This window comes from Gobio gobio, assembly GCF_949357685.1.
Source record: "Gobio gobio genome assembly, chromosome: 1".
Lineage (NCBI taxonomy): Eukaryota > Metazoa > Chordata > Actinopteri > Cypriniformes > Gobionidae > Gobio > Gobio gobio.
In genome coordinates, this window is record NC_137097.1 from 18,714,197 (window position 1) to 18,786,285 (window position 72,089).

The window sequence follows — 72,089 nt, forward strand, 5'->3', positions numbered from 1 at the left end:
CCAGTGCAACTGCATTTGATATTAATTGCATTTGCGATAATATCGCGATATGATAAAGCACGATTTCCTAACCGCAAAGGCTGCGATTACAGTCGGGTCACGTGAAATGCGAGAGTAAAGTCTGCAGAAGAAGAAGTAACTTGGCACGCTACACATATCATATGCCTGGCCTAAAAGGGAAAAAAAAACTGTTTGTGTTTGATCTATCTAATATTGTGTTGTTCATACTATAGGCTACTATCATCTCTCCAATGATTCTGGATCGATTCTGAGCTTAGATTTTAACTGCAGGTGTGTGCGGTGACGCTGCATGTGTTTTAGAAACACCCGTTTTCTGATTGGTTCCATTATCTCTCTCTTTCTCTCTCTCTCTCTCACACACTCACACGAACCATAAAATAATATTTCATAATGTTCCGAAAGGTTGACGGCGCGAATTGCAATGACATTCGCAGGCTTCTTTGCACAAGTTATGCGCTGAGAGAAAATTTGCTTGATGTCACGCTTACAGTGTGTGTTCTCGCCCGCCGGTATTTTCCTTACAAATGCTCAACGAAGGCTTCATTCGTGTCGTTAGGAATGCAGTGTGCTTGTATATTAAAAATAAGAAACTCGCTGACAGAAGGCTTTCCATTTCAAATGCTCACGCGGCGCTTTGTGAAGAGTGCTCGCGAGCACGCGTGTGTGTCTTAATGAATTAAACAGACAGGGCAAAAACATCTTATATTTCAAAAGAGATCTGTGCATTAGTGTGAATGCAGGTCTCCCGCTGTCTATGATGATGTCATCATTAATAATCAAGCTGAGAAAGAGAAAAATCACCCACAGTTCAGACACTCTTAAATACTGAAAGCACTCTTTGTTCATTGCTTGTAATATGTTTTTTTGTTCCTCTTTCTGATTTACTAGCTTATGTTTTGCAGCTATATTAGTTTATATATTTAAAATGATTAACATGCAATTGTTTTAATTAAAATGTTATAATGTGTAGTTATTTTAAAAAGCTTATAATTACATATATCATAATAAAAAACATTTTAAGTTTTTAATAAATTAATAATATTAATAATTAATAAGGAAAAAGTTCAAGAATTGTTTTGGAATCGGATCGTGACTCCCAGAATCGGAATCGGATCGTGAGGTACCAATTAAAGATTTCCACCATTACTATATAATGATGTATTGTTGAATAATACAGAAGATAAAGAGTTTAAAAAATAATCGCATATTAAATCGCAATCGCAATATTGGTTAAAAAAAAATCGCAATTAGATTTTTTTCCAAAATCGTTCAGCCCTAATATCATATATATGAATGATAAATATATAAATTCCGCCCAGACGGAAATCAATCGCGGGGTTCATCGCCTCCTAGCGGGACCGGGCAGTGTCGAGCTTTGTGTTTGTCATGCCATTCTTAATGCAAATGTTATCTTATTTAATGGTAAGATTTTCCAAAATATTAGTAATTTGCTCGCTTCTGTTATATTGTCGGTGCCACAGCCTAAGTGGTAACGTTACGCATAATAAAGCTGCGCACGTGCGAAATTTAAACAATTAAAATATAAATTATGTACAATATTAATATCAGAATATAATAATAAAAAGTACTGTACAATAATTGATTGTTATACTGGAAAACATTATATTGAAAAGTGTTTCTAATATTCTGTCCGTATTCATGTATGTAAATGGAGTGGTCAAGATATTAGAAACACCTCGTCAACCTCGTACTATAATATAATGCAGTCCTGAGTTCTGCACCACTGCACACTAGGGTAAACGTAGGCTACCTATTAAGCTCAAGTAACGTTACCCATTAAGCACACTATTATCTTAGAGTTCAGATTATAAAAATAAATAAATAATAATCATCCTACTTGATGTCTTAACCAATTGATGTGTTTTTTTGTTGTTTTTTTAACTGTATATATCCTGTAATGTCAAGCTGATCAGACCATTGCACACTGATATATGTGTATTCATGTGTTCACACTGATATATGTGTATTCATGTGTTCACACTGATATATGTGTATTCATGTGTTCACACTGATATATGTGTATTCATGTGTTCACACTGATATATGTGTATTCATGTGTTCACACTGTCTACAGATGAAGTGTATCACCTCTCAAAGCTGGGCTCGCCCTGAACAAAGCATCGTCCTCCTCATCAAGAATGGCTTCAAGACCTAGAGCAGCAAATACAACAAAACTTTTCAATTGTGCACACATCAAAGCACATTTGATGGAGATCATTTACTGCATAAATAAAAATTTACTTGATTTACTTGAATACATGGACAGATGGAACAATGACAATGTGCTTACCTTGATGTTTTGCAGAATGCCACTCCAGTTGTCTCTTCGTCGTCTTCTTGGTCATTTGTTCTTGTTTGGTGCCTTCCGACTGCATTATATTAGGTGGATGTTTGTTCACCTTGCTGAAGAAGTAGCGCATCAGCACCAGACTGATAGTGAACAGCATGGCTTACTGTTTAAGAGCCAGCTCAATCTTCTGGACAACAGTTGAAGTTTAGTTTTGTAGACAATCTTGCAAATTGAATATATCGACTGAAATCAACCGAGCAGAGTGAAACTTGTAGAGTGAATATTATTGTAACGCAGAACGAATCTTGAAATCAAGCAAACGGACTGTAGTATTGGGTAAAGCAGTAGCGAGTAATGCGGACACGAGCAGAGCGAGTGTTATAGAGATACTGAACATTCTAATGTTCTGAGCTGTGATGTCACAGTGATGCATTCTGGACATTCTATGAAGCTGAGCTGCAGCCCACATTCTGTAACTCAGAGTTAAAGCAGAGACTTCTGGCCCATCTAGGCCTTCGTTTCTAACCAGGGACGTCGTTAGGCCTATTTTAGGGGGGCTGAAGCTACCCTAAAATGTTCCTAAGCCCCCCTAAATGATAATAAGAACAACAATAACAATTTGATTTATCAATAACCGTATCCTCCTCATTCATATTTAGATGCAACAAATTATATATATCCAGCTACAAAAAAATAGCCGAAAAGTAGGTATTTGGACAGAAGTACAAAGAGTCCTTGTGCTATTAAGATGATCGCGTCTCGATGTCAATGTCTTTCATAGAGCAAATAACGTTCCGCTGCATCTCCTTTCCCTGAGTCTCTCATTCACGCGCGCCCCACACCCACACACACACACACGCAGGCACGCACGCACACGCACACACACACAGCCCGTGCTCACCGCCGTCTTCTTGAGAACGAGTGTTCGACGTTGAAAGCAAGTTCGCGAAAGGTTGGCATCTCGTGAACACCTTTACACGATCACACATTAAAAAGTGGTATAAAATATTTTTAATTCAGAATATAATTTTGTCAGTGAGTTAATGTCGACCCGAGAAGCGATTGCTATTTTAGAAAGTTAACTAGTCGCAAGTTTGAGGTAAAATGCACTTGGGTTGTCGTCTTGTCGATGTCAAAACACTATAGCCTAAGCTGTGATTCAAATATTAAACAATGTTATCGCATTAGGCTATTGTATAAGGTAAATTTAGTATAGGGTGTGAAAACTGAGCAGCTGTGTTATTTGTATAGGTTTAGCTCAATTTTAGGTTTAGCGGTATATTTGTATTTTAGGGTTGAAAAAAATGGGTTGAATACATGCGGTTCTGTGTAATTAAATAGCATTCTGTGGACAACTTATCTTATATAGAGAGGAATTAGATATAGTATGCTAGTACCTTTTCATACATTTACATGAGCAGACAGACAATATAAGTCATTGCTTATAGTAACTCATCAGGAGCAAAATCTGACCTAAGTAAATTCCCCAATCAGCTTTGATGTGTCTAAAAGCTAACATTACAGTAACTTTTCTTTAACAGAGTAGAAATGGAAGAAGAGGATATGTCTGTCACGTTTTACTTCTTAAAATCTTGGTTTCTTGACTGGTTGTTGACGTCAGTGTAGCTCTAGATATGAGTGCAAAGATTTAGCAAACGCAAGTTACAAATACCCTGGGGGCTAAGCCCCCCCTGTATTCCAATCCTAGTGACGTCCCTGTTTCTAACTATATTCTAAGTTCAATTAACTCTTGATTTAGCACAATGTTTCATCTAGATGAATAATCACATATACTATAATCATTATGTATGTTTGACTACTGGTTTTTGAATTTGAGATACAGTTAATGTTGTAAACTTCTAAATCCTGTTTATATTTCAACTTAATGCTGACTAGTGATAACTGAATGTGGCTGTAGTAAAGCTCACAACCAATAATTAGCAAAACAAGTAATTTTATTTTATTTATTTGCTGTCATTTGTAGTTATTCTTTAGAGTAAAGTTTTTTTGTTTTAGCAAGATTAACAAATTAGGCATATGACTTTTTTTTATTGTCATGTTGACCTTTTGATATTTATTTGTACTTTACAAGATGTCTACTCAAGGAACAAGTGCCTGCGATCCAGTCACATACGCTCACCCTGTAGGTCCAGAAGACTCCAGTGCTGCTGTACAAGCCTCTGCTCCCGCAGCCAGTGTCCTTCAGCTGTCTGTACCAACATTGAAAAGATTTTGCTACAAGATTAAAGGTAATTCCCTGAATGTTGTTTTTGCTTACTTATTACAATATTTAACATATTAATATTAATTGCATTTTTGGCTTCCGATGTTGAAAGTGAATTTAAAAAAATTAAGTTTTTAAGTTTTTAATAACAATAAAAAACTTTTATTGTTATTAAAATTATTAATTAAATAATTAATTAATTAAACATAAATTATTATGTTGTACATTTTTTTTTTTTACATTTTAGAAGGATTTGTATACTTTTTCAAAGGATCTGTACACAAATCTGCCAATGTTGAATAATGTTCGGTGCAACATTTGTAGATGTAGTTATGTTTTGTAGATGTTTATTTATATGTTACTTATTGTCAGTCATCACTTGTGGAGTAAATCTACAAAATTGTATTAACTACAACACTGCATCAGTATAACTTTTACTCTCTATAGTTCAGGACCATATGTACACTGAACAGTGTTAATTTAAGACTGAGGTATTTGCATTGCACCATTAAACAGCATTTTAATAATGAATTAAAATTAATTGGAAGATTTTCTTGGTCTTTTAACTATGAACACACAATAAGAAATGTGATATGCAACACATGTGAATTCCATTGTGGTCTTGCTGGCATCATACCAGCATTCAAAGGCCAACATATGCTGGTCTACCAGAACATACGCTTCCCATGACCAGCAAACCAGCAAGCAGCATCCCATTCTGGTCCAGGCATAAATATAATAAAATATACATTATGCTGATGAACAGGACTGTGGGGTTTTTCAGCAGGGAAGATCTATTTCTCTATTTCACTCATCACATATATATATATATGCCTTCTATCTTCTATTCATACATGCATGCATATACAAGCATTGTGTATGTTTGAAGCCTCAGTCCTTTTCAAATAGTAATATAATAGTTTTTGCTCTTACCAATAGACTTTCCAGTGCATTTAAACCAAGAACACTTTCCAGTTTTAATGGGAATGAGAATAACAAAAACATAAAACATAAAAAATAACAAAGTAACACTGAATTTATTTTATTTGTCTTCTATTTGAGTTTCTGAGAAGGATCAGGCAGCTATGGGATAAATAAAATACTGCCTTCACGTGCTATAGAAAATGTTGTACTTCCCACTTCTGAAGTCATAATTATGAGCTCATTGCATTCAAGTTTTGACTTGAGAGGGCGTTCACGTCCAGTTTTTTAACTAGGAAACTAGTATTTACAATAATTCCGATAGCACATTAATTAAGATGCGCTGGCAGCCTTGCTCTGGCTGGTATGTACTTTTTACATTGATTTCACAGGGACCAGAATGTTTTTTTTGTTTTGTTTTTTTGTCTAAGCTTTGCATGGAGAGTTTTCAAGTTAAGAAGCTGTAAATCAATCATTATTTTCTTTATCTTCTAATATTCCGCTACTGAATTGCAGTTTTACTTGCATAATAAATGCATCAATAAATGTCACAAATATAATTTACTTCAAATTTATTTTGTTTTTCAGTGGAGCAAAGTGGAAGGACACATGGGAGCCTTATGAACTTTTTCACGCAGACTGATTTGAATAAATAGAAGGTTTTTTTTCCTTCAAAATCTCACTGCAGTTTTCAAACACTTCTCGTCATTTCAAAACATTGTTGTATATCTGCCTGCTATGTGCGCTCATATTTGTCTTGACCCCCTCCTCTTGTTAACCCTTGTGCATTCAAAAAAAAAGTTACGCATAGACGCAAAATGGACAAAAATGTCCATGCCCAAAAACTGTCATAGAAATATGATTTATTAAAAAATTTTCCACTTTCAATGATGTCATTTTTTTAACCAGCATCTGTTTTATCCATAGATACCAAACATTCATTCATTTTAAGAACTTTAACCCTTTAAATGCTGGTTTGTTTACATAATGCCATATGTGTTTTTTTATTAAAAATTAAAAATAGTTTATTTTCATAAACTAAAAGCTAAGCAGATTTTTTTTCTTTGCTTATTAGATTCTTGGGTGGGTCAATGAAGAACAACAACATTAATTTTGAGACATTTCTATTTTTTATGTAGTGTCAGATTTTAAAAAAAAAAACCTAACACTTAGGTCCATAATGGACAAAAATGTCCAGTTCCAAAAACTGTCATAGAAATATGATTTATTAACATTTTTTTCCACTTTCACTGATGTCATTTTTTTAACCAGCATCTGTTCTATCCATAGATACCAAACATTCATTCATTTTAAGAACTTTAACCCTTTAAAAGCTGGTTTGTTTACATAATGCCATAGGTGTTTTTTTATGAAAAAAATAAAAATAGTTTATTTTCATAAACTAAATGCAAAGCAGAATTTTTTTTCTTTGCTCATTAGATTCTTGGGTGGGTCAATGAAGAACAACAACGTTCATTTTGAGCCATTTTTATTTTTTATGTAGTGTCAGATTTTTTTTTTTTTTAAAACTAACACTTAGGTCCATAATGGACAAAAATGTCCATGCCAAAAAACTGTCATAGAAATATTATATATTAATATTTTTTTCCACTTTTACTGACTCTTTTTTTTTATCAGCACCTCTTCTATTCATAATTACCAAACATTCATTAATTTTCAGAATTGTAAAGCTTTACAAATTGGTTTCTTTACATAACGCCACTGTTGTGTTCTATAAAAATAATTATTACAATAATTTTCCATATACTAAATGCTAAACAATTTTTTTTTTGTCTTTGATTATTAGATTCTTGGGTATGTCAGTGAAGAACAACAACATTAATTTTGAGGCATTTTAATATATATTAAAAAATATATTAATATTTCTTTCCACTTTCACTGACTGTTTTTTTTATCAGCATCTCTTCTATTCATAATTACCAAACATTCATTCATTTTCAAAATTGTAATGCTTTAAAATCATTAAAATTATTATTTCTTTACATAATGCCGCTGTTCTTTTCAATAAAAATATAATAAATAAGATAATAAATATAATAATAGAATAGTATCCATCTTTGCTCCAGAAATAAAACAAATACAAGATCACTTTGAACAAAATCAAGATTTATCAAGAAACCGCTGTGTGTGTCTTTGTGAAAGCAAAGAGGGAGGACAGTAGTGCTCTTTGCCTTGTATCCAGCAGCTGTGGGGGAAGCTCTGGCTTGTTCTTCCGAATTGTACCAACTAGGGCCATCTTCCTCTTTAGAAGTTCTTCAGCTAGTGTATAAGAAGTGAAAAAGTTGTCGCAGGTTACAGTGTTTCCCTGGAGCCCCTCCGTCATGTCCAGGACAACTCTTTTTCCCTGGTTCACCTCCGCAGGACTTCCAGGAGACTTCCCTGTGTATATTTGCATTTTCCATGCATAGGATGTTTTGACGTCACAAGTGACCCAAACCTTTATGCCATACTTGGCTGGCTTGCTAGGGATGTACTGGCGAAATCCACATCGGCCTCTGAAAGGGACCAGCTGCTCATCCACACAGACATCTTGGCCTGGGTTGAACAGCATAGGAAGGTGATCTGTCCACTTCTCCCAGATAGTCCGAAATGCAGCCAGCTTGTCGACCCTGTGACGTGGAGGTCGTGTCAGCTTGTCATCAAACCTCAGGGTGGAGCTCAGGAGCATGAATTTACGGTGGGACATGGTGGCTCGGAAAATGTCCCTACCACTTTCCACATCCCACATGCTCAGTGTTGATTCATTTCTGGACCTGTATACTCCAGCCAGAATTAGCAAGCCGATGTATGCCTGGATGTCAGTGGAATCGAAGTCAGTCCAGTTTTTCACAGAACGCCTCCCTTGTAAATTGGTATTTTCCAGAAGCAGCTGAATGATGTCTTCGGTGATGAAGAGGTCAAAGCAGGACTGGACAGTTGTGATGCGAGCAATGGCATAGCATGTGGGACCCGGGGTCATACCCTTGGCAGGACAGTAGCGCAGCGTCTCAGCATGAGTGGAAGACCAACCAATCTGGCCATTTTTTGAATTCCACTGAGATTGTGCTGTATCCTCCATGTGCTCTCTTTCAGTGCTTTCATCAGAAGAACAAGAGCTATCAGAGGGGTCAGACTCCAGCTCAAACTCAACGTCATCCTCTGAACTCAACTCCTCATCCTCTGAACTCAACTCTTCATCCTCTGAGCTAAACTCTTCATCCTCTGAGCTCAACTCCTCATCCTCTGAACTCAACTCCTCATCCTCTGAGCTAAACTCTTCATCCTCTGAGCTCAACTCTTCATCCTCTGAGCTCAACTCTTCATCCTCTGAGCTCAACTCTTCATCCTCTGAGCTCAACTCTTCATCCTCTGAACTCAACTCTTCATCCTCTGAGCTCAACTCTTCATCCTCTGAGCTCAAAACTTCATCCTCTGAGCTCAACTCTTCATCCTCTGAGCTCAACTCCTCATCCTCTGAGCTCAACTCTTCATCCTCTGAACTCAACTCTTCATCCTCTGAGCTCAACTCTTCATCCTCTGAACTCAACTCCTCATCCTCTGAGCTCAACTCTTCATCCTCTGAGCTCAACTCTTCATCCTCTGAGCTCAACTCCTCATCCTCTGAGCTCAACTCTTCATCCTCTGAGCTCAAAACTTCATCCTCTGAACTCAACTCTTCATCCTCTGAGCTCAACTCTTCATCCTCTGAGCTCAAAACTTCATCCTCTGAGCTCAACTCTTCATCCTCTGAACTCAACTCTTCATCCTCTGAACTCAACTCTTCATCCTCTGAGCTCAACTCTTCATCCTCTGAGCTCAAAACTTCATCCTCTGAGCTCAACTCTTCATCCTCTGAGCTCAAAACTTCATCCTCTGAGCTCAACTCTTCATCCTCTGAACTCAACTCTTCATCCTCTGAGCTCAACTCTTCATCCTCTGAGCTCAAAACTTCATCCTCTGAGCTCAACTCTTCATCCTCTGAGCTCAAAACTTCATCCTCTGAGCTCAACTCTTCATCCTCAGCTTCAGTGGGCAACACTAGCTTCAGAGCTTCTCTTCATCTTGCAAACGATGAAATGATCAACCCCCCAAGCACCACATATTTATAGGTTTGTAAGTGAGAAAACCTGTGTAAACTCAAACTTTGTATAAAACCTACCAGACTAAACAATCAGCATTGTGTTGTGGTGAAAACTAAAACAATGTGTTTAGGGGCTTCTGAACTTCTACTTCAAATTCAAGCGTACCTTTTATCTCTGTACAAAAACAATAACAATTGAAAAAGTGCAATCAAGGGTTAAGATGCGTGTTTGGGTGAAAAAGAAAAACCTCACAGCTCATTAACCTTCTTTGACCTTTTTCATAGTTTTCACATGGCCCTATGACCCTGCCGTGGGTGTGACACATACATGGAGTGGGATTTTTGATTGCTAGTACAATATAATTTCTTTCAAACTAATAACACACATTAAATTTTCAGTAAACACATGCAAACTACCCTCTGACATCCTTACCAATATACCCACACAATTATAGCTGCATTATTTTTCCAATTGACTCTATAATAGACTATAATATGCATAAGTAGAAAATACAAATAAAGCAAGTATTTCTTTTATATGCCAAATTTGAAAATATGGCACAATCTAGTAAAAAATTGTAAAAATGTAAAATTTGAAGCCTTGCCAATAGAATGAATGCCTATTTGCAAATATTGTATCATTTTATAGTCAAATGGCCCAGGGTTAAAAAATTCCAGTTTTAATGGGTTTCAATGTGGACATTTTTGTCCACAAGGTGCTGAGTGTGAGTATTTTTTGTATGGAGGGTAAAATTGATTTTTTGAAGGAAATGAGGATAAAATATTAAAATTCCAATAAAAATAAACACCTGAGCCAAAATTCATGTAGTTGGCATTAACAAAGGCACACTTTTAACAAAAAACAAAACTGAAATGGACAAAAATGTCCATAAGGTTGCACAAGGGTTAATAAATTTAATTTACATATACAAACATTTTATTGTAATATATATATATATATATATATATATATATATATATATATATATATAATTTTATTTTTATTTGTTTTACACATTTGTAGACTCAAATTAACTTTATTTGTTGGCGATTCACATTTTTAATATTGTCAAACCACACTGTATGTGTTTCAATTCGGACACATGTATCAACCTTGCTTTATTAACTCATACACTCTTTTTAACATGTTTGTTTCATCACATCTGTCACTGTTTTAAGTTTAATATAAGCATTATCTGTAAAAATAAAAATAAATTAGACACATTTCTCTGCACATCAGTGATTGTAGACAGCTGAGTGTGAACGGGACTTTTATTTTGGTGCGGTGATGTGACGTCATAAGGCTGCGCTCGCTCCTGCATCTGATGTTATTCGGCTGAAGAAAGGTGTGTTTTAAGCATTTAATCTGTTTAAATCGATATAACCCGTTCAATGATTTACAGTTTTTACAAGCAACGTGAAAATAGTTTATTCACCATTGAATATAACATTGTAAAGCTTTAACTAACTTTAATAAAGTATATTTTATCCACACCAGTAACAGAAGAGCTGTGTATTTATCTCTCTCTATCATGAATCAGTTCATCATAAACACGAGTTCTGGCAAGTAATGATGGAGAAACTGAACTTTTCGACAATCAGCTCCCTAGTTCAGTAGTCAGGGCACTTATAAGGACATAAGTCAATGGGCTGAGTCCCTGATCAGTGCCCTGACTACTGAACTAGAGCTGATTGAGTCGGACCCCCAAGTCAGTTGATTCAAATACTTTGCAAAACGATTCAGTGATTCAATTCACAACTCGTGCTGCTCAAACAGTGTAAATGAGCGAGAACAACACTAACGTGCCATGACAACTTTAACAAACTGCTGATGTTTCCTTGAAAGTGTAAATCATTTAAATACAATCTGTAATTCCTTAAATATCAAATGTAGGCCTGTTTGGCTTGTTCTGTATAGACTCAAAGCTGAGAGGTGACGTCCGACATCCTTCAGGGAACGAGAGTTAGACGTTATGTATATTATATTCTGTCAATAGATCCTCACAAGCATTACACACTGCACCTTTAAGGTTGAACCACTGGAGTCACATGGACTATTTTAACCATGTGTTTACTAACTTTCTGGCCCTTGAATGTGTTAATTAAATAGCTCTCTATGGAGGGGTCAGAGAGCTCTCGGATGTCATCAAAAAATATCTTTATTTGTGTTCTGAAGATGAACGAAGGTTTCTCAGGTTTGGAACAGCATGAGGGTGAGGGATTAATGACAGGATTTTCAATTTTGGGTAAACTAACCCCTTTAATTATTGTCATTTTAAACAGGACAAATACAGAAAAACTTGTGGTGAAGTGACTGAGATCCACGTGGCACACTATTATAAAGATGGAGTTTATTAAAGAGGAGAGTGAAGACGTGAAGATTGAAGAAACTGAGGAACAAACAGGTTTGTTTCATTCTCAAAGCTGAACTCATTTGATCTGTATTCAAATCTCCATCTCTACAGAAAAGAAGGATGTTTTGGAAGAATGTCATATGAGTGTCCCGATTAAAGTGCTATCATATGACATGAAGCAGGTCAGACATGTTAAGATCACATGACCAGATAAATACTAATGCTACCTTCATGTTAGGAAAAATAATATAGAAGTAGCTTTTTACAATGTGACATGTAAACCATTCATGTATACTTTAATTATATAACAGTATCTAACTAAATCTTTATTCTGCAGAAAGTAAAGCAAGAAATGTGATTGATTAGCTTTACACTTGTTGGCCATAAGGGATTTTTTTCATCCTCAAAATAAGAGGATTTTCGTCTCTTAAAATGAACTAATTTGTTTTCTTTTTAGAAAAAAGTTTTATTGCTGAAACGGCATACATTAATATCTGTGAAAACCAATTTAGTGCGTCCAATTGTCATATTATATTCAAAATACAAATATATTTAAAAAAAAAAATCATAAACAAAAAATATATACAAATCTATTTCAAATTAATTTAAAAAGGTAAACAAAGAACAACCTAAAACTAAACCTACAACCTATAAATCCAACTTGTTCTTGTCTTCCGTGTGTGCCTCCACGACGCATGCACGAGAATATGACGAAGCGCCGGCGTTCGGGAATCCATGAAATGCACACTTAAGCCCCATTTTGAGAACTACGCTGAGACCTAAAGCACGATCAATGTAGAATTCAACAGCTTAGACACGCGCGTCTTCCTCTGATTGTAAATAAATCGCTTCTGGGTCATGTGTCCGAACGCCGGATCTGCGTCATATTCTCGCACATGCGTCGTGGAGGCACACACGGAAGACCATAACAAGTTGGATAAAGGTGTTATTTTGATTTTTTTTTGCGCACAAAAACTATTGCCGTCGCATAGTAAAATTATTGTAGAGTCACTGTGGTGAGATGGACTTTGTAACGACGTTTTAAGTGCCTTTTATGGATCTTGGGAGTGTAAATGTACTGAATGCCAATGGAGGCCTATCTGAAGCCTTTCTCAGCCATCAGCTTTCAACTAAAACATCTTAATTTGTGTTCCGAATATGAATGGAGGTCTGACGGGTGTCAAACGACATGAGGGTGACTAATTAATGACAGAATTTTCATTTTTGGCTGAACTAACGCTTTAAGTTTGTGGGTGGATATTATGGCGCGCCGCAGGCGAGCGGGTATGTCCTCTATAAGAGGGAAAAATATTAATATATTTTTAGACTTATGCTCCCTGTAGAGGGCTTCGGGGATCGCTATGGATCGTTTGGATTAGTGGTGGGCCGTTATCGGCGTTAATGTGCTGCGTTAACGTGAAACTCTTATCAGGCGATAAAAAAAATATTGCCGTTAATCTATTCTTAAAGTTGGGTTGGGAGCTGGGTCTATACTACGCAAGCTATGATGACTTTCACCTTTATACTTTAGCGCGGATGTATACCTAGCTGAATTGCACTGAAGGGGCGAGAGAACGAACCTGTGTGTATGCCTACTAGTGTTGTCAAAAATATCCATATTTCTCTATGTATCGATACTGAAATATCTGCAATGATACAATACTCATTTTCTACAGTATCGATATCAGCTGCGCTCTCCTCTCCGACCGACAGCGAGTTGACACGCACCCGCCTCCTCTCATTCAGTCCGTTTAATCCTCTGGACATTAAGAACGGGTGTTCTGCTGGATTTTTCTTTAGCGTGTTAGTATTGGTGTGACCGGTCTGAATTTCGCGCAGGGTTGCACATAACGTTAATTCTAGTAATTCCCGCAGATTTCGTGCTCGCATCTGAAGCACACACACACATAACTTAATAAAGCCGCCTCTGACATACAGGTGCAAAAATGAGCTCCTTTTTCCAGTTTATTAATGGTCAAATACACTCAAAAAATTTCTCAATGCCCATCTTGGTGAGTTTTAACATAAACACAGTTGTAACCAGCTCACAGGAACAGTGGGATCCATGCGTGCATCAGGTCTTAAAGGGACAGAAGTTATTTATTATTCAAACTACAAAAAGACAAACGATCACTTAAGAGCACACATATTCTGAATGCCTTCTGCAGAATTCAAATGAGCCATTTTAATCTAGATTAATTCCAAGATAACAGTGAGATTAATCTAGATAAAAAAAATTATCTATGCCCACCACTAGTTTGGATATTTCTGTAGGGCCTGTAGTTCCTCTGTTAGGTGACTAGAACGATCATTACAGACCAGTTGCTCGGGCTCCATGGTGAGCTAGTGTTGCTAGTAGAGAGCCAGCAAGAAAAAAAAAAAAAAATTCAGACTAACCCTAGACCTACAGTTAGATCTAGAGCCAGCTCTAGTATATGACTGGCACATCTGCCTGAGTGCCTTTGTCAGGGATGCACACAGTGTGCTTTTCGGCGCCTCCCGCTTTTTTCACGTCAGTTTGGGTGACTTGTGTGAATCGTGCAGATCCGAAGAGGTTTTGAGAGGATCTGATTATAATTTCACCAACAGTAATTCTGGATTGTCTCCAACAAACAAGTACTGTAAATAGGAAATAAGCAAATCATCTCTTACATTTACATTTACATTTATGCATTTAGCAGACGCTTTTATCCAAAGCGACTTACAACTTGGGGGTACAATAAGCGATTGGTCGTGAAGAGTCGAGTGAGCGCAACAAGTGCCTGAAATACTTGGTCCGTGTACATTTCTCAGTGTAGCACAGGCCAGAGTAGGGCGGGAAAGAGGAGGAAAAGAGGAAAGGAAAGTTTTTTTTTGTTTTTTTTTAGGAGGTTAAGTGCTCACGGAAGAGATGAGTTTTTAGTTGACTTTTGAATGTTGTCAATGAATCCGCATTTCGGATGGCGGTGGGCAGATCATTCCACCAGCTGGGAACGTTGAATGAAAATGTTCTGGAGAGGGATTTTTTGCCTCTCTGTGATGGTACCACAAGCCTTCGCTCCTTAGCTGAACGAAGGCTTCTGGTGGGGGTGTGACGACGTAGAATCGAGTCAAAGTATGCAGGAGCTGAGTGCGTGGTGGCTCTGTAGAAAAGCGTCAGCGACTTAAACTTGATGCGAGCAGCGAGTGGTAGCCAGTGCAGAGAGATGAAGAGTGGTGTGACGTGGGTCCTTTTGGGCTCGTTGAAGACCAGACGTGCCGCTGCATTCTGGATCATTCGAAGTGTTTGGATCGCACAAGAGGGGAGTCCAGCCAGAAGCGCATTGCAGTAGTCAAGTCTAGAAATAACCAGGGCCTGGACAAGAAGCTGTGTTGCGTGTTCTGTTAGGAACGGTCTGATCTTCCTGATGTTGTAGAGTGCAAACCTGCAAGAGCGAGCTGTCTTAGCAATGTGATCTCTGAAGGACAACTGGTCATCAAATGTAACTCCAAGATTTCTGACTGATTTTGAAGGGGAGATCAGGGATGCACCTAGCTGGATGGTGAAGTCATGTTGCATAGTGGGACTGGCGGGAAAGATGAGGAACTCAGTCTTTGCCAGGTTGAGCTGTAGGGGGTTTTTACTCATCCATGCAGAGATGTCAGCCAGACAGCTGGAGATTCGTGCAGCTACTGTGGGGTCGTCTGGTTGGAATGAAAGGTAGAGCTGAGTGTCATCAGCATAGCAGTGATATGAGAAGCCATGTGCCTGTATGATGGGACCTAATGAAGTAGTGTAAATGGAGAAAAGGAGAGGTCCAAGCACTGAGCCCTGAGGAACCCCCATGGTCAGTTGATGCGCTTGGGATTCCTCTCCTCTCCAGGCAACCTTGAAGGACCTACCTGTGAGATAAGATTCAAACCAATGGAGCGGAGTCCCTGTGATGCCCAGTGATGAGAGGGTGGACAGAAGAATTTGATGATTTACCGTGTCAAAGGCAGCAGATAGATCAAGGAGGACGAGGACTGATGATTTGGACTCAGCTTTAGCTATCCGCAGGGCGTCGGTGACCGACAGTAATGCAGTCTCTGTGGAGTGGCCCCTTTTGAAACCGGATTGGTTCGAGTCCAGCTGGTTATTCTGTGAGAGGAAGGATGAAACCTGGTTGAAAACAACTCGTTCAAGAGTTTTTGCTATGAATGGCAGGAGAGAGACAGGTCTGTAGTTATCTATGAGTGATGCGTTTAAAGTGGGTTTCTTAAGCAGTGGAGTTACCCGAGCCTGCTTGAAAGTGGTAGGGAAAGTGCCAGTGCAGAGCGATGTGTTATTCTCTCTTCCTAAAGAATAAACATGAATGAAGGTATGTTGAGGATACATTACAACTAACTGAAACATATCATATGTCATGTAATCGCTCAACCAGTGTTTCAACCGCAGAAAGACATCACAATAAAACAGCTTGAGAACAATGTCATGCAGGTAGCATTACATTTACCTCAGAAGTCATTCAGTGTCCAGAGCTGTTAGTTCACTACAGAAATCAACTCCATCGCTAAATATATGCACTGTATTAGCCTATATATTCATTATATTCTACATAACCTGTTAGTGATGTCTTGATTATTTAATGTATATTTAAATAAATCTGTCATGAAAATGTTTTTCCCTGTGTGTTTCCCACACAGACTAATTCGTGGCGGTGCGCCACAGAATCAACACCGGCCGCCACATATTGCATGTCCTTATTTTTTTTACCCTGTTTAAAACGTGCAGCGTATTCGTTAAGCTGCACTTTCTTTCCCTGCTCTCCCTCTGTCTCTGTCACTCACGCGCGTCTCTCGCTCTCAAATTGCCAAACCTGCTCTTGTTATTAAACAAAGTCTAAGCTTTTACATTTTTTAAAGTTTTAATACGAAATTCAAACAATAAATAGTGTTTTGGTGCTAATCTAATCTAGATTAATTCCAAGAGCCTATATGCTCACTGTGGGTGAAGAACAGTTTATAGACTGCCCAAGACCTTAAAAATGTGAGAATAGCTCTGGGTAAGCACTGCCCATTCCTGCCGGTATGTAGTGTATTGCTAGGCGTATATTTTCTCCTAGTTTAAGCTGGTGACTGGTAGCCACCTCGGGGTAAGGCGGTTTGTATCCTCCCTCAGTATAAGCTTTTCGAGAATGCAGGTTCAGACTAACCCTAGAACTAAAGTTAGATCTAGAGCCAGCTCTAGTATATGACTGGCACATCTGCCCGAGTGCCTTTGTGCTGGTTAAAAGTTGCCCTCGGGTATAGATCTATATTGGCCTAGGCTTTCTAGGGATTACGGAGGCATCCGTTAAAAGCGCTGGCACCCCGGGCAACTTCACTGAGTGAATGTAGTTTTTTAGTAGCCTTAATGTCAGCCTCCTCTCATGTAGAGTCGTCAGGCCAAGGCCCGCCCCCTTCTGCATTCTGGGGTCTTCACTAGTAATGCAGGTTGGTGCTGTGCAGAATTGATAGCGACTTAGCCAGTTGTCGTGGGGCAGGATTTAGGCCATCTTTCGTTCAAATATGAAAAGATTGTATGCGTAGCTCAACCCCGCCCCCCAGAGCTAGTTTCTTTGAAAAGCCGCAAGCTTTTGGCAGGCTCTGGCCCTGTATATATTACCCCTTTTCCACCAAAGCAGAGCCAGAGCTAGATCGGAGCCAGAGCCTAGTTTCAAATCGGTTCTTTGTGTTTCCACACCCAAAGCCCCAGCTCCGAGCCAGGAAAAGTGGTTCTTAAGTAGCACCAAAACATTGCTGGGCTAGAACAGGGCTAGAAGTAAGAACCGATTACGTCAGGCGCTGGGGGCGGGGTCAACAAGACGAACACAAACTTTAGATCCTCCATTTTTTAAATAGCAGCTAATGGAGCAAACAGCTGCTGCTCGTTTGTAATCTCCGTCTATACAAATTACGGCGAACTACATGAATGCGTTGGATTCGCTGTGTTTGCGTTTTGTTTTGATGCCGATGTAGGATCGTAAAGCCATGTGAATGAATAGTAACGCAACGTTTGCATTGTTGATGGATGGCTTGTTCGCAGCGGTGCTGTGCAGAGACCGATCGCCGTATGATAACGAGTCCAGCGAGAGCACATGACTCCTTATGCTTTTGATTCACTCATGCGTTTTTTTTTATATCATACGTGGATCGGTCTGCGCAGTGACGATGCATCTCGAACAAGCCTGGTGTGTTTGTGTTTCCCGCTGCCCAGGGTTGCCAGGTTTTCACAACAAACCCGCCCAATTGCTACTCAAAACAAGCCCAATAGCGTTCCAGGGGGGATTCCCCAGTAAAAATCACATTTGGGGGTAAAATATGTGTTTTTTGGCACTAAAATTCGCATTCCCGGGGCTAAATATCACATAATTGGGGTCGCTTCATCCCGCGGACATGAAAAAACAGCCCGCGGCAAAACCACATACTTGGCAACATTGCCGCTGCCTCGCTAGCGTTGCTGAGAAAGATGAGACGTATACAGTGACGTAAGACTTGGCTCTGTTGTGGCTCTCAGCCCGTGGAAAAGCAAACCGGTTCTTAGAAGGCTCCTCAGTCGAACCAACTATGAACTGGGACTAGCTCTGGGTTTGAATTAGCTCTAGCACTGCCTTGGTGGAAAAGGGGTATATGTCCTGGCCAGGTGGCAGTACTCCTCTGATAAGGCAGGGTAGATTTGAGTATCCCACTCCTCATAGCTGCAACCTAGATCAGCCTTGGTAGGTCTGTTGCAAAATCGGCCCCATGTGTATTGCGATATGTGTTTACTCCCCAACGATGTCGGCTTCAAGTAGCAGAATTCCCAACTAATAGCCCTACTTAGTAATTGGATGTTTTTTCTGTCAGCCAGCAGAGAAGCTACTGTCAGTCCAGGGTTATAGCAGCTAGTTTTTCAGGCCTGCCACCAGGAAGCCGTCCCTGCAGGCCTGCTACAGTGGCATGAAAAAGTATGTGAACTGCTTGCAGAATCTGTGAAAATGGGAATAATTTTAACTAAATAAGAGGGATCATACAAAATGCATATTATTTTTTATTTAGTACTGCCCTGAATAAGATATTTTACATAAAAAAAATGTTTACATATAGTCCACAAGACAAAAAAATAGCTGAATTTATTAAAATAACCCTGATAAAAAGTTTATGAACCATTGATTCTCAGTGCTGTGGGCCGTTCCCTGGATGATTCACAGCTGTTTTTTTGTTTTGTGATGGTTGTTCACGAGTCCCTTGTTTGTCCTGAGCAGTTAAACAGCCCAATGTTCTTCAGAAAAAATCCTCCAGGTCCTGCACATTCTTCAGTTTTCCAGCCTCTTTTTCATATAATAAGAGCCAGGGGGTGAAAACTTTTGAACAGGATGAAGATGTCAAAATTTTTCTTATTTTGTTTAAATATATATTTTTTCATTTAGTACTGCCCTTTAGAAGCAACAGACGATAATTTCATGTTTCCCGGAAGACAAATTAAGTACAATTTACCTTGATTTCCAAATTCAATAGGTTTTCACCCCCTGGCTTTTAATGCATTGTGTTTCCTTCTCGAGCATCAGTGAATATTTGAACCTTTTTTAGTAGTTGTGTTTGAGTCCCTCAATTGTCCTCAGTGTGAAAAGATGGATCTTAAAATCATACAGTCATTGCTGGAGAGGGTTCAAATATGAAAAAGAGGCTGGAAAACTGAAGAATGTGCAGGACCTGGAGGATTTTTCTGAAGAACATTGGGCAGTTTAGCTAGCCTGACGTCGTCATACTCAATTCTAGTCAGAATTTGAGTCTGATACTTCTCCGTTGGGCTGTGATTATGGGGCGTGTTTCAACCGAACCAGGAAAGACCTCAATTGGATAGACCTACAACCAATCAGAGCAACGGAGCAACGCATAACGTTAGTTGTCAGATGTCAACAGAACTCAACTGCACTCAGTGTTGCCAAGTCCGTGGGTTGAAGCGACCCCAATTATGTGATATACAGACCCAGGAATGCGAATTTTAGCAGGCAGCCATGCCAAAATAACGTAATTTATTAATAAAGTATTTTTATTAATAAACATATTTTTAACAAGTTCTCGTTTAGGATTAGAACAGATTCAACCCAAGCGCCTTTGATGACGTGGATGTTTACGTTACTGTTTATCATCTGTCCATCATCGTATAAAGCCCGCCCTGACAATTTCATTGGTCCGAACAGTTTCTGTTCGTGCATAATTACTTCTCTATGGATCAAGTCCAAACCGAACTGCCCGAGTTAAAATGTTGTTGGGTGGGGCTAAGTTCGGCTGGCATCCAGGCTACAGTTTAACTGCTCAGGACAAACAAGTGACTCGTGAACAACCATCACAAAACAAAAAAACAGCCGTGGATCATCCAGGGAACACATACTTTTTCATGCCACTGTATAAGGTAGTAGGCCCCACCAGGCCTCCCTGAAGGTGGGCTCCCGGTCGCCGTGGCAGTCAGCATGGATTGCTAGCAGGTAGTAGGCCCCTTCAGGCCTCCCAATAGGCTCACTATCGGGTAGTAGGCCTCACCAGGCCTCCCCTGGATGCGAGTACCCGGACCCCAGCCACCTTAACAGCAGGCATAAATTGCTTGCAGGAAGCAGGCCTCAATAAAACCAGGCCTCCCTAGGGGTGAGCCCCAGGACTAGGATGCCTCTGGCAGCGGGCATGTGGGACTATCAGGTAGTAGGTCTCACCAGGCCTCCCTCAAGGTTTGCCATTGGGTAGCAGGCCTCGCCAGGCCTCCCCTGAGAGCACATTCCTGGACATCAGTCACTTGGCAGTTAGCATGATCTATTAGCAGGTAGTAGGCCTCACCAGGCCTCCCTGAAGGCCCACTATCAGACAGTAGGCATCACTTGGCCTCCCTGAAGACTTGACGTGAGGTAGCAGGCCTCACCAGGCCTCTCTTGAGGGCATGTTCTCGGGCTTCAGCCACTTGGCAGCTTGAATGAGTTATAGGCAGGTAGTAGGCCTCACCAGGCCTCCCTGAAAGCCTGCTATCAGAAAGTAGGCCTCACTAGGCCTCTCTGGAGACTTGTCATAAGATAGCAGGCCTCACCAGGGCTCCCCCGAGGGCATGTTCCTGGACTTCATTCACTTGAGAAACAGTTAGCATGAGTCGCTAGCAGGTAGCAGGCTGCACTAGGCCTCCCTGCTGGCCCGCTATCAGCTTGCTATCGGGTAGTAGGCCTCTCCATGCCTCCCTAAAGGCTTGCTGTCAGGTAGTAGGCCTCACTAGGCCTCCCTGAAGGTGAGTTCCCGAGTCAGGACGCTCGGCTAGCTGGCGTAGCTTGACTATCCATTAGTAGGCCTCCCTCAGAAAACAAGTTCTGTTTTCCAGCTACTTTGACAGTTGGCTTCGGCTGCCATCAGGTAGTAGGCCTCACCAGGCCTCCCTTTAGGCGAGTTTCTGAGTTTGGATTCTCGGGCAGTTAGCATGTACTGCTATCAGAGAATGAGCCTCACTAGGCCTCCCTAAGGGGTTGGGTTCTCAGTTTGGGAACTGTTAACTGGCATAACGCTGACAGCTAGTCGGGACCTGCTATCAGTAATCTGGCCTTTAGCCGGCAGCATCTGAGGACGGTCTTACCCTAGCGCGACTATTGTCACATCTGCTACTTGGTCCCCAAGTGAGGGAATGTAGCCTACACCCTGGTTTACCTACCGGGCTGTTTTTTGAGCTCCCCTCTCTTTGAGGGTCGTCTGTGAGCCTGAAGCTGCCGGGGTCTGATCAGGCAGTCGTAGGCCCCTCGCGAGGCCTCCCGATTAGATCAGCTTGTAGGCCAGTCTGGCCTCCTGAGTGTTTCTATAAGATAGGAGCTCAGTAGATCCTAGGATCGAGCAGATTAACTCCCCTCGCTAGCAAGGGTTGAAAGCGATATGCTGAGTATTGCTCTCCAGGATGCCCGTCTCTGAGATCCGGACACTGCCAGTTTGCAGTACCTTGGGCTGGATGCCTCTCCAGGAGGCAAATGTCCAGAAAACTCTGTTCTGAAACAGACAGGGGTGGCCCAGCCGAAGTGTCCCACGGAAGCGACACCAGGCCAGGCCTCCCTGGTGGCATTAGTGGCTGGCTGGGGCGCCCTAGGGCCCCTTAGCCACATTCCCTTAAAGGAGCCCCTTCTGTTGAATTGGTTGGATCCAGGCCTTTGAGCGGCCTGGGTAGAACTTCTCTAGTGTTCGAAGTTTCTTACTCTTATAGGGAGTATAATAGGGAATGCCATCACTGACAGCCTTGTGTGACCAGAGGGGGAGTGGTTCAGGCATTTCACTGGGATTTGCTTGTCCTGACAGTCGTCACTGCCAGTAGGCATGCACTCCCCTCGACATGGCGGCGTGGGTATATCGTTCCCCGTAGCATCTTTCTGACACAGCGCGAGTTCCCTTTCGAAAGGGAACGTCTCCGGTTACGTATGTAACCTCTGTTCCCTGAGAACAGGGAACGAGACGCTGCGTCTCATTGCCATGCCTTGGAGCCTGCCTGCTAAACAATCCCTTCATATGAAAAGCGGTGTCATGTTTGCAAGGCGCCCTTATTTACTTCCTGGTCGCACCTTGATGACATCATTGGCTGTTGCCGGTCAATAGGATTGCCGTGATTTGATAGTAGTTCAGGCACCTGTCACGCTGGAGGCATTCCCCGTTGCGTCTTTCTGATGCAGCTTCTTGTTCCCTGTTCTCAGGGAACAGAGGTTACATACGTAACCGGAGACGGCTTTACTGTCTTCTGAAGGCTTTGGGGCTTTTGTAAGAAGCAAAACATATTGGACAGGAAGGAAACTTGGAACAAGAACAAAAGTAAAGATGGGCAGATCAGCTGTAATGTCATCGAATCCGCTGTTAAAAACAAACCCTCCACCCGCACATGATTTTCTCTGATTTAGATCTTCACCTGAACATCACATTACAATTATTCAAATTCTCAGTGGTAACTGCGATGCTATTGTTACATATTAGCTACACTGAAGTGTGTTTCTCATTTCTTAAATAACTTAAACCAGGGTTGACAACCTATACAGCAATTGGAGGAGTAACTGCTGGAACATGAGGAAACACGAGAGATGTGTTTGTGTTTAATTCAGATAAAGTACATTGCACACACAGATCTACATTTTGAGCTCATCATTCATCATAGTAACACAGATTGTTTTATTAAGTTAGGAACTATAAGATTAAAGTGTGAGATTTAAATTACACAAATCAAAGCATGCATCTCTGAAAGCATGAGCACTGTGCATCACACGCGCACAACAATTCAATTAAATTCAATTCAAATTTATTTGTATAGCGCTTTTCACAATACACATTGTTTCAAAGCAGCTTCACAGAAAGTGCATTTCATAAATGTACATTGAAAGATGTTAGAAAGAGAATGTTAAAGAAAAATTTTAGGATAAGTTAATCAATCATGTATTATTTTAGGCCATAACAACGCTGGCGTTGAGTCATCTCTTCACAGGCGTCGAGTCGTCTCATCACAGGGGCCTCTGAAGTCTCCATGAGAGGCTGGATACAAACTGGAGCTGACGAACTAGTTACCTCGGGACTAGTGTCCCGAGATAACAACAGAAAAGCAGATGGGAAATAATTAGCATAGCTGCTGTTCAGAATATTAATGCTGTTGGTGCGATTTAACTGTAGTATAAAACTTATTTATAATGTGAATGCTTGGCTAAAGAGATGCGTCTTTAATCTAGTTTTAAACTGGGACAGCGAGTCTGAACCTCGAACAATATCCGGAAGACTATTCCAGAGTTTAGGAGCTAAATGTGAAAATGCCCTCCCTCCTTTAGTGGACTTAGATATCCTAGGAATGACCAGAAGCCTCGAGTTTAGTGATCTTAAAGAGCGCGATGGATTGTAGGGCGATAAAAGATCAGTTAAATACACTGGAGCTAAACCATTTAGGGCTTTATAGGTCAGTAGCAATACTTTGTAATTGATACGGAACTTAATAGGTAACCAGTGTAGAGATGATAAAATTGGTGTTATATGATCATATTTTCTTGACCTAGTAAGAACTCTAGCAGCTGCGTTTTGGACTAACTGTAGCTTGTTTATTGATGATGCAGGACAACCAGCTAATAAAGCATTACAGTAATCTAATCTCGAGGTCATGAATGCATGAACTAACTTTTCTGCATCAGAAATAGATAGCATGTTACGTAGCTTGGCAATGTTTCTAAGGTGGAAAAATGCCGTTCTTGTAACATATGAAATATGACTTTCGAAAGACAAGTTGCGGTCTAATATAACACCCAGGTCTCTTACTGTAGTGGATAAAGCGACAGGACATCCTTCCAAGTTAAAGTTGTATTGTGAGAGGTTTTGTGGGCAGTTTTTTGGACCAATGAGTAATACCTCCGTTTTATCTTAATTTAATAGCAGAAAATTACATGTCATCCAGTGTTTAATATCATCAACACACGCTGTCAGTTTAGATAATTTAGCGTTTTCATCTGGTCGTGATGAAATATATAATTGAGTGTCATCAGCATAACAGTGGAAATTAATTCCATGTTTTCTTATAATATTACCAAGTGGCAGCATATATATAGAGAATAGCAGAGGGCCTAGCACGGATCCTTGCGGCACCCCATAGTCTACTGATGTTATCTTTGATTTTTCCCCATTTAGACAGACAAAATGGTAGCGGTCTGATAAATACGATCTAAACCAGTTTAATGCCTGTCCCTGAACACCAGTGTAATTTTGAAGTCGATCTAATAGTATTTTATGATCTATAGTATCGAACGCAGCACTAAGATCAAGTAGAACTAGTATTGAGATACAGCCTTGGTCAGAAGCTAGAAGTAAATCATTTGTGATTTTAACGAGTGCGGTTTCTGTGCTGTGATGCGGCCTGAATCCTGATTGGAATTTTTCATAGATATCATTTTCTTGCAAGAAAGAGCACAATTGAGCGGACACAACTTTTTCTAGTATTTTAGACATGAATGGAAGATTTGATATTGGTCTGTAATTTTCTAGGTTATTATGATCTAATTGTGGCTTCTTAATGAGAGGCTTTATGACTGCCAACTTGAATATTCTTGGAACATGACCTAAAGATAAAGACGAGTTAATAATATTGAGAAGAGGCTCTTCCACTACAGGTAACAACTCTTTCAGTAGTTTAGTGGGTATTGGATCTAATAAACATGTTGTTGGTTTAGATGCAATGATAAGTTTATTTAGCTCTTCCTGTCCTATGGTTGTAAAGCGGTGTAGTAGTTCTTGAGGGGCGATAATTGCGGTTGAATCATAAGACATCATTAATGATTGTACATTTACAATTTTGTTTCTGATGCTTTCTATTTTGTCAGCGAAGTTCATAAAATCATTACTACTAAACTGTAACGGAATATTTTGTTCAGGCGATGCTTGTTTATTTGTTAGTCTAGCCACAGTGTTAAATAAAAACCTTGGATTATTTTGGTTATTTTCTATTAGTTTGCGGAGATGCTCAGCTCTGGCTGCTTTTAGGGCCTTTTTATAACGTGACATACTTTCTTTCCATGCGATTCTAAAGACCTCTAAATTAGTTTGTTTCCATTTACGCTCTAAGTTACGAGTTTCTCTCTTGATAACATGTGTAGCACTGTTGTACCATTGTGCTTTAGTTTTCTCTTTAACCTTTTTTAATCTAATTGGTGCTACAATTTCTAATGTACTAGAGAAAATGGTGCTCATACTGCTAGTCATTTCCTCTAGTTCATCTGTTTGTTTGGGTTCACTTAGCAGCTGAGACAGATCCGGTAAGCTATTTGAGAATCTATCTATAGTGGTTGTAAGGATTATTCTGCCTGGTCGAGAACGTGGCGCAACATGACAGATTTCAGCAGTACGCAGTATGCAAGTTACCATGTAATGGTCAGTGACATCATCACTTTGTGGTATAATATCTATATCGGTTGGGTTGGTTCCATGTGATATAATTAAATCTAGTGTGTGATTAAGACGATGAGTGGGACCAGTGAGGTTTTGCTTGACCCCAAAGGAATTTAATAGATCTGTAAACGCAGCCCCTAACGCGTCATTTGTGTTATCTACGTGTATGTTAAAATCTCCAACAATTAATGCTTTATCGACGTTGACCAATAGATCTGAAAGAAAGTCTGCAAACTCTTTTAGGAAATCAGCATAGGGCCCTGGAGGTCTATATACAGTAGCTAAGGCTAGAGATAATACAGATTTCTTTCTTACATCTAATAGCGTAACATTTAGCACTAGTACTTCAAATGAATTAAACCTGTGACCTGTTTTCTGGGTAACATTTAGAATATCTCTATAGATTGTTGCAACACCGCCGCCACGACCAATCAGACGGGGCTCATGCTTATAACAGTATCCTGGTGGAGTAGACTCATTAAGACCGAAATAATCATTTGGCTTAAGCCAGGTTTCAGTAAGGCAAAGTACATCAAAACTATTATCTGTGACCATTTCATTTACAATAACCGCCTTAGGTGTGAGCGATCTAATGTTTAGAAGACCTAGTTTTAGAAATTGTTTTTGTTCACTAATATTGCGATTTTCTGGTTTAATCACAATTAGATTTTTCCTAGATCCTACAGTAGATTTACTGTTTGACCTCACTAAACGAGGAATAGACACAGTTTCTATATAATGTTCTACATTGGTACTTATGTCAATTAAGTTAGTACAAAATTGGTTTTGTTCACTAATATTGAGATTTTCTGATTTAATCACAATTAGATTTTTCCTAGATCCTACAGTAGATTTAATGTTTGACCTCACTAAACGAGGAATAGACACAGTTTCTATATAATGTTCTACATTGGTACTTATGTCAATTAAGTTAGTACAAAATTGGTTTTGTTCACTAATATTGAGATTTTCTGGTTTAATCACAATTAGATTTTTCCTAGATCCTACAGTAGATTTAATGTTTGACCTCACTAAACGAGGAATAGACACAGTTTCTATATAATGTTCTACATTGGTACTTATGTCAATTAAGTTAGTACAAAATTGGTTTTGTTCACTAATATTGAGATTTTCTGGTTTAATCACAATTAGATTTTTCCTAGATCCTACAGTAGATTTAATGTTTGACCTCACTAAACGAGGAATAGACACAGTTTCTATATAATGTTCTACATTGGTACTTATGTCAATTAAGTTAGGACAGCAAATACTGTTATTTGGACTTTGACTTACTAGTCATATGATGGCGGTGTGCAGCGCTCTCGAGATGTTGTCCGACAGAAGAGCCGCTCCGATTCTGCTGGGGTGAAGACCATCAGGACGGAAGAGCCTAGGTCGCTCCCAAAACAGATTCCAATTATTTACAAAGAGCAGCTTCTGTTCATTACACCATGACATTAACCATTCATTTAGAGCAAATAATCTACTGAACTTTTCATGTCCTAGTCGGTACGTGGGAAGCGGTCCAGACACGATGATCGTTGCTTCAGGCGATGTTCTGCGCACCGTCTCGATCAGGCTCCTGTAGTCCTTCTTCAGAACCTCCGTCTGCCGCAGCCTGGTGTCGTTCGTTCCCGCGTGCAGCACGACAGCTCCGATGCGCTCGTCACCGTTCAGGATCTCGGGAACCTGCGCAGCGACATCGAGAACTCGAGCACCAGGAAAGCAGTGAGTGATAACCTTGCCTTTACCTGAGGTAGCGTGGACATGCCGGACGATGGAAGTACCGATGACCACAGCGTCACGTTCCGTCTCGCGAAGAGGGGAGAAGCGGTTCCGGGTGGAGATCTCGAAGACCGGGAGGGGCGGAGAGGTCCTCGCTCTGGTCCTGGCTCGCGTCTTCCGCTGTGGAAACACCCAGGGTCCATGGCGCTGTGTCGGTGCCGGAGTGAACGAAACCAGGGATGATGATCGCGTCCTGGGTGCTTGGGTCCTGTGCAGAGAAACACGCGGAGTAGACGAGGTCGGAGTCAAAATGTTAGTATCCACTGACTTGTGCGCATCGGCGCGTGATGTTTCAAGCGCCGTTCGCCGCTCTCTCAGCACAGCTTGTCTGTCTAGAAGGCCGCGAATCTGCCTCTCCAACGACTCCAACTCCAACTGCACCGAATGCAGCTCGAACGTGTCCTCACCTGCACTCAAAGGTAACATTAGACACACATCCGAGTTATTCGCCATTGTAGCAGAAGTGCTACGATGGCGAATTGTAGCTATCAGTGTTTACCGGGTGTAACGTTAAACAAGTTACCACGCGTGCAAGGCTAGCGGGCTACGGCTAGTAGCGGAAGTTCGGATATAAGTAGCGATATCAAAGCAATCCGATTGTTTTTTATAGAGAATCGTATCGGAGATATGTTCACACGCTGTAAATAATAGAAAGTATTCGTTTGTAAGCGAGTATTAAGAAGAAAATCAAGGATTATGAATCAATTTGACGGAGCTCAAACACAAACAACACGCTCACAACAGATACAGCTTGTTCTGCTATTTGTTGTGCTTTGCTTTGAGAACATGTATTTCGTAGATATCAAGTATATAAAGTCCCATTAAACATTTCACACACATCACAATGATGGTTATGTGCAAACTCCATTCATGCTGTTCATGCATTTTGAGTGCTCGTATCTCTTCAGCTGAAATGCGAACTGCCGCAAATTAAACTGAAATGTTCAGCGTCGCGTCCTGAAGCTCAACACACAGTTGTCTTCATTTAAAAATAGCCAGACTAGATTATATATATATTTCACCAGTGCTGATGCCGCTCTCTCGCTCGCATTGCAGTCTCTGATCTTGAGATGAGCTGAAAACTAAAGTTAAAGAATGACACGCATTCATTGTGTTTTACCGTGAAATGAGTTCCGCGTCTATTAAAATCCACACATTAATGATTTATCTCTCATCCACCTTTTTGGAATGTTACTGTTTATTACTTTGCCCACCTGACCCGCGGACAGTGTTGGGAAGGATACTTTAAAAATGTATTTCGTTACAGAATACATGCCGAAAAATTTGTAATGTATTCCGTTACGTTACTCAATCTGAGTAACGTATTCTTAATACTTGGATTACTTCCACTAGGGTTGTGCCGATGATGGAGTGCCGCCCCCCGTTGCGAGTCTTGCGCAAGCGACACACACTAATCCTAGTCTAATTCTAATTTACTCTGTAAATTAAAGTGAGAATATAACTAAAGCATATTTTAAATATTGTAGTCTTTGCCAGAGATGTTAGTCAAATATTTGTATCAATATATATTGATCTTGACATTGTTAGCCTCTTATCTTACACTGTGTATTTAACTTAAAATATTAAATTTTGTATAAGAAAACAGTCCTTATTAATGAATTATTAGAAGGCTATACAAGCCTATTGTAGTGTCTCATGAGATCGTGCTCATTGTCACACAACTCTCCTGTGCTGAAGCGGCAGTTTAAGATAAACCCAGACTTCAGCGAACGTCATATTACTGTCCTCTGGTTATTACTTTTAAAGACAATTTGCCTTAGCTCTAATGTCAAATCAAATGAAAGAATGAAGGTGATCTGATAACACACATAGCACAGAAGAACAACAAATCAAGAACAAGAAAACGGGAACAACACTCAGATCGAAATTTGCGATTTAGCAGCACAATTAACTTTTTGTTATGCAAAGCATAGCATAAGCTACAAAATAAATTCAGTTATTGAAATATTGTAAGGTGGTTGTATGAACTACACGAAACAACATTTAAAGAACAATATGCAAAATCGAAATTTATCAGCTCTGTAATGGATTGTGAAAAGTGCGTAGCCTATTGGAAAGCCAGTAATTAGTTGGGTGATTAAAATAACGAAACAATAGTTTTTAAGTAGAAAATAATATTTATGTAAAGAGATACAGTAAAATAAAAATAGCTTAAAAGTGCACAACTCTAAGTGGAAGAAAACTTAAGTTTTTCCTCTCATGTGCAAACTATTGGAAAGCCCGTATGAGTCATTAGTTGGGTTAGTAAAATAACGAAATTATAATTTTTAAGTAGAAAATATTTATGTAAAGAGATACAGTCAAAATAAAAATTTAAGTGGAAGAAAGCTGCGTTTTTCCCCTCACAAGCAACCTAGAGGGCTGATATTGGGTTTTTAAACCCAGCCTAACGAAATTATAGTTTTAATTAGAAAATAATATTTATGTAAAGAGATATAGTAAAATATAGAAACGCTTTTTAGTTCTTTAAGCCTTCTCGGGTATTTTCATAATAATAAAGTGCTGATTGACATAGACTTTATCACTGTAGAATACTATAAAATAATGCATTGTGTGCCTCATTCTGTGATAAGAAGCCATATCAGCTCACAAACACTCGACTGACTATATGAAGTGAGTTAAAACGTGTTATTAAACGTCGTATTTTGTTGGACAACAGGTTCATGAACGCTTCGTTTTACTAGTTGGTGAAGATATTTGACATGTGATGGTTTTTTAAATATAACTGATCACAGAGCCACTCTTCACTGACAGTTATATTTCGTTCTCCATTCTCTTACTTTAATGTGAAATGCTGTTTGAATTTCCAAGATAGAAACGCGTTCTTGCCCTGGCTCTGTTGTTCTCTGTTGTCCACCTCTTGCTTCCACTGCTCCTTTTCAGACTCCATTGTTACTGATCCAGCAAAACACGTGTTTTCGTATCAGGGCGTTGGTTTAATTTATTTAGAGAGCGAATAAACACGTGAAACCGAGAAGTATCGTAATGTAATCCATTGATTTCAACAATGTAACTGTATTTTAAATACAAACTGTATATTTAAATTGTAACTGTAACGGAATACAGTTACTCATAATTTGTATTCTGAATGCGTAAAGCCGGTACATGTATTCCATTACTCCCCAACACTGCCCGCGGATATAACTGCATACTCCAAGTCCTTGCACAATAATTGTCTTTCTGCAACATGACCGTGTAGTTAAATGGACTAAACGAATCTTTGAGGCGAATGATTTTGTCTCAATGATTTTTTGCATTCGAGTAAGGCAAGTTTATTTGTATAGCACATTTCATACACAGTGGCAATTCAAAGTGCTTTACACAGAAATAGAATTAAAATATTTGTAAGTGAATAAAATATATATAGTCAGGTTTTCTTTTAAAAATAGTTGTCAGGTAACTGTGCTTTTAAACAGTACCCTTGCAGACAAATCTCCTTGGCCTAACTGGAGGGCTATCTCAAAATGTTTTACCCATCAGAGCAGATCTAAACGGGTCTTCCTCGCACCGGAGGGAGTACTCAAAAATATTTGTCAGGTAACTGCATTTAAACATTACCCTTACAGACAAATCTTCCTGGACTGAACCACCAGGGCTAACTCTACTTTGTTTGACCGTCAGAGCGGATCTACACAGTCCTTCCTCTCACCACCAAGGCTATACAGATCTATCCGTCAGAGCAGATCTAAATGGATTCTCCTCGCGCCGGAGGGAGTAACTTGAGTTACTCGAGGAATCATTTCAGCCCTAATCTCCTCAGAATTAGCCTTTGAATAGAGTGCACACTCCATGGGTGTGGTCCATTAGCAGATGAGGCAGCACACAAACGACTGGCATCTCTTTCTTTTCAAACAGAATACATAAACAGAGAATATTTGAGTTACATTATTTAAAAACTTGACATTTCATAATTTCTTTAGACTTTTCTCATGTTGTGTGACAAGTATTCACTAAGTTACAGTTCATTTTCTGAAGAGTATCAGAATGGACTTCTTTGACTGAGAGTCTGAAGATCGCGCATCATGTTTGTTTTGCAAATAGCACAACATTTAGTTTTTATTGTGAGTGAACAAAACTAGAAGTAGAAACTTAACAGATTATAATGATTTATAACACTTGCCTGAAAGACTAAAATCAATGGAGTATTTGGAGTCCCTTTCACACTAATATGAAAAAAGTGAGTTGGTCATGCCGGACCTCTAGGGGTTAATGCTTTACGTTTTTATTCCTGTTGTGTTGTGCTGTGCTATTGGGTTAATTTTTGTCTTTTTTTTCCTTAGACCTGATGCAGTTAAAAGAGGAGTGTGAAGTACTAAAGGAAATGGAAGAAAAAGATCAATATGAGAATTATCATGATTTCATAACTGAAGAAAAATATTTTAGTTGCTCAAAGACTGAAAAGAAAGAAACTATACGTTATTTCACCCGCTTTCAGGGTAGAAATGGTTTCAATCAACAAGGAAATCTTACAGACCATATGAGAGTTCATCCTGGAGAGAAACCCTACACGTGCCTTCATTGTGAAAAATGTTTCAAACATAAAGGACACTTTCAAGACCATTTAAGAATTCACACTGGAGAGAAGCCGTTCACCTGCCAACAGTGTGGAAAAAGTTTCAATAGAAAAGGAATCCTTAACAGGCACTTGAGAGTTCACACTGGAGAGAAACCCTACACATGCCCTCAGTGTGGAAAGAGTTTAAAAAATAAAGGACTCTTTCAAGACCACTTAAGAATTCACACTGGAGAGAAGCCTTACACCTGCCAACAGTGTGGAAAGAGTTTCAATAATAAAATAATTCTTAGCATACACGTGAGAGTTCACACTGGAGAGAAGCCGTACACCTGCCAACAGTGTGGAAAAGATTTCAACCATAAAGGAAGTCTTAATCGTCACATGAAAGTTCACACTGGAGAGAAGCCTTACACCTGCCAACAGTGTGGAAAAGATTTCAACCATAAAGGAAGTCTTGATCGTCACATGAGAATTCACACTGGAGAGAAGCCTTACGCTTGCCAAGTTTGTGGAAAGAGTTTAAGCCAAAAAAGAAGTCTTGAATATTACATGAACATTCACACTGGCGAGAGCTCCTACACCTGCAGACGGTGTGGAAAGGGTTTTGAACAACAAGGAAACCTTAAAGTCCACATGAGAGTTCACACAGGAGAGAAAATCTACACGTGCCCTCAGTGTGGAAAGAGGTTCAATCAAATAGGACACTTTAAAGGCCACTTAAGAATTCACACTGGAGAGAAGCCATTTACCTGCCAACAGTGTGGAAAGAGTTTCAACAGAAAAGAAAGCCTTAACAGGCACATGAAAGTTCACACTGGAGAGAAGCCTTACATCTGCCCTCAGTGTGGAAAAGATTTCAACCAAAAAGGAAATCTTGATTCCCACATGAGAGTTCACACTGGAGAGAAGCCGTTCATTTTGTGATCTCTGTGGAGAGAGAGTTTCAGATATAAAGAAACCTTTAACACCACATGAGCATTCACTTGTGTGAGAGTGGTTTTATTTGTCATCAGTCTGGAATGAGTCTCAGACAGAAAAACCTTAAGCCGAAAGTATAGTTGTTGTTTTTTTACGCGTATGCGCAGTCAAACGCACAGCATTGCAAAGTATACTTCTTTTAACCCGTATGTGTACATAGGCATTCTGTGCAGTTTGAGCAATCTCTCGCCATGAGTTACAACCCATGCAAATATCTTTGTATTCTTTCGTGCTAGAGGTGTAAATATTAGGGACTTTCTAACCACTTTGCACAATCTCTCATTTGTGTAGACCTTAGTGATGGAACGATTACCGGTTTCATGATAAACCACGATAAAATGTACAGACGTTAATAATATCGTTTCAAATTTAATTATCATTAAAACCGTGCGTGATTATCACGATTTTGAAAACTCGCTGTAAATCCTGTCCAGTCAGCGTCTGTCCTACGCAGTTTTTTTTAATGAGAAGAAATGGCTGAAGGCAGTGACATCGCCGGGAGATTTCCCAGCCTTCTTAAAGGACCAAATCTGAGGTGTGGTCATATTTTGGCTTTTACAAAAGTCACATAATCGAAACATAATCGAGGATAGTCACCCTGTCTGCAGAACATGCCAGAAGAAACTCGCTGTAATGGGAACACTTCAAATCTGTGAACGCAAGGCTAGTGGACTTTGACCTCAATACCAAAACTACTGGGAAATAATAACGTGAACGAACAAGTTCAGACAAGGTGACATTTAAGTAGGGCTGGGCGATAAAACGATAACAATATATATCGTGATAGACACGTACTCGATATCAATAAAAAATGCGTTCGATAAAACTTTCGATAACTTTTTTTTTTTTCGTCGGAAGAAACCAGAGGTTGCGAAGCAAGTTTGGATGCATGAACAAAGGCACTCGCTCTCTGGTAACCAAGCAACGTAGGGAGTGACAGGCTAACATCCAATCAGGTAACTGTATCAGTTGGTTGACCACCTCCGCTGACAGCGTGCGCACCTCATTCATTTGGGGACATGTTTATACTCGACGCGCTCGCCGTTGTGCTATTCTTCGGCTGAATCCAAAATCGCCCCCTAAACCCTCAAATCACGATTCCCTACTTTAGTCCACTGATACAGTTCACTTGAAGGAGTGAATGAGAACGAGTGAGTGAATTCAGAAAGTGTGTACATCGGCTGTACACTCGTTATTGCGGTGCATTGTGGGATAGAATGAGTGCACTCAAAAACGTCCACTATGGTTTCGGACACCACTACAAATGGCTGTCCCTTCAAATAGTGCCCTATTTAAGGGTATAGGGGCGATTTCAGATTCAGCTTTTGAATCTACATAGAGAGGTAACGTTACTCTGCATCGGTGCCTTATGACAAAGCATCTAAATGGTAACAGTTACAAAGAAATAACGGAGGCACTGCACCTTAATGTTAAGAGACAAATGTTAAGTGTTCATTGTGATTTTAGACTTGTGTTTATATTTTAATTATTTGAGTGTTTTCCATGGTTGTGTTGACATTTCTGCCTTTTATAACTGAGGGTATTATAATCAGAGGAAGGTTACGTTTAAAATAAACATGTTTAAATGTATAATATTTTTCTCCTGGTCCTTATTTTAAACAGGTCATAAAAAATATAAATAATTATCGATATCGACCAATATGAAACATTTATATCGTGTTACAGTTTTCAGCCATATCGCCCAGCCCTACATTTAAGGGACAACAATGTATATTCATTGTACACTTAGTACACAGATTTTCTTTACCACATAAATAACTACGGGGACATATTGAATTGAGATTAATGTTTTAAATAATAATTGAGAAATCAACTTTCCTTTGAGCCTTTGATATATAAAAGTTTATCGTGATATAAGAATATCCTGTAAGTTTCAGAGCTGAAAACTTCCTTGTTAGTCAAAGAAAAGCTTTTATTGAACCAGACCCAGAAAACAAGAGATCTCCGAATATGTTGACCACTGACGTAATAGGATGCAGAAGCCCCGCCTCAAGCCCACCCGCCGACTCGTGCAATAAACATGCCGGTTCCAGCTCACATGCGTAAGACATTGCGTGTTTGTTCGCTTCATTTCACCTCAGAATCGATTGTAAACAAGATAGAGGTCGAGACTGGATTTGCAGACATATTGAGATTAAAACACAATGCTCTGCCTTCTATATTGGATCCGACAGGAACGGTGCAACACACACTTTTGAGAGTAAAACATGTTTTTTTTATATGTGTTAGTTTTGCATTGGTGCATTGAAATCTATTGATTACATACTGTAGCACGCTGTCACAGGCTGGAGAAGGAGTTATTGCTTCATTCGTGATCAGACTCGGACTTGTAACGGCAGTGCTCGCAAAGCCCAACGTCTCGGGCTATGTGTTTTTCAGACGGGCTATCACCGGCCTGCCGACGGGCTATAGTGAAATAACATTCCTTTCTTGCACGTGTGTGTGTACGGTTTGCGGTTATATTTACGTTTGCAGTTATATTCACTGATGATCGGGCCGGCCAAGTAATACAGAAATAACATTCCAATCATTCGTGGGTGGATGAGAGATGAATCATTGCGTTTGTTTGATAAAGATATTTTGCGAGTCCTGTGAGCGATTCCCCAGACAATTGCAAAACAATTTCCACATGTACTGAGGGGAGCTGAAGCTCATTAAATATGCAAATCTTATCCAACTTCCTTATCTTACTTCCAAGTCTTCAGTGCGGCACGCCCATAAAAGCCGAGCGTTTTTCAGAGAGCCTCAAAACCAAAGCAGAAAATAGCCTATTACTTATTCATTATGATGCTTTTGAATGTAAAAACCATGTGAATGTCATTAGTTGACCTCAGATAACAGTATAAAAAAATTTAAAAAGCCAGTTCATGACATCTTTTAATCTTACCTGATTTTAAATCTTATCAATTTTGTACAGTGTACAAAACAATCATCCAGACAATGATCACAAGAAGTTATAGTAATAATTGTAGTAGTATTAATATTAAAGTCCTCTGATTTCATTAAGGAAATCCCACAGAACATAATCTTGCTTAAAAAAGTGCATAGAGCTGCTTGATTTATTTGTTGTTTGTGGAATTCAAATATAAAACTTGTTGAAATGTTTTCAGTGTGTGTATTTGTTCTGTTTGAACACTTTCATCGCATTTGAACAAAACCGTGATAATATTGATAATCATGATAATTTGGGTCACTCTAATCCTGATATGAAATTTTCATACCGTGTCATCCGTAGTAGCCCTCCATTGTAGCTTGCATGTGTTCTGTTTTATTTTGACTACTTATGAATCGACGCCCCTAGAGCACAGTTGCTACCTTGTGGATAAACTAATTGCTGTAAAAAAACAGTACAATACGCTTATACACTTCTGATGTCACATGCACTGTACTGACTCTCGCGTACGCGTTCAAAGGTGAAGTATAGTTATGTCTTGGGTCAACTTATTATACAATGCCCCACTTGCCTCTGTTCGTACCAACAATATTTCCTCTGCATATTTCCAGGTTAATCGAGGCACAAGACAAGGTTGTCCCCTCTCGCCCCTTTTGTTTGCAGTTGCAATAGAGCCTTTGGCTATTGCCTTGCGCCAAAACACAAGTATAGCTGGTATAATCAGAGGAGGGCGAGACCATAAAGTCTCACTGTATGCGGATGACTTGCTTTTATATATTTCTGACCCATCTAAATCCTTGCCCCATATCCTTAATATTTTTTATATTTATGGAAGGCTCTCGGGCTATAAATTGAACTTACAGTAAAGTTAAATGTTTCCTATTAACAATGCTGCCCGGGAGTTCTCTTTCTCTTCCTTTCCATTTAAGGTCTCCCACTCATTTACATACCTTGGTATACGAGTAGCCAATACCTTTCCTAAACTTTTTACTGAAAACTTCCCCTATTTACTGGAGCGAGTTGAACCCCAGCTTTACCCCGCTGTAGCTTTAGCCTCTCATGCACATGTTTTGGTCCTGTACAAAGCTTAGGAACTTCTGGGCCACTATTTTTGAGACCATCTCTGTTTTTTTAGGTAGACCGATTTCCCCTTGCCCATTGATTGCTATTTTTGGAATCACTTCGAAGTCGTATAATCTTACAAAGGTAAAATCTGACTGTATAGCTTTCATCACGCTCTTAGCCAAACGATTCATTTTGATGAGGTGGAAGGACCAGAGGCCTCCAACTCCAACGCAGTGGACTCGAGATGTCCTCTTTTTCTTAAAGTTAGAAAATATTAAACATTCTATCAGAGGCTTATTTTTCCAGTAAGCTGAGGTGGCGTCACTGGTTTTTTCATGTGATGCTAGCTTTTCTACAGTTTTGCTGATGATGCGCATCAAGTTTGTGGACTCCTCAGTGGAGGATTCACCCTGCGCTTCCCCGGAGGCCTTAATTGAACGTAGATGCTTTGCTCTTTTTACTTGGCTGTGGACTCAGCTCCACAGATGGTAGATTCAGCCAAGGGTGTTCTGGGCCATAGCTCAGCCTCAATGAAGCCGGGCTCTTCATGGGTGCCAGTCCAGGTGTCACTGTTGGTACCATCTGAGGGTGAACAGGAATCACTTTCAGCCGAAGGTTCCTTAAAAGAAACAATCAAAACATGAACGATGTGATACCACAGATTCTTACACTTGTTCACCAATCACCCATAACAATAACAGGGCATAGCTAAAACAATACACTGCAAATAGACTGGCTAAATAGATCTATTCAGATGCACATGTGGAAGTTAATGTGTTGAGTTACTTGCAAACTACTTGTTACTTGTCCTTCCTTTTTGTGTGAGGCTCTAGAAACTGCAGACGGGTCAGGATCCATTGCTGCCCGCCAGTCTTCTGAGCTCCAGAACTTCTGAGGGTCCATGTTTCTTGTAACGCATTTACTGGGTTCACAATGAATCCCAACGCTTCTTGAGCTCTTTCTCTGAGGGACAAAGTTAAATTTTGTAAGCATTAAGCCTAGTTATGTCAATTTCATGACTATTTGTAATGCCAACAAATGTTAGTTTTTGTTCTACTGTTAACTGGATTTATTCTAGATGACAGAACTTATTTCAGTTTTTTACAGTCGCTAGAACACATTTCTCAATTCTTCTAGGGTCACTTTTGGAAAACTCTTCACACAGTGAGTACAACAGAAAACTATGTGGGCTAAACTGTGGATCATTTATCATTGCTTTGGGACATGAAGACATGAATTAAGTGTTTTGGTATCTTTAGTCCATTTTGAATGTGAAATTAACTGCTGTGCAAAGATGGAAGTTGGTTAATAGGTCAATTTGCAAAATTCTTCAAACAGTTCTAAGTAATGAGAAATGTGTCCTAGCGATTATAATAAAAAAAGTTATTGCACTGCCTGTTTCCATAAACCAAATTATTTTGGTACACAACGCACAAATTCCTAACAATGTAGTTTTTTTAATATGGACTACTGAAAAATAACAAACAAGTTTTCTAAAGACCTCAATGCCAAAAAGGAAATCTTACCTGATATGACAAGTTTATTTGCGATCTCACGCCACAGTTCAGCTTTCGCCACACAGTTGACATAACATTTTTCCGTAATGTCATACAGAGCCGGCCTTTCCTGGATCATGCTGATCAATTCGTCTTCACTTGCCTCGGTCCACACAGCCATATCTTATTAAAATATAAATGTGTATCGGAATGAGACATGTAAACAAATGTGACAAGCATTCTTTGTGTTCCCTCTTGACTCTGTCGTTTACTTGGGTCGTCATTTCCATTTTTTCCCCCGTGTGCACTAGTTCACTAGCTGAACAGCCAATCAGAATGATCAGATGGCCCGATGAACCGACGAGCGCCGATGCCGATTCAACATGTCGAATTGGCCAAAAAATAGGAGGACCAACGTCAGCCGGCGGTGTGGACCTCACCGAGAAAATTGCACGACGGCCGACCATCGTCTTGGTGTGTTCTGGGCTTAACATGCTAGAGTACATCGCAGAGCGTGTGCATGCTCTCTATAGGTGTGTTTCTGTTTGGCTTTTGTAAAGTGAGGGACATACTCGATAATGTCAGACAGCTACCACTGAGGAGTTTTGCATTTCTAATCAACCTTGTTTAGAGACACCTGATGAAGAAAGATTTGAATGTGAAGAGCCATTTGCTGTTGATGAATCCTTGTTCCTGCAAAATAATTCACTTATGTACTTGAAATTACAAGCAAAATTGTTGTTACTAGCAAGTACTATAACAAAAAGAATTGACGACTTTCAGAATGCATATGAAATTGGTCTTAAGATTCTGAGTGAGAAACTGAAGGCACTCAAAATTTCAGAGGCTATTGTTAGCAACATCATTGAGGAAATACATAGAGACGATCTTCTGATGTTTTATAACAGGGAGCTGTTGAATACAGACCACAAAAGAAAGTCTGTTTTCAAAAGTCATTTTGACTATGTTGAACCTGTGCCATTGTTTTTAGGCAATGATGAAAATGGCAAAGAGCGTTTTGCCCATTATATATACCGATAAAGGAAACATTGGCTGCACTGTTCAAAAGCAGATCTGTCCAAGAACAACATGCTTACACACGTTCTCAACAACCCACTCCTGAAAACGTTTTACGTGATGTTAAGGATGGTGAGGGATTTGAAGACAGCTTCTGATTCTCTTGGCCTCATTTTATATCAGGATGCCTTTGGGGTTGTAAACCCTCTTGGTTCAGGGAAGAAAAAACACAAGGTTTTAGCGGTCTACTGTACTCTTACTGATATTTTGCCACACAATAGATCCACTACAGATCACATGCAACTTGTGCTTCTTTGTAGTGAACATGACTTCAAATACTTTGGTATAAACAAAGTTTTTAAGCCATTGATTAACATTGACTTACATTTCTATAGGAAACTGGTATTTCAATGCCCAATGGCAAAATTGTGAAAGGGATACTTGTTGCCATTTCAGGAGATAATTTGGGATCCCATTGCATAGGGTTTTTTTTTTTTTTTGCAGAAAACATTATGTAGATTATTTCTGCCGATATTGTGAGATAAACAAAACCACATTTTTGCCAAACCTGTGTGGTACTGCAAGAAATGTGCAGTAATATAAAAGTCGTGCAAGATTTAGACGGTGCTGCTGTTGGCTCTGTATTTGGTATAAAGGGGGACTCTCCTTTTAATGAGCTTGCACATTTCCATGTTTGCCAGCCTGGGCTCCCACCATGTCTAGGGCATGATCTATTTGAGGGTGTTGTTTCTTATGACCCTGCTTTGTTTGTTGGTCGTTAAGTTGAGGAGAAGCATTTTACATACTTGCAATTGAATCGATGCAAAAATCAGTTCAAATACAAAGGAAGTGATGCATATGATAAACCAGGAGACCTCTCCCCGGAAGTGAGCAGTTAAGTGGACATGCTGTTGAGAATTGGTGTTTTCTTAGGTGCTACCTCTCTTAATTGGTGACAGGATTAAAGATCCATGTAGAAATGAGGTATACCAACTGATTTTGCAACTGAGAGAGATAGTGGAGCTTGTCTGTGCACCAGCTATAACAACAGGGCAGATTGCATATCTCAGAGTTTTAATCGAATTTGCACCAGGCAAAAGCTCTTCCCTGATAATGCCTTACGACCTAAGCATCATTACATGTGTCATTACCCTGACCTTATACACCACTTTGGGCCACTAATTTGCCTCTGGACTTTGAGATTCGAAAGCAAGCACAGCTATTTTAACAAGCGTGCCAGAAAACTTTGCACCAACTTATGCAAGCTTACCTAGGTGCAGGCAGCATGTTCCCTCCAGTTGTACAGATACAAAAGGGTGTAGAATTCTATGTTGATGATTACTGTGACAGGATTAGAGAGGCAGTGGCCAGTTGCAACTTTGATTCACAGTCTACAGTGGCATGTAATGAAATAACAGTGAAAGGCACATTGTACAGAAAGGCTATACTGTCCTTATTGTCGAATCCTGAATTACCTCACGCCAGTCAAGGATAGCCCGAGGGCCGGATGTGGCCCGTGTCCCAAGTAGCCTGAGATTTTAGTTGTGTGGACTTGTTTTATAGCTATGTACATATTCTTCAGAATGAAAATCATTTTGTGCATGTAATTTTGTCTCGCTAGCTAACACAGTTGTCATTTTAAAGCGACATCAAAAATGAAACAACAATCAAATGATATTCCTTTTTTCTTTGGAACAGCACAAAAAAAGGGACAGGAACATGACACAGTGCAAGTTTTGTAATTCACATTTGGTCGGCTCTACTTTTGTAAGTGGTGGATTATTGGTCCAGTGGGTTAAACCATGGAACTGATACACAGAAGGTTGCTGGTTCGATCCCAGCAGTCACCACCAGTGTGTCCTTGAGCAAGGTACTTTACTCCATGTTGCTCCAGGGGGATTGTCCCTGTAATAAGGCCACTGTAAGTCACTTTGGACAAAAGCGTCTGCCAAATGCATAAATGTAAGTGCAAAGAGAGAGAGGGAAAGACAAGACAGGAAGACAATAGGGCAGGACAAGATGACTTGGAGATAGGTGAAAAGATTCATAGATTTCCCAAAAGAATCTTAAAATTTTAAATGCTGAAACTCATGTTGGCCTCTTTGTATTTATATAAGACTAGATGGATAATTAGCTACATGTTGGCCCTTATTTATCAAAAGTGCGTACACCAAATTTCCAGCGTACACCCAAAACCACGGTGACTTTGAGATTTATCAATATGGACGTTGACGTACGGCACGCTCAAATCCTACGCCAGCTGAGGAGGTGGTGTATGCACGTTTTGAGTTAGTGCGAAAATGCGCAGAAAAACAATTCCTAACACCACAAAACGCACTGACAAAGATATGCTGTATTATGACCCATTGTAAAACAATAACAACAACATAGTAATTATAAACATCAGTGTTTATTTTTGTGCAACATGGACTTCAATGTTTAATTTGTGTGACTTTACCAAAGCATTTGATTTGTAGGCATATGTATTCCTCCAGTTGCGGGCCTGTGCGCTTTACCTGACGTTTCAGGGTTACAGTATTATAGGTATATATGAATATATATTATACAGTATATTAGGCCCGGCAGCTGCGCACGGACTGGGACTGAAAATAATTCAGACTGACAAAATAATAAAAATGACAGTCTTCTTCTTTTAAATAATAATAATAATGACATAAATAATAATAATAACGACATTCTTCTTCTTAATAACAATAAGCGTCATTAATAAAAAAAAATAGATAGGTAATTTCTCATTCAAACAGCCATTTAAACGTTCCTCTTCAGTGCCGAGACGCGCCTCTTTGTGGCGATCTTTAAATCTGACCACTTTTTTTCACCTACAATAAACAAGAAAACTCATAGGCTACTTAACTTGATCATCAATGTGTCAGACAAGGTTCGATAATGTGGCTATATGCCATGTTCACCAGGAAAGACTGGACAACTTAGACCTTAAAAAAGTATGTTCATTGAAGTAAATAATAAGCGCAAGACGACATTTGGATCCTTTATTTAAAATCCAGTAAAGACATGGCTTCTTTCTGGAAAACAGTCAGTTGTAAATCGTTTCTTGTTTTTCATATAAAATGTATTGAATGATATTTGTCTTTATGTTTTTGGTTCACAAGTCTATTTTCAGAGGTGGAAAGTTACGAATTACATTTACTCGTGTTACTGTAATTTAGTAGTTTTTCTGTGTACTTCCACTTTGTTAAGTGGTTTTAAAAATCAGAATTTTAATTTTACTTAAGTATGTTTTGTTGGAAGTATTTTACTTATTTTACGCTACATTTTAACCCCTTACCAGTCCTGTACAATTTGCCTAAAACGCCTAGAAAAAGGCATACCCAAAGTAAATTGCATGCTGTTCTTTTCATACTGGTATTGAGTAATAGAACTTTGAACACACTGAAAAAGGAAAAAAAATAATTTGTCAAACATTCATTTTTGTAAAAAGATGCCTGCATTTGACTGTAGCTGGGAACTATTAGCTGGAAAACACAATGGGATCACAGTATGAAGCCTTACCAAGTCCAGTTTCAAATTTGATAACAATACCTTTAGAAAATGAGTGTTTCTAGGCGCTTCCCAAAAAAAGCCACTTGGAGACTCCGAATGACCCTTTGTAACCATGACACATAAAATGCTGCTATTCTTGAATACTTTAATGTACAGTCATAATTTTGGGCTCTAATGAAATGTTACACTTGGAGCTATTCTATCCCTTATCCAGATTTACAATAATTTTGTCAATAATTGCTGACACATAGTAACTGAAACACAAAAATTATAGTGTCTCCCCCCCCCCCAATTCTTGACACTTAACTTTGTGCAAACAAAGACAAAACAAGTGCTATGGTATCAAAACTCTTTAATCCAAACCAAGACTTCTTTAGGTACTTACAAATTAGGCATTACTTGTAAAATCACCAAGAATGGGAAACGCTTTGCACCCTACCAACAAAAATAGAGCACTTTTTTATATCAATAATAGAAGGAATAGTAAAGACAAGGTTCATATCACATATTTACAAGATATTGCAGGAAGAACTTAAAGACAATAATTAAGATATAAAAGAAAAATGGGAACTAGAAAGGAACACAATAATTACAGATAAACAGTGGGAGACTTCATGTAGTCAAACACACAGGGTAACCAGTAGTCCAAACTGAAAGGAATTTGGATGGAAAATTAGAATGAGATATTTTAGAACTCCATTTATAACATTAAAATGGAGCAACACCTCAGACGGTTGTTGGGGGGGCTGTGGCTTGGTAGTGGACCACACACATATATTTTGGGACTGCCCAAAGATATTAGAATACTGGAAAAATGTACAAAAGGAAATACAAAAAGTATCTGTATAGATCTACCCTTTGAACCATCACACTTTGTGCTAGGGGTTCTGCCAGCTGATCTTGAAAAGAACAGCCAAACATGTTTGCTGAGAGTCCTTCTTTTAATAGCGAATAAGGTTAATTACGGCCTCCTGGTTGAGGCCACCCAACGATTGCACAATGGAGGGAAAGAATCCAATATGTTTATAACATGGAGTATACAACAGCATTATTACAACTGAAAGCAGATGTATTCCAAAATAAATGGTCATCTATTGCCTCAAATTTTCATTTGATATGAACGATATGCAGTCTCATTTTTTCTTTTCTGAAGTATCATATATTTTCCTTACCTTTACTACAGTTTTATTTATTTTTATATTTTAATGCATTGGTCACTTGCAATGTGAAAATTATTGTATTACTTACCAAATGTGGAAGATATGTGGTATTACGGAGATAAAGATCTTACCCCACGTGTATTTTGGTTAGGATGAAAGACGTCTATGGACTACTATTCTGTTTGTAAACTTGCCCGTGACACCTTATTGTACCATCAAAAAATTAATTTGAGACATACTGAATGACTGCACATGATAAAACAAAATAAAAAGACAAGAAAAAAAAAAAAACTCTTTAATATTAGAACCAATTAGAACTCACACCAATATATTTAATAAAATAAAATATCAAACCATTTGCAAATTTTACATTCTTGGTGTTCTCTCTGGGAAGGTGGGGGATGGGGGAATTCTGCTGACTGGCTCTCAGTCTTCATCTGTTTTAGTGATTAAATAAATAAAAAAATCTAAGAATTAAATACATTTACAAAACATTTACATCTTTTCTGTATTGTACTATTTTTTTAACATGCTGTATTATTCCATTCTGTATTCTAGCATTTTTTTACATGCATGTACACAAACATGCACAAAAAACAACCAGACATATACACCAGTGCAATAGCACACACACACACACACACACACACACACACACACACACACACACACACGCACACGAGCGCACAGGTTTACCCAAACACACATGACAGAGGTTAGCAGTAAGGGACACAACACTAAAACATACCTCAGTACATGCAGTAAAATATGTTATATAATATAAATAAAACACTTACTTGCGAGAGTGCTACCAAGTCAATGGAACATCGGAACATATCACATGTTCGGGAACACCATCATCAGTCTGTGCAGATAGAGGTAACGTTATGTTTATAACGTAAGGCCGAATGATTTGTTGTAGAGGGAATCCCGGAATCCAGTCATGATGAAAATTTAATTCACAGTATAACGCAGATGTCACGTTAAACACGCAAACTGATGGATAAATGCATAAATCGAAAGTAGAGCTGTACTGTAGTTATTTTGGTATAAATGTTATGTAAAGGGTGTGTGTGTGTGTGTAGATGGGTTGATCTATACATCCATAGCCCTTTTGGGGATTCCCTGTCAGCATCTGATTGTGAATCTGCATTGTCATTGTTCAGTGTGCACTTTTAAGTCCGTCTTGATCAGTGTTCATTTCCAGGGCCCATATGTATAAAACTCCTCAGAAATGCTCTTAAGAATAGTCTTAAAGGTCCCATGGCATGAAATTTTCATTTTATGAGGTTTTTCAACATTAATATGAGTTCCCCTAGCCTGAATATTGCCCCCAAGTGGATAGAAATGTTGATCGGTGTAAACCCGAGTTCTGGCTGTCTCTCTCTGCCTTTGAGAAAATGACAGGCCAGACGAGCCAATCCTGAAGTCTCCTGGTTTGACGTCCAAGCAGGAACGGTTTCCTCCCTTTCCTCCGCCCAGAGAATCTGGCACGCCCATGCAAACGCTCGAGAGATCATGGGTTGTGAACGAGTGAATGCTGGCAGTTTCTCAGTGTTTGGATGTACAAATGAAAACAGAAGTCTTTTTTTCAGTTCCTTCTGATCTGTGATCATTGATTTCTGATGTGTAGCTAATTATTTATTATTCGTGCACACAATGCGGCTTCTCTCTCTCCCGACAGAACGGTGTTTTCGTGTTTTCTATCTTGTGAGACAGTGTTTTTGTACGTCCTCGTAGCGTCTATCTGTTCTACAATGTGCATACAGTCATGAGTTTCTGCTCAACATCGGCCTCACACGCCGAAGCTCGGGCTGCACTGGCTGGTGGCCTTCAACATCCCCGACCCCCAGTACTGCATCTGGCCCACAGCGGAGGCACCAAACGCGGCGTGAGATTAAGCAGAAGGGGGGTAAGCGTGAGCATATCCGGGCTAGCCAGCCTAGCCCCACAATAAACTGGATTACATTCGATTACTGCTGTTGTGTCTTTGTTTGCGCTGTGTACTCAACGCACGTCACTGACGCTTTTATTTTATTTTAAAAGTAATGCTATTATCAACACTTACTTTTAACTCGTTCATCTCGACAGCTGTAATGGTACTTTGCATGTGTTACAAAGTTGGTAATAATGATGAAGACGGACTCGGTGTGACTGGGACTCGTGTTTATTCAGAACTCTCAGATACAAACACAATAAACTCGCGCTGACTGACAGCTCTCTCATAACTCAGTAGTTACTATAAATAACTTTGTTAGAAATCGCTGAGCTCAGTCTCTGATACATTAGTGATGTCCGGTTCGCGAACGATCTTTCTTTTGAACCAGTTCTTTTTAGTGAACCGAATCAGTTCACCAAATCGGACTGAATCGTTCTAAACGGTTCGCGTCTCCAGTCAGCGCTGATCCATAATTTACTAAAGTTACTAACTTTCTGACATGAGTGACAGTCCCTCCGACTAGAAATAGAATAATAACCTGAAGTATATGCTGTAACTACAACAGCACTGAACTGAGACTGACAGAACCGATGTGAAGTGAACTCAGGTCCATCCGTCTCTCTGGCAGCAGCTCGTGCCTGCTCGTGTCTCGTAGACCTCGTTAAACCACGCCCCCTCCGCTCATTTAAAATGCAAAGATGTCAGCCAATCACAACAATGGGCGTTTTTACTGAAGTCTCACAGCAGACACGCCTCTTGAAACAGGGCATTCAGCCACAGGGCAAACAGCAGTATAGAATAAATACCTTTTATTTCTAAATTATGACATTTTATGATGTAAAAGTCATACTAACAATATAAGTACACCTCAGGAAACATTATAAAATAATAGAAAAATGCCATGCCATGGGACCTTTAAGCTTTGACTTGACAGTAGTTATTGGACTAGAACAAGCAAAAACAGCCAACAAATTTCAAAAGAGACACATGCAAAAACAAACAAATCACAATAAGAAAGAAAATATATAAAACAAAAACTTGGAGCAATCACAAATAAGAAAAAAGAAATATGCATAAATATATAGCACACAAAACAAGCTCAAATTAAAGTGAGAAAGGTATATATCGAACAAAACAAAATCAATTCACTTGAAAACCAAATAAGCACAGGAAAACTGCAGAAATGATTGGTGATAGCTGGGTGGCTAAACGCCTATTGCATGCCTCTTAAATCTTTGATTCAAGGTTTTTACTCACAGCACATCTACAATCAGAAGTGAAGGCACCACGCCACAGGCCCAAACCAACGGTCCAGCTGATCGAGTGTCAAACACTGTGGATGTAAACAGTTAGAGAACGAACAGGCACTGTGCAGTGACACAAGAGCTGCAACAGATGAGGTAATAATGCTAATCTGCTGGTCCAATCCAGATTACTTGCTATGAAGTACAACATAAACATTTACTCAACATTTATGAGTACTTCAGTTAATTATTGTCTTTTATGGTTTATTATCTTATTAAAGGGGCAGCTCCTTACCACCTGAGCTCCAGCTGCTTCCTGGTTCATTCTGGGAAACAGTATCAGCAGTTACTCTAATGACATCAAACTTACACCAGCTCATCCCAGAAGAGTGAACTCAACTACAGAGCAAAGTGCGGTGAACCAACCGAAGAGAAGATTTCTTACTGGTAAAAAACAAAATTATATACTTACACTGACAATCTGACTTCCTTTATACAGATGCCTATCTTTGTGCTATGTCTGCACTTCATTTATATATATGTATTAATTGTATTAATGAATGAATTTCCTCAATATTGGTTGGTAGGGCACTTTTGTTTGTGTCTTTGGAAAAGAGTATCTGCTAAATGCCTTAAATGTAAATGATGTGGGTCAGTTTGTTATTTAGCATATTCTCTGTTTTCAACGTCTAATAGAGTTTTTCTAGTTGATGACAATAATTTAACCAATGGTAATAACTACTATTGACAGAACTGCATTCATAGGGTTTTCAACCAGTGAAGACCACGTTTATAATAATAAATATAATGAATATATATAATATTTGATGGGATAAATGGGAAAGTTTGTTTACATAGAAAATCTATTTTATAATCATATCTAGTCTTGATTTACTATGATTTTTAACAGGTCAATTTCAGATTCAGAAACAAGAATGTCCCACACTGTCATACCCGTGAACTCTTCAACGGTGGTCATCCAGTTTCAACCACCAACACAAACACCAGCAGCTGGAACTGGGACAAATGCTCCAGTGCCTGTTTATGGACACCAGCCAGCTGGAGTTTCACCTCCTCACAGACTTCAGCCATTTCTGAAAGGACAACCAAAAGCCCTTGGGGTGAGAAATTGTGCTTAAACCCAAATCATTGATTTTTATGTGTTTATGTCAGTGTGAGATTAGCAAAGTACAAGAAAAAAAAAAACTTAATGCCTTGGTGACAATGCTGTAAGACAGCAATATAAGATTTATCATTTATCATCAGGTTTATCATTTACAGAGTAAAACTTTATTGTGTATCTAGTTCAATTAAAGAATGTGAAGTACTGGACAACTTTTGTTCATCCGCAAATCAGTGTGTGAATTCATGCAATGAGAGTATCTAGATATTTTAGTAGTACAATAATAAATCCATAACTACAACCGTTATAAATGTATATTGTTCATGTTATACTGTTCACCAAAAAAATTATAATTTTTGCTTTCTTTATAAAAGCCTCTCTTGTCCCTCACAGACTGTCCAGATAATGATTGGTCTGTTGATTCTCCTGTTGGGAATCGTGTCTACAGTTCATGCAGAATCCACCTTTGTCATTATGGGTATTCCTTACTGGGGATCTCTCATCGTAAGAAACAATTATATATTTAAGTGTTGTGTCTTTTATAACACAAATTTATATATTCCCGCACAAGTCGTGATTTTTGTCTGTTTATCTCCTCTCAGTACATTATCGCAGGCTCACTCTGCATTGCTGCAGAAAACAAACTGTATTCACCCTCCAGTTTGTGTTTGGTATGTACACAGCACGAGTTATTTTTAGGGGTCCAAGCACTGGAGGTGCTGGGGGGTATTCCAGAAGGTTAACTTACCGTCACATTATACTTAAACTCCCGTTTGATTAACCCAAACCTTACTTACTCGAGGTATGCTGGTTCCAAAAACAAGTCCCGGAGTAAGTTCAGCCAACTCAGAGTATGTTCCCAGTTAACACACAAGACATTCTCAACAGAGTGACGAATCGATGATTCCCCATTGAAACCACGTTCTTCTTCTTTTGTTTAATGGCGATTTACATAACCTACTTAGTGCACATCGCCACCTATTTGGCGGTTATGGCATAATTTTTTCGACCTTTTCATTTCATAAGTCAGTGGTTCTCAAACCTGTCCTGGGAACCGCTCACCACTGCACATTTTATGTCTCCCTCACCCAATTCAAGTCTCTACTAATGAGCTGATGATTTGAATCAGGTGTGTTAGATGAGGGAAACATGCAAAATGTGCACTGGTTGGGGGTCCCCAGGACAGGTTTGAGGACCACTGTAATAAGTAATCTTTATTCACTGAGCATAAGACTTATATTGTTTGTTTGATGCTAATTAATTGAATGCAGATCCATGTGTGAGATGACAATAAAATAAATAATAAAATATTTCAATTGAATTCACATTTAAACCACCTTGTTATATTATAACTGTAACTATATAATACATTTGGCTATATTCATTTAACTATATTAATTATATAACACACATCTGAATATCTCTTAAGCAAACTAACCCTGGATCATGAGCGGCTCCGGAGCAGGTTATGTTCAGGTTGCTATGGTTACTTACATACCCTGAAAGCTATCTCCGTTTTGGGAACCGAAAGTTGAGGTTATCCGCTAACTTACTCTTAAACTTACCCAGGTATATCACATAACCTGCTTTCTGGAATACCCCCCAGCTACCCTATTGTGTTTGTACTGATTTCTTCTTCCTTACTTTTTCTGCGTATGGTTATCAGTGACTGTATTTCGTAGAGAACCCAAACTTGTCAGTGTCATGATCCTGGTGGTGTGCCTTGTGTTTTGTATGGACTTTTATGTTTGTTTCTATGTCCAGTTCCTGTTTCTCTTGTTGTCTTGCTTGCATTGTTTGTTACCATAGTTATCCTGATTGTTTGTTAGCCCAACGGTTCAAACAAATGCACCGTTTAAAATTGCTAGAAGGCCACACATATTATACAATAAATAATAAAAACAAAAAGTCCACATACACCCCATATATTTTCTGATAATATCTTACAACAGTAAATAATTATACAGAGGATTTGTTTTGGACTAACTGTAAGAGGGAGGATTTCCAGTTGCCCCTGATAACACCAGCATGTTTACTGTAAGCTAAACTATCAGTGAAGATTGACTGGACTTGTAATGTAGTTATTTGTCACATATTCCCTGTGTGTTTGTGGACTTTTACGTTATTTCCTGTTGTGTGTTTTGCTTTGTAGTTCTTTTGTAGTTTTTCATGCGTTTCCTATCTGATCACGCCCCCTTGTTACCTTTAGCTAGTCTTCCCTGTTATTTATAGTGCTTGTGTTCCACTCGTGGTTGATCAATCGTTGTACGTATGAATTGATGTGGTATTATGAGTTCCTTGTTCCTTTTCTAGTTTTGTCATTAAATGTTCCTGCACTTAGATTCGCTTCCCTGCCTGCTCATTCCACACTCTGCATTACTGAACGACTGATCAAATAATGGATCTAGCAGGATCATACCAGGACCCCTTGAGTGCTCTTTGTACGAAATAACGTCAACGTCCACAAACACACAGGGAATGTGTGACATTATTAGACAAATTTCAATCGTATCCCTTAAACATCCACATGAGCTATTGGTGCTTGGACCCCAATGATTGCTGCATGCTGCTATATTTTATTTATTTATTTATTTATTTATTTATTTATGTCAAGTAGTGTATTTTTATCACACTCCACATATCCATTTCCATCTATGTCAACAAGCTAAAATTCTTGTTAATTTATTAATATATTTTATGTTGTTGTTTTTTTCACCTATAGGTGAAAGGTTCACTTGGAATGAACATTTTCAGTGCTATAACTGCAGGCATTTCCTTTATCATAATTTCACTGGATTTGGGTCTAGGGCCATTCGACATGTACAATTACTGCAACCAATATGATTGTGGTTATACTGAGAGAAAGTATACGGTATGTCACCAACTTTTGAATTTCACATTTATTTAGTAATTACAATAAGATCACTGTGTGGTCAGCACATTTGTCAAAAGTTAACCTGCACTCATCTGTCCAGTCTTTTTTCAATATTTCAGAAGTAGTTTATAGTTCTCTTACTATTACTGATCATTCACAATTCTAGAAGGCTTTATACATGAATTGTACACTCAGTCCAGTTTGACCTATAGATATGTTGTATTACTATATGAACCTCAATGATGGTAGATTCTGAACTGCTGTACCAGTGTGAGTGCTATTTATCAATTATTTCCTCATTATTGTTTGTGCTAATGTTGAATTCTCTCTCAGACTCTCTTCTTGGGAATCAGTGGTGTATCATTGGTATTCACCATCCTTGAGTTTATCATCTCCATCTGTCTGTCAGCATTTGCCTGTAAAGCCACCTCCTGCTATGATCCACAGGTGAGTGACGTGTCAAGTCAGGGGTTCCCAAACCTTTTTGTCAGCCGATCCCCTCAGATATGCATATAGAATTGAAATGGTTTCTTTTAAGGGTGTTCACACTTTTAAAGAACAGACAAGTACTACTAAGTTACGATACAAATATTCATTTTTTAAAATGTTCAAACTCTCAAGGTTTTACCATGTAAAGTTATCAAGCTTTAAACTGCTGTGTCCACTAACATTTTTTAAATTATGTGACTGTAAATAAAGTGATCTTAGCACACTCTGCATTACCAAACGTTAAACTCTCAGCTCATGTAGAACTACTTTCTTACACAACCCTTACTCCAAAACATACGTTTAGAGCTAGTAATGGAGGTAAAGTCTGTGCGTCTCTGAACAGTGTTCATCAGCAACCTCTCTACTAATAGCAAAACTCCAAGTTTAATCGCTTCAAAAACAGCAATATTACCATCTGCTGAGAAAAGCCATGTAGTTTTTCAGTTGTGAAATCATTTTAAGAAATCCAAATGAAAGCATAAGTTTCCACACCAGGACATTTCAGAAGGATTTCTGTCTTTTGCTTTTTTCTACTCCATCTGAAGTACATTGATGTCTATAAATCTGTAATACTGAAACTGTCTGCCAGTGTCATAGCATACATTGCATTTCACAATAAGAAGACATACAACTCAATTTGTGTTTTTCCACAGGTGCCGTTTGTTCCACAAGTTGTAACTCCTCAGCCCTGTTGTTTTAGGTCCAATCACTTCCATGATCTTAACAGCTCAGAAGTAAGAGAAGCTTGTAACCCCAGTTTAATTGGACTTTAAGTAAAATGGTGCTCAAAAAACAAATTTCCACAAAACAATCTATTATTTGAATGTAATGTCATTAACTGTAAGTGTGTAAAGCACTAAGTAATGGGTGAATTGTTTAATATTATCAAAGAAAACTGATCATATAGCTGTTTTCTTGCAGATATCTGTGGTCAGCAACCCTTCCTTGCATCACCATCCTGCAGAAAATCCTCCACAATACAGTGAATGTAAATAAATATGAAAATTTCAACAAGAGTCGACAGAGTTGAGGTGGGACACATGGGTTACCCATAGATTTCCTGTTGCTTATCTCTAATGTCCTTTCGTTTAAAAGGAAACATGACAGCAAAGGATAAACCATTTAATCAGATAATGATTACAGATTTTTTAAATCACAAACATGTAAACAATAACTATTCAAGACTAGATGCTATTTAATGTTTTTCTTACTTCAGTTAAGTCAAGAAAGTTGCCTAATCATTAATGAAACTGGATGGTGTGTTTTGCACAACTAATTACTTAATACAGTATAATCTGTAAGAAAGTATATAGAATAAAAAATGGCTTTTTCATGTATTTTTTGTTTGTTTGTCACCTTTATTTAAAGTGTGAGATATTGCATTTACGCTTGTAATTTCATGAAACATGCTCTGATCATTGAAAATCCTTATTTACAGCAGATTCTCAAGATTAAAAAGAGACCAAGGTCACTGATAAGTTTTTATGTACATCTCAGCATTAACTCTTTAGTTAATCACCCACATTATCCTCATAATGTGAATCCTCTTCATATGAATAAAACTGTGGCATTTTTTCCTTTGTCTTTTCTCTCTTTCTCTCTCTCTCTCTCTCTCTCTCTCTCTCTCTCTCTCTCTCTCTCTCTCTCTCTCTCTCTCTCTCTCTCTCTCTCTCTCTCCTTCTTTAAGTGAAGCATACCCTCCACATATGTTTCTCAAATAAGAAGGCTCTACTCGGTCTAATGGTGAAAGGGTCCCGAGTTTCTCTATTCTTTGCATTGAAGGGAACTGCAGGACCTCAATGTTGTGCAGGTTGAAATAATGATGGCCAGATGTGTTCTATACATTACACTGATATCACGTGTCTCACGTTCTCATATTATGAGATGTATATATGATGTAGTCTTTCTCTCATTGGTTAAATCCATACTACCCCTCTTTTCTTTTTCATAAATATTCTAACTCCTTTGTCCAATAAATCGAAGATTTTCCCTTCCCTTAGATCTGAGTCTAAATTCTTTGCAACTACCAAGGAGGACAGAGAAGGACACGGAATGGGACAAATTGGCAACTCTGTCAATCGGGGGCTCGTTAGGGATTTCTGCAACACTGTTGAGAAATTGATCTTTATATTTTCATGCCGTATTTTTGAGATTTTTTTTTTTGAGTGGACATCATCGTACTTTTATATAAATGCGGGAAGAATGAAAGAAAGTTGCTTTCATTGTATTTTTGAGTGAATATCCTCGTACTTTGATAAATGCGGGAAGAATGGAAGAAAGCTACTTTCATTTTATTTTTGCTGATTATCCTTTAGTGCGTGAGAAGGAAATAGATGAGTTTGAGTTGAAGATTTTTCTCTCTCTCAAGACTGTTTCAGTGGAAAATTCTCAGTTTTTCCTTGGTGGTTGTAAATCAATATATTGAATTAAATTTGTTTTTTCCTCTTCTCCCTCGCATTTTGCCAAAAAATATCAAAAAGTTAATAGAAGACTGCAGTCTCTTTTATTTTCATTCTATTTGGACATTTCCTAAATATTGTAAAGGGTTGCATTTAAAATAAAGGAGAGATCTCTGTTGGCTGTTTCAAATGGGTGAAACAATTAATCGGCCCGCAAGGGGGGAAACCCCCAAAGACTTTATAAACCGTAATAATAGAGCGTTTTACACTGAACCCTATATCTACAACCTTGCGGGTTGGTCTGAAGGGAAAACACAATTAGATCCATTTCCCCGCGATGGTTCGTTTAAGGATGAACATTTTCGTTTGGCAAAAGATATGATTTTTTTCTGGCTGGGGTGACACATTATGGGATGAAAATTATATGAAGGATTCTTTTAAAATTTGGAAACGCATGAAAATTTTTTGGGACAAGGGTCCAGATAAAAGTAGCTCTGTTTCTGTGATTGCATCTGCCTCTCCGGTGCAGTTGAAATCTGACATGCCAGAGGAGTTTGGGGAGGGCCATGCGGCCCCTGCTTCTCCTCCACAGGAAAAAAGTCTAGCACTGATGGAATCAGACTGTTCTAAGTCTTTTTCCCTCTCACATCAAAAATCTGACCTTTCGATGCAATTGTTGCGGAAGGCCCAAAGCCTGCAATTAATCGCTTATACCCGCAGTTACTAAATACAGAGACGTTCCCTTTCATACAGGTCCCTGATGGATTTAAAATAACCCCCCTGAGTGCAACTGAGGTGTAGATCTGAAAATTCAGCTTTTGTCCCCGTTATGATTGAATCACAGGACCGGAATACCAGTTGCCTTGTCAAAAAGCTCTTTATTGTCATATGTCTCGACATAGGAGAGAAACGTGTTGTTATCGTGCCAGCTGTATGTTTCTCTGAGGTTGTACATTAACAGTGAGCATTATATACCACTGACCACAGGATTTGCAATTCCTTACAAGGTAAAGAAACATGTTGGTCTGTTTAAAATAGAATGTATACTTCATGCTTACATCAGTTGATAATATAAGCTACTGTTACATCATCGGAAACAGGTGCTACATGTACAGTGAGGTCCTTCATACAGAACATGTACACACATTCTTGTATGACCAAAATATCTCCCTGTCCTTCTCCATCCATATGACAGTAATATGTCATGCAAACTTTAGCTCATGCAGTATATATAACTTTCTCATGCACTTAAACTTCACAAATACATTATAGATTTAATTATACATATAAATAATATTAAAATAACAAATTTCTGATCTACAGCTCCCTCCATTGGAACTACCGGCCGTCAGTTCCACACCATCATCGCCACCTAATGGAGTGATAGTAAGGAGAGAAAAGCAAACCAAGAAACAAAAGACATACGAAAGACAGAAAAGTAGAAACATGAGGAATCGGGAATAGAACAAACAAAACAAAACAAAAAAAAATAAAATGACCCCAACCCATGATATGTTCCCGCATACTATGTGTGTAACTTACGTCTATGTGTACGCATTTAAAATGTACCCCATACATCTAAGAAAGGAAACATTAATGAGTCTTCGCCAGTACCTGAATTTTTCAGTAAATATACCTGAATTCCTTCAGTTCCTGGTCCAAAATAACAAACTAAAACAAACGTTGATTTTAAAGAATCCTATCCCTTGGGGTTGTAAATCAGTAAGCGGGTGTTGATTGTTTGTGGGGTTGTGTTTTGTAAGTGGTGCAATGTATAAAATATCCTATTTTACTCTGTATTTTCCATTTTCGGCTTTATCCATATAGTTAATCAATATCAATGGAATTGATTCCTAAAATGGAAGCAGAGAAATCATTAACACCACTCCTTGTTACCCAGTCTTTAAAAGTAACTGATGAACATTGCTCATTTTCAGGCCATAAGCTATCGCTATCATTTTGTTCATTCACTAAACAAGGTTTAACTTGTGACCAATGATACCATCTATCTGTCCCTACACCCTTCCCTTTAAGGCAAACACTTGTATCTGTAGTTAAGATTATCTCATATGGTCCTTCCCATCTAGCCTCTAAACCTTTCCTAGCAATTCGTTTGACCATAACAAAACTGCCTAACTCGGGAATGTGTGGAATATCAGTAGTGGTGTGTTTTTCATCCCACTGCTGCTGAGCTTCTCGCACTCTCTGGTTGTTTCCTTTGGTAGCTTTGTCCAGCATAGTGAGATAACGTTTTAACATTTCTTGGAACAGAGTGGAATCTCCTCCTGTTCCCGCAGGGGGCGGAGCATCAGGAGGTAGAACCATTGCTCTTCCAGTCATCAGTTCAAAAGGGGTTAGTCCTGTTACTCTGTTTGGAGTTGCTCTTAAGTTCCATAGAATAGCAGGCAATAACTTGTGCCAACCTTGGCCAGTCTGCAGAATAGCCTTGGTAAGTGCCGTTTTTAACGAGCGGTTCATGCGTTCTACGAAACCCGAACTTTCTGGCCTGTAGGGGATATGGAACTTCTGTTTGATCCCAATCAGTTTCATTGCTTCCTTCATCAATTTTCCAGTGAAGTGAGTTCCATTGTCAGAATCAATTTCATATGGAAGGCCCCAGCGTGGAAAAACTTCCTCCACCATTACTCGTGCTGCAGCTTCAGCAGTGCAAGTTTTTGTCGGAAATGCTTCCACCCATCTAGTAAATCGATCTATGATTACTAGAATGTATCGGTATCCTCCACTGGGTGACAATGGTCCTGTGAAATCAATTTGAAGATTTGTCCATGGACCTGTGGGTCTGGGTGCATGTGACATTCTCACCTTAACAGATTTTCCCACATTTGCTTTTATGCAGATCAAACATCTCCTACAATAGTCATCAATGTCTCTCATCATTCGCGGCCACCACCAAGTCTCGCTGATTTGAGCTTTCATTGCTTTTGCTCCAGCATGCACTTTTCCATGATACAGCTGCATTAGTTCTTTCCTTGTTCCGATAGGCATTACCACTTGTCCTGTTGGAATTCTCCAGATACCTTGATCATCTTCTTTTGCTCCTGCTTTTTTCCATTGTTCTTTCTCTTCTTCTGTCTCTGTCTGATATGACAGAAGATGCAGCTCAGGATTATCTTTTCTGTTTTCTTGAACCAAGGTAACAGGAGTAGGGGAAAGTAAAGCCGCTTCTCTGGCTGCCTCATCAGCTGCAGAATTTCCTTTGCTTTCCTTGGACTTGTCAGATTGATGTGCTTTTACTTTGACCACAGCTGCTTCTCGTGGTAATTGACATGCTGCAATTAAGCGACGAATTATGGAAGCATGTTGTATTATGCTCCCACTGCTGGTGATGAGTCCACGTCTTTTCCATAGGGCAAGGTAGTCATGGACCACTCCGAAAGCATAACGACTATCTGTATAGATGTTGACTCGACCTCCCTCCGATAGCTCAAGAGCTTCCGTAAGCGCTATGAGCTCAGCTACTTGTGCTGAAAACTGCCCAGGAAGAGCTCCTTGCTTCACAACAGTTCCATCAGCCTTTACTACAGCCCATCCAGTATGTCGTTTTCCATCAATGTAGTAACTGGATCCGTCGACCCATAACTCATTATCTGGATTTTCAAGAGGGATTGGATTAACTGGACCAAGGCTTTCTTCTTCAACCTGTTTTTCACACTCATGTGGTATTCCCTCATGCGGTTCCAGCATCATTGTTGCTGGGTTGAGTGAAGTGTCTCTGATGATTTCCACTCTCAAGTCCTTGTTCAGCAAAGTTGCTTCCCATTTTGCTCTCCTCGCATCAGTGATAGTCTTGATGTTTGTGTTGTTCAACAGCGTTACTATACTGTGTGGAGTGTGCAATGTGACAGTTTGTGCACCAATCAGATTTTCCACAGCATTCACTGCCCACGTGGCACCATCAAGGGCTTGTATACATCGTGGTTGACCTATCATGGTGACAGGAATCTTTGTGGAAAAGTATCCGACTGGTTTGTATCGATCACCTGGTTTTTGACACAGTACTGCTGAGTAGGTCTCATCTCCCACCCTGGTCCACAAATGAAATGGCAAACGACCATCAGGAAGACCCAAGGCTGGGGCTGAAATCAGTTTCTTTTTCATAGCAGTAAACGCTTCCTCAGCTTCTGGTGTCCATTCCAGCTGTTCCACTCCAGGCTTTCCCCCTTTATACAGATCAATGAGAGGAATAGTGATGCTGGCAAAATCAGGGATATATTGACGACAATAGTTAAAAAGTCCCATCACCTTCCGCATCCCTGTAACTGTCAGAGGTTTTTGAAGTTGCTGCAATGCCTCTACACGCTCTGTTGTCATTCTTCTTCCCTCAGCAGATATTTCTTGGCCTAAATAAATAACTTTAGCTTTGGCCAGCTGTGCTTTGTCGGGGTTAACTTTAAATCCACCTTTTCTTAGAGCTTGCAGAGTAATATTTAGAGCAGATAGATGGCTTTTTTCATCTGGGCTTGCAATCAACAAGTCATCAACATATTGGAGGCAAACACTTCCTGAACTCTCAATTTCAGCTTTTCGCTCAGTTAAGAATTGGTCCAGGGCTCTATGAAATACAACTGGAGAAAGGTTAAGACCTTGCGGAAGTCTGTTCCAGACATACTGGTTTGCGCCGACAGTGAAGGCCAATTTCTCTTGAGATTTTTCATCAATAGGTATAGACCAGAAAGCTGACAGCACATCCAAGACCGTGAAGATTTTTGCATTCCCTGGAATATCATTCAAAATGGTAGCAGGGTTAGCCACAATAGGGTGTGGTTTCGGCGTTACACTGTTAAGTCGTGTGTAATCTATGGTTAATCTCCATGAATTGTCTGACTTTTTGACAGGCCAGACAGGGCTATTGGTAGTAGAAGAAGTTCGTCGAACAATTCCCTCAGCTTCCAAGTCTGCCACAATCTCAAAAACAGCTTGTCTTGCTTCTGGTCGAATGGGGTATTGTTTATGAGGGGTATGTATTGGTCCCTCAATAATAACAGGGTCAATGTTGGCTTTACCACAATCCAATTTGTGTTTAGCCCAAACATCTGGATATACGCTACACAGAAGACCCCACACACCGTCTTTTCCCCAGTCTCTGGTAATTGGTTTTGCTATACCAACAGAACTTATGTTACATGTGCGATCTTCATGTGGTATTATTCCAGCTGTTGTAGTAATTTGACGACTGTCGGTAAATATGATCATGTTTAACAATGGTAAAATGTCCATACCTATAAGGCTTCCTTGTGAATTCGGCCCCACCCAGAAAGGTGTCCATAGAACTTCATCTTCATGTATTTGCAGAGGAACTGGTATACTTTTGTGAAATATCATGATATCTCCTCCAACTCCTTCAACTTCTATGGTTTCATGTGTTGTAGGTAGGTTCAAATCAGTTATGGAGAGTGAGGCTCCTGTATCGATTAGACAGTCACATTGATGGCCCCCTATCAAAGCAGGGATGAAAAGTCGATTGTCTCTTTTGTTACTCTTACAGGGGGCCGCTAATTCCTATTGCGGACGCATAATTCCCTCAATGAGCTGACGAACTTGTGCTTCAGTCCACGTCTTTCCTTGAGAGGTTTTATCATTGTTTTTGGCATTTACTTGTTTAAATGATGGGCCTTTACCTTCTGCTCCACCTCCTTTAGCCCAGCAGTCTTTTACGATGTGGCCAGTCTTTCCACAATTGTGGCAGAACTTCAACATCCTATCTGCGTCGATGTTGGATTGAGCGAATGCCACTCCTCTTCGATTTGGTTTGTTTCCTTCATCCTTGTTTGATCTAATAGCCATCTCTAGACGACCAGCCCATTGCATAATTTGGTCAAACGTTTCTCCTGGATTGACTCCAAGTGATAAGGCTTGTTGGTATTTTGTGCTAAAACCATCCACAAGTGTGTCAGTAAACTGTACATCATCTCTGTCTGGTTCTTTTTTAGCACAGAGGGCCCATCTTTCATAAGCATTCCATTTACGCAAGGCATATTCATCTGGAGATTCATCATCTTTTTGCTTAATCAATGTTACTGATGTGAAAGGAATCTTACCACTGCCCAGGATCTCTTGGATTTCTTTTCGGAACACATCTAAGGCTTGCCAAAGACCCAGGGGTCGTCCCTGGCCATCAACCCACAAGTCTATCCATTGGGCTGTTGTTATTGACGCTGGCAAGCGTTCCCATCTGTCTCTTGGGATTTTAGCTTTCACAATGGTGTGTATGTCTCTCAGTGTCATTTGATGTGCTTCAACCAAGGAATCTAATTCTCGCCAAAACTCTGTGTTTGGATCTTGTCTCTTCAGAGGAGGCAAGGCTGTGAGAATGGCTTGACGTTCTCCTGGTGTGAATGGTCTTTCCTCCATCATCATTTCAGATTGTACTTCTTCCCTTTTAAAAGCAGGTGAAGAAAATTCAGGACCAACCTTATCAATTGTTATCATGTCGTCCTCTCTTGTCTCATCGCCCCAATCAGAGGCAGGTGCTGGTATAACTCGCAGCATGTCTCTGTTTGACTGGGTTGATTTGGATCTGGTTATTACTGGAGCAGCCTGTGCAGATGCAATAAATATTTTGTCAACTGGCCCTCCATTTGGCTTACAAGAAGTTTTACATTGTTCAGGCAAAGTTGGATAAATTGGGTTGTATGGAGGAGGCATTACAGTTTTTGCTGAGTTTACTGGTGCTTGCAAAAATTTACTTTCAGCCTCAGCTATTATATTTGTCCAATCTGGATCAAATGAATCATTAATGATTGTTGTATCTTTTTCTGAACATGTAATAGACATGATTTTATTCAACTTGTTATATGCTTCAATCTGTGGCTTCATTGCTTCAACAAGTGGAACTGGACTCCCATCCGCACTGCAACAAATTCCTCCTTGTTTCACAATCCAGTTAGCTGCAAGGATCGGAAAGGCTTTCGGTTTAACAGAGTCTTTTTGGATCATGAACCATCTAAACTGTTCATCCAAAGAGGCATCAATGTCCAGTCCTTTCTTTGAAAACTTGGCTTGTTTTTTGTTCTTCTTTTCTAAGTACCAAGCAGATATTGTTCTGCTATTATAAACACCCTCTGCCATTTTGCAGATGGTCTGTGTCTCTGTGCTTCTCAGCAGCAGGGCTATGTATAGCTTTGTGTGTGCGTGTATGTGTGTGTGTCTATATGTGTGTGTGTGACTGTGTGTGTGACTGCTGGGGGGTCCTGCCCTCCACTCTCTCCCTCTCCCTCTTTCTCCCTAGCTGACAACTCAGAAAACAAAGAAAGAAGAGAAAGAAAACAAAAGTTAAATCCTAAATATTCTTATAATTCTTACAAATTTACAGTTGAACTCAGATCAGTTTCTTCCCCAAATATTGAACAGCTTTACAGTCAAAATCAGAAGGCCAACGATTCTAGCCACTTTTATTCATCAAGGCGCCTTTATACCTTTAGCGTGTTTAAACGTTTTAGGGTTTTCTAAAGCTGCGCACCCTTTAGCGCAGACCCGCCACTTTAAACCGCTTTAATCTCACAGTTCGTTGCACTTCCCCGTACTTCTTCTAAGCACGGTTCTAAGGCCCGAAGGACACATTAGAGATTTTTCTCTGCTCCAAAAATAACAAAATTTAAAAATAAAACAAAACTGCAGTCTCGCCGTGTTCCGACCACCTTACAGTCACAACGAACTAATTGCTAAATCGCATTACGGATTAATCTCCCGAAAATTTGACTAAATGGTCTTTTGCACAAAAGAATCCACTTAAAACCCAGCTTCATTCAATATTTTGGAGGTACACTGATCAGAACAACTCAAGTAAATCACATCCAATTAAATTACTTAAAATGTAACTATGTCTGACACATATTCATTGGCAACACAACTGGTATTTCAAAATAACACTTTTTAGCAGTTTCAGTCACTGTCTCAACAATATAGATCATCAGGCAGACTTAGAATCTTTAAGAAAAAGAAAATGTCTTACCTGATGAATTGATTGAGACCAATGTCTGAAATGCAGATCCTGTTCGTGTGACGCCAAGTTGTAGATCTGAAAATTCAGCTTTTGTCCCCGTTATGATTGAATCACAGGACCGGAATACCAGTTGCCTTGTCAAAAAGCTCTTTATTGTCATATGTCTCGACATAGGAGAGAAACGTGTTGTTATCGTGCCAGCTGTATGTTTCTCTGAGGTTGTACATTAACAGTGAGCATTATATACCACTGACCACAGGATTTGCAATTCCTTACAAGGTAAAGAAACATGTTGGTCTGTTTAAAATAGAATGTATACTTCATGCTTACATCAGTTGATAATATAAGCTACTGTTACATCATCGGAAACAGGTGCTACATGTACAGTGAGGTCCTTCATACAGAACATGTACACACATTCTTGTATGACCAAAATATCTCCCTGTCCTTCTCCATCCATATGACAGTAATATGTCATGCAAACTTTAGCTCATGCAGTATATATAACTTTCTCATGCACTTAAACTTCACAAATACATTATAGATTTAATTATACATATAAATAATATTAAAATAACAAATTTCTGATCTACAGAGGCAATGGCAATTTGCAAAGACCTACCAAATTCGTCTAAATTTCCGCATAAATTCGTCACAATGATGAAACAGCTAACGTCGCAGAAATGACAGAGGATGAAATGATCGGAGAAATTGAGTACTTAAGCCCAATCTATGATACACCGCCGGTTCGACGGGTTTCTAAACCTGCAGATTCGAAGCCAATTGATCTGTCTAAACAATCACGAGCGCTTCTATTTGCTGATTCGGATGATGACACTGTTGATGATACTGAATGGGTGTGGGCAAGTGCAGATAAACTCAAAAGTTTTTTTAAGCAATTGACAGCATTTTTGTGTCTTCTTCAAGTGTCTTCTGCGAAAACAAGATTTGTCTTTTGTTGCAAACACGATGTAAAACGTGGGCGAAAGGTTTTCGTAATCGTTTTAGGCATGCATGGGTTGAAGAATCTGCAATCCCTGTTGATCAAAATTGCCCGTTGTTCTTGAATACGTTCCTGAATAACATGAACAAAGACACTGCGCAGTTAATAAGGATAACGACTCCAAAAATTACTACAATTTCTGTTGATGAATTGGGAAGACGCTTGCGTGAGCTCTCTTCAGCTGGAGCATTTGAAAACTCCAGGGGGAAGCCTGCAATACTTCAAATGAACGCTGCAGTTAATCCGAAAGCTTACCAAGCTGATGAAAACAAATGTTGTTTTTATAGTGGCAAACCTGGACATCTTGAGCGACAATGTAGAAAAAAAAATCTATGACTTACAGAAATCAGGAAAGCAAAGGAGGGGCTATGGTGGCTCCAAACAAGGACCAATGGCACCCTTTTTTGCTAAAACTGACAAACAGAATCCAGCATACCCTACTGCTTGGAAAAATAAATGACTAAATCATAGTGCAGTTACATCAGCTTGTGATAATTTTTCACAGATTTCCTTGCATTGTCCAAATGTATCAACCGTTCTGCCCTTTTTCGAGTTAAATGTTGACCATAAATCGTATGCCTTTCTCCTTGATACAGGCGCAACAATCTCATCGCTATCCTCACTTGTTTATGAAGGCCCTATTACAGGAAAACATGTAAATTCGGTGGGAATAACTGGTACGGCTGTGAAGTGTGAAATGACGCCAAGTCTTCCGGTTACTTCTAATGATGTACCATCATTGTTTAAAATGCATGCTTTTGCAATAATACCCGATTCCCCCTTTTTCCTTATGGGAAGAGATTTGATGCATAAATTGGGTATTCAACTCCACTTTCATAATGATTCTCTGCAACTTCTGTTTCCTGCAGCTTACTCTCTCACTGTTGATACAGGAAGTGTTCTCCTCGAAGACCAGTCTGCAACTGAGCTCAAACATGAAATTGAAGGATTCAACCCTAAGCTGTTGGCGGAGCATAAGGAGGAAGCAGGATTCATTGATGTCCAGCCCTATTTGGCTTAGCTAAAAACACACAGGCCTGTGTATCAAAAACAGTATCCCCTTTCCAAAGAAAAGGTGGATGGTATTCTTCCTGTTATTGATAAATTATTGGCTCAAGGCATTTTGATCCGAACTCATTCACCTTATAATACTCCAATTAATCCAATTAAGAAAGCAAATGGTTATTGGCGTTTAACTCAAGATTTGAGAAAAATTAATGAGTTAGTAACACCATTGGCTCCAATAGTACCTGATGTGCAAACTATAATTAATTCTATTTCTTTTTACTGTTGTGGATCTTTGCAGTGCCTTCTTCAGCATTCCTGTTGATCGCCGAACGCAGCCACTGTTCGCCTTTACCTTGGAAAATTCGCAACTGACGTGGACAAGGCTCCTTCAAGGGTTCAGTGATTCTCCGGCTGTTTTCTCTGCTGTGGTGCACTCAACGCTAAAAGATGCCCAAGTTCCGCCAGACACCTGTTTGCTTCAATATGCAGACGATATCCTCATTACTGCGGCATCATAAGACATGTTTGCTGCTGCTTCCAAGATTGTCTGCAACATTTTAGCAGAAGCTGGTTTCAAGGCATCTAGAGAGAAACTGCAGTGGGTTCAGAGGAGGGTCAATTACCTCGGCCATGAACTGTCGCAGGGCCAGGTGCCACTGTCTGTGGACAGAGTGAAAGCTATCGCAACCTTCAAGCACCCAAAGACACGGAAGCAAATGCAAAGCTTCCTAGGGCTTGTTAATTACTGCCGTAACTGGGTGCCTAATTGTTTCCTGTATGACAAGGTCCTACGAACTGCTACTCTGGGAGACACAGAGAACATCACATGGATATCTGAGATGGACCAAGCATTCAGACACTTGAAATCCTCCTTGATGAGACCTCCTGCACTCGGACTCCCAAACTACAAACAAGCGTTCCATCTCTATGTGCACCAAGGTGGGGAGACGGCCGCAGCAATCTTGGCCCAAGAACACAACAAAAATGTCTATCGTCCTATTGCCTATTTTGCCAAAACTCTCGATCCAGTAGCCAGGGGTACTCCCGGCTTGTTTGCGTGCGGTGGCTGCCACAGCGATCATGGTACAGGATGCTGAACGAATTGTGCTGTCACACAAATTAATTGTACATACTTCACATCAGGTAGGAGTCATTATGAGTAACATTTCTACACAACATATGACTGCCCAGCGTCGCTCGGGCTATGAGGCTATATTATTAGCCACTGCTAATTTGATTTTGAAACCCACTTCTGTTATTCATGGTCCTACTGTACATTTGCACAGGTTGCTGACGCAAGGTGAATTCGAGAGTGACGACCACGAGTGCCTGGCCAGAATTCAGACATCAACGTCCTGCAGGCCAGATGTTTCTACATCTGTCCTGGAGGAGGGGCTACATTGGTATATTGACGGGTCCTGCTTCAAACCAAATGATAATACATACTTGACTGGCTATGCTATTGTTGAATTACCTGATCGTGTAATTGAAGCATACTCTTTGCCATACAAATCAGCACAAGTTGCAGAATTAATTGCATTAACAAGAGCTTGCCAACTGGCAAAAGATCAGTGTGTTAATATATACACTGATTCTAAATATGCATATGGCATAGCCCAGATAGCAAACAATCATTGAAACTATGTTAATTCAACATTATGTTGTCAACATTAAGTCATTGAATCAACATCGAAATCTGATGTTGATTCAACATCATTTTGCACCCTTTTTTAATATTGAAACAATGTTGAAATCCTGTCCATAGATCAACGGAATTTCCATGGTTTTTCAATTATCAGGAATATTGAAACAATGTTGAAATTTCAACTGAACTAAGGATCAACGTGATTTCAACGGAATTACAATCGTTATTAAGCAATAGAAAATGATTGCTAGGCATACGAAAATGTATTGCCATAAATTAAATTAAATGAATAGCCTGCTTTATATACAGTCAGGATGTTAAAAAAGTTATGGAACATTTGAAAGCTTTTATGCCTGTAGCCTAAAACACTGACCACACCACACGATTTAATGTAAAAACAAATTCATTTTATTTGTATTCTCATTTCATTATATATTTTCTTAAAGCTATTTACAGTTCGACGTCCTCTGACGTCTGAATGATTTGTCGTCCAGTCCCTCCTGCCCGGTCTGGCGCATAGCGCAGCCACTTTTGCACAGCCTGTGCAAAAGTAAACTGGGTGACGGCGGCTGTCCCCATCTGCTGTGTAAGAGCATCTAAAACAGAAAATACAAGCACAATGCAAAAAATTAGCCTTTAAGTTAAACAGATTATATTTGCACACTTGGAAACAAATTCATTTTTCAATAGGCTTTCAATTGGATAAGGCAATGTGTTCAGTGTCGTAGGCTAGCCTGTCATGTTTTCTCTACATACAAAGCACTTTTCAAAATTACCCAATATGTGCATGGGTTTATTCAAATTAAAGGGAGGCAAAAAGGATCAGCTTGCAGTGACACCTTTTATAAGAAAACATTTCCGAGGCAAAGTGAAAAAACTCATATTTTATATTGGTTCTGAACGAGGGGTGCGGGGATAATGTCACGGTGACGGCAATGTAGCCTAGACTTACAATCAGGGCCTGAAAATAACTTTTTTGCCACAGTGACTTTTTACCAGCCACTTTTTTTTTGTGATTTTATGAGATTATTTTAAATACGTTTGAATATACAATTAAGAAATGCTGTAAAGAATGTTTAAAAACGAAACTTATCCCCCATTGGTGGCGGCAGGTCTTAATGAGCGAGTCATTGAGTCAAGATATGTTATGAACAGGATTCTAGAGTAGTGCCGCGAAAGTGGATCTGTAGTGGATCTGTATCGTAACGATACAGATCCACTTTCGCGGCACGACTGAAGCGTGGTGTTGTGACGCTTCACCTCTTGTGTATGTTGATGATGGGCGTGCGTTTGAGCCAGCGGGGAATGAAAAACAAAGGACCGGCGAGAGACTTCCCTCCGTCTCCATGTGCTCTACTTCTATTGGATAGTCGCGTCGCGTTCAACGGATTCATTTGCATAAAGTTGAGCGCCGGCCAGCTTTTTTGACGCGCGGCATTTGTTCAAATGCAGTGCCGCCTTCCCGGAATGCTTTGCGGGCGCGTTAAAGTCGCTTGACGTCACCCATAGGAATAAAGTGGAGTGCGGCGCGACAGAAGTGTTGCACGGACAAGTGGATCGATCAGCAAATTGACACTCGTAACAGCAACATACACGTGAGTTACCCCGGTTGTCTAAAGGTGCTGATCCACTTGTCGACGACAAGAACGACGTTGCCATGATACCGACAGCAGACCACACAGTTGATCCCGAACAGCTGACAGACAGCTTCACCGTTGAAACACATCTGGCTACCAACCAAAACCTGAGGTAAGTTACAGTCAATATATACAGTTAATATTGCTTATACTTGGGCTGACCTAGCGCTGGGTGGTATATGCATTTAGGGTTGGGTAGCCTACTGAACTCTGTACTTCAGGGCACCGACCGAATTACGTTAAAGCAATCGGTACCAAATCTCGGTACCTTAGAAAGAATTTAGTGATATAGACTAGTGTCTGTAAAAAGACTTTAAATACGAATCCCGCATCTCTGCGAATAAATCGCGCAGATGCGCGGTTTAATTTACCTCTCTCTCTCTCTCTCTTACACTCACACACACACACACACACACACACACACACTAATTTACGTCTCTCTCTGTCACACACACACACACACACACACACATTCTCTCACACGCACTCAGAATCGCGCAGACGAAAGTCGATAAAGTCGGATAATTATAAATGCATGTGAAGGTGGCTATTCCAGCTAGTGATGTGAGCCGACTAGGAGAATTGTAGGGCTGTAATCTCCCAGTCGATACGTTCTGGCTCGACCAAAATTCTGATTGGTCGTTTTTTTGCCGCGTTCATTTAATGAGTTTTGCCGCGTTCATTTAATGAGTTTTGCCGCGTTCATTTCATCAGTTTGGCCGCGTTCATTTCATCAGGTGGAAAGCACTTTGCGTTTTCCTAGTCAGTCCTCTTCTTCCATGTCAACAAAGACATCGGCAGTGTGGCAGCATTTTTTTAAAATAGAAAATGGGAAAAAAGTTGCATGCAAATTTTGCAAGTAACAGTTTGTATCACAGCTCAACGACAAACATGTCATATCACAAATACGGTAAGCTAACTTGTCTGCGTTAGTTTGCCCCGTCTGTTTTGAGTAGGCTATATATTTATTGCATTTGGGCACTTTATTGTTTTATTTGGAGCCTAATGCACGATGCGCTGTGCCCACTGTTTGTATTCGTTTTGAGCCTATGCTTTATTTTTCAGTCATGCACTTTATTTCGTTTCTGCTCTTGATCTGGATTGTTTAATAAATATTCCTTTTTTATTAAAGTGGATGTGCCTTTTGTGTTTAAGAGTAAACTCTTTAAGTTAATAGTCTATTCGTGTCTCAGTCGCAAAGCTGAGCTGATCCTATGTTCCCAGAGCTGCACAGAGCGGCTGAAATAGTGTCTGTCAGTTATTATAATACATATGACAAAACAATTGTCTAAATTATGATGCATATTCCTCAAAAGTTCTTGTGACGATATCACTAGTTGACAACATAGTACTATATTTTGGGAAATCATAGACTGATATTGCGCAGGTGCACGTGATGCAGCGCTGTCAGAGCCGACAGTCTCGTGTGTCAGACTCATTTCAGTGTAAAATAAAAATGTCAAAAACGATTTAATATACTGCAAATAGCCTACTAGTTTTTAATGTTTATTTATAATTAATTTAGTTAGACAACAAGGCCATCAAGTACTGCGGACGTGCGCAACTAATTAATTTAGAGAGTTTTTTTTTCCTAACGTCATTTTTAGTCGATTTTTAGTCGAAAATTTCAAGATTTCAGTCGACCAAGATTTTCTTTGGTTGATTACAGCCCTAGAGAATTGATCATATACTTGTGGTTGAAAATGTAGCTGGACTTACCAAACATAGATTGGCAGAGTGCCAACTCTTTAAAGGGCCGTTTTTGTTTGGATGCCTTCTTTCCGGCCCAGTTCAGTCCTGAAGCCAGTTCATTTGTTAGGATGTGTGCCATCATACGGCGAACTCTCGCATCCAGGGTTGTCCCTCCAATAATGGCGAGACGGGCAGTCTGGCAAAATATAACAAAATTGCAGGGTTAACACACACAGACTGGAATCACATTTATTCATTCCAATTTGGTCTGTGGAGAATTATTTTTTTCAGTCTGAATATAACTACAGGAGTACTGAAATAACAGCAGTTTTAGGAGATATTGAAGTGTGAAATGTGGAATGACAATACAAATTACCTCATGTGTCTACTGTCATGTCAGGCAGTTTAAGGAAGTTGTGCATATCAGTGAAGTTTTATATCAGAAGAATGATGTAACTATTAAACAACTACCATTTTCTGGCGGTTTGTTCGGTTTTGCAGTGTCTCTTCCACATGGTCCAGGGCCTCCATGGTGTGGAGGGGCAGCTCCAAGGGCTCCGCCAGCGGCAGTCCCACAGAGTCGGACTGTCCACACCTGCAGGACTGGCGGGATTGCCTGAACTCCTCCCGCAGGTCCTTCACCTCCTTAGACAACTCCGTCACTACAGTGAGCAGTTTCTGCATAGCCACATTTATTGATAAAGAAAATTTTAACATTTGAATGCAAAAGCTGACACCCTTTTACTTAATTTCAGAAGATGTTGAACAAAGAAATGTATCATCCAAACTACTTAAAGCAGTCAGTCTAATGTTTAATGTTTTTTAATGTTCTTTTATCATTGTTCATACACTAATGTTCAAAAGTTTATATTAAGCCTCATGAAATAGTCAACTGGAAGGCTTCAAGATTATTATTAGTTATTTTAAAATCGACCAACCAGGTGCTGAACATGTATGGGACAACTCTTGGACTGTTGTAAAACCATTTCCAGTGTCTAAGTGTATTCCAGGGAACTATTTCATGAGGCTGGTTATAATGAAGCCAAATGGTAAAATGAATGGTGGAGATAAACTTTTGAACAGTTGTGTATATTTAAGTAATGTCTCCTTCCATTGGTTTAAGCTAACAGTTGATAAAGGTAAATCCTTCAATGATTCAAAGCATTAAGGAAAGATAAGGCCGGGCCCCTAGCACAGTGGTTTTCAAACTTTTTTAAGAGCGACCCTCTTTTCTTTTTCTTTTTTGTTGTCACGACCCATATATAGGCCTACAACCGTTTACATTCAAACAAGTCAAGCCAAGCATAAGAATACTTGTATACAATGGGCCATTTGACTGTATTCTCCATTAAACCAATAGATGGCACAAATTCAGCTCAGCATTTTTCCACACAATCGCTTTTGATTATTAATGCATTCGCAACGCAACGTTGATTTTGCACTAATTTGATAGCTAGGCCAATATATGGGACGTTAATTAAGTGGTTAACCATTAATCAACAAGGATTTTAACCAATTAATCGTTTGGTTGAAAAAAAAAAAACATTAAGTCGCATTTGATTGCATTCAGAAATAATACCAATGCTATAATGTATTACAAAACATTATAAACTCTACAAACATACCTATTGGTTATTTTAGTTTCCTCCACAACAAATTAGGAATATGGTGTGGCCCCTTTAAGAGCTGTTTTATGACAACACATTTTTTTTATTTTTAATGTAACTCCATTTTCCCTAAATCATCCTGGCGACCCATTTTTTTAAGTCTTTGAAAACCACTGCCCTAGCATATATGAATGAAATCATATGATAGCCTTAGAACATAACTGTACTTGCCTTTTAATGCCAGCCTGGCAGTGTCTGTAGAATCTGTAATATAATATATTAAATCAGTTTGGCATATATTTAGAATAATAATATATGAAAAGAGAAATTAAACCATTTGACTTCAATGGTTTAAATTTTGAATGTTTGAATTGACATGAATTAATTATTTTTAAAAACATACCTTCAGGACATGGCCTCTGGAGTAGATGCACTGGAGAGAAGGCCAATTCATCTCCAGGGAACGATGCTGGGACATTGAGGTAAGACAACTTGGGGGAATTGGGGCATTGGAGGGTCTGGTAGATCCTTGGAGGTGATGGCTGGCTGTCCTGACTGGCTTGTTGGGTTGCTTAAAGAAAAAAAATATGTGGGGTGGGGGGTTGGAGGTGGTTAGGGGCAGATGTGTGTAATTCATAATTAGATTCTCTATTTTCTGCAAAAGCTTACTTTATGTACACACACACAGACACACACACACACACACACCACAATGTGACTAACTATACCTGGAAATAAGACTTTGGGGGCTTGGGCGAATCTGCGCTCATTTCGGGGCTCCTCATCCGAATTATAAATTGGATTGGGTCTAAAAGTAAACAAGGGAGCAATTAAATTATCAACTTGCACATGTCAACAAATTGTTAAACTGTTAAATTGCACATGTCAACAGCAAATGGTTGAAACTGCTTATATGTTTGCTTTGGACAAAGGCATCTGCCAAATATAAACAAATGTGTGGAATTAGAAATTGGACATTCATTATTACTTTCTTTTTCTTTTTAGGCCATGATGGGTCTCCTCCTCAGACTGGATGTCGGTGGTGTCACAATCTTTATTCACATATCGGTCCAGGCTCCTCGCTGCCTCATCATGACTATCTACAAACATAGAATAACGGTCAAGTACAGTCAGAGTCAGGACGAATATTATCAGACAGGGGTATGCTCAGATTCTTTTTGTCAAAAGCAAATTTGAGAACACCCACCATGAG

The 72,089-nt window shown here is 39.4% G+C and overlaps 2 protein-coding genes across 2 annotated transcripts; both read left to right on the plus strand.

Moving 5' to 3' along the window:
- Window positions 1–10,859: 10,859 nt before the first annotated feature.
- Window positions 10,860–34,667, plus strand: LOC307127371 (uncharacterized protein). The gene is made up of 3 exons (XM_079818546.1): window positions 10,860–10,904; window positions 11,842–11,963; window positions 31,865–34,667. The coding sequence occupies exons 2-3, from the start codon at window positions 11,903–11,905 to the stop codon at window positions 33,022–33,024; spliced, it is 1,221 nt and encodes a 406-aa protein (XP_079674672.1). The 5' UTR covers window positions 10,860–10,904; window positions 11,842–11,902; the 3' UTR covers window positions 33,025–34,667.
- A 13,111-nt stretch (window positions 34,668–47,778) lies between these two features.
- LOC307118388 (membrane-spanning 4-domains subfamily A member 4A-like) lies at window positions 47,779–55,785 on the plus strand (the record flags this gene model as incomplete). Its single annotated transcript, XM_079804000.1, has 8 exons — window positions 47,779–47,882; window positions 48,346–48,556; window positions 48,952–49,062; window positions 49,161–49,229; window positions 51,281–51,430; window positions 51,767–51,880; window positions 52,576–52,656; window positions 55,645–55,785. The coding sequence occupies exons 2-8, from the start codon at window positions 48,371–48,373 to the stop codon at window positions 55,783–55,785; spliced, it is 852 nt and encodes a 283-aa protein (XP_079660126.1). The 5' UTR covers window positions 47,779–47,882; window positions 48,346–48,370.
- Between the last annotated feature and the right edge of the window lie 16,304 nt (window positions 55,786–72,089).

Excerpts from the sequence above, each read along its gene's own strand:
- LOC307127371 (XM_079818546.1), top strand. The coding sequence starts at position 11,903 with ATGGAGTTTATTAAAGAGGAGAGTGAAGACGTGAAGATTGAAGAAACT. Across the intron at positions 11,964-31,864 it reads AGAAACTGAGGAACAAACAG|ACCTGATGCAGTTAAAAGAG; the intron begins GTTTGTTTCATT and ends TTTTTTCCTTAG.